General features: G+C 37.8%; 7 protein-coding genes and 2 long non-coding RNA genes across 33 annotated transcripts in view; 5 read left to right on the top strand and 4 right to left on the bottom strand.

Moving 5' to 3' along the window:
- The window catches only part of LOC112194647 (cytochrome P450 714A1), a 3,413-nt gene extending 3,296 nt beyond the window's left edge, over positions 1-117 (top strand). For both annotated transcript variants that reach the window (XM_024334869.2, XM_024334864.2), the window contains exon 5: positions 1-117. This exon is cut by the window's left edge and continues 495 nt beyond it. The gene's annotated coding sequence lies outside the window, so the exon portion shown is untranslated.
- Positions 118-10,770: 10,653 nt separating this feature from the next.
- Positions 10,771-15,502, bottom strand: LOC112188671. Of its 16 annotated transcripts, none has more exons than XR_002931511.2 (8): positions 14,963-15,502; positions 13,405-14,739; positions 12,313-12,353; positions 12,156-12,210; positions 11,829-11,927; positions 11,609-11,644; positions 11,157-11,499; positions 10,771-11,064 (listed from the first exon to the last, which is right to left on the bottom strand). It is a non-coding gene; the product is annotated as an uncharacterized LOC112188671 (long non-coding RNA). The 16 variants fall into 16 exon arrangements; XR_002931513.2 differs by having other exon boundaries at positions 11,829-11,919; XR_005805148.1 differs by lacking the exon at positions 12,313-12,353 and having other exon boundaries at positions 12,141-12,210.
- A 21,094-nt stretch (positions 15,503-36,596) lies between these two features.
- Positions 36,597-42,369, top strand: LOC112175522 (cytochrome P450 714A1). 2 transcript variants are annotated; one of them, XM_024313198.2, is made up of 7 exons: positions 36,597-36,794; positions 36,880-36,987; positions 38,946-39,211; positions 40,381-40,607; positions 40,680-40,933; positions 41,030-41,402; positions 41,781-42,369. In XM_024313198.2, exons 2-7 carry the CDS (start codon positions 36,938-36,940, stop codon positions 42,210-42,212), a joined length of 1,602 nt encoding a protein of 533 aa, XP_024168966.2. In that variant the 5' UTR covers positions 36,597-36,794; positions 36,880-36,937; the 3' UTR covers positions 42,213-42,369. The 2 variants fall into 2 exon arrangements, with proteins under 2 accessions (XP_024168966.2, XP_040370044.1); XM_040514110.1 differs by lacking the exon at positions 38,946-39,211.
- Positions 42,370-42,784: 415 nt separating this feature from the next.
- Positions 42,785-50,136, top strand: LOC112190551. 7 transcript variants are annotated; one of them, XM_040511318.1, is made up of 15 exons: positions 42,785-43,078; positions 43,162-43,265; positions 43,885-44,162; positions 45,377-45,552; positions 45,752-45,791; positions 45,879-45,948; positions 46,121-46,159; positions 46,292-46,335; positions 46,899-46,967; positions 47,071-47,155; positions 47,235-47,368; positions 47,689-49,343; positions 49,525-49,583; positions 49,752-49,808; positions 49,903-50,136. In XM_040511318.1, the coding sequence occupies exons 12-15, from the start codon at positions 48,735-48,737 to the stop codon at positions 50,099-50,101; spliced, it is 924 nt and encodes a 307-aa protein (XP_040367252.1). In that variant the 5' UTR covers positions 42,785-43,078; positions 43,162-43,265; positions 43,885-44,162; positions 45,377-45,552; positions 45,752-45,791; positions 45,879-45,948; positions 46,121-46,159; positions 46,292-46,335; positions 46,899-46,967; positions 47,071-47,155; positions 47,235-47,368; positions 47,689-48,734; the 3' UTR covers positions 50,102-50,136. The 7 variants fall into 7 exon arrangements, with proteins under 7 accessions (XP_040367252.1, XP_040367251.1, XP_040367236.1 ...); XM_040511317.1 differs by having other exon boundaries at positions 47,681-49,343; XM_040511302.1 differs by having other exon boundaries at positions 47,590-49,343.
- A 174-nt stretch (positions 50,137-50,310) lies between these two features.
- On the top strand, positions 50,311-51,944 carry LOC112190191 (probable inactive serine/threonine-protein kinase slob2). Its single transcript, XM_024329643.2, has 3 exons — positions 50,311-50,450; positions 50,568-51,036; positions 51,183-51,944. The coding sequence occupies exons 1-3, from the start codon at positions 50,415-50,417 to the stop codon at positions 51,788-51,790; spliced, it is 1,113 nt and encodes a 370-aa protein (XP_024185411.1). The 5' UTR covers positions 50,311-50,414; the 3' UTR covers positions 51,791-51,944.
- LOC112189940 (bifunctional epoxide hydrolase 2) lies at positions 51,933-54,952 on the bottom strand. The gene is made up of 6 exons (XM_024329378.2): positions 54,636-54,952; positions 54,005-54,485; positions 53,461-53,800; positions 53,096-53,194; positions 52,890-53,010; positions 51,933-52,395 (listed from the first exon to the last, which is right to left on the bottom strand). Exons 1-6 carry the CDS (start codon positions 54,826-54,828, stop codon positions 52,181-52,183), a joined length of 1,449 nt encoding a protein of 482 aa, XP_024185146.1. The 5' UTR covers positions 54,829-54,952; the 3' UTR covers positions 51,933-52,180.
- Positions 54,949-57,519, top strand: LOC112190278 (quinone oxidoreductase-like protein 2 homolog). The gene is made up of 6 exons (XM_024329738.2): positions 54,949-55,347; positions 55,429-55,537; positions 55,631-55,722; positions 55,844-56,102; positions 56,779-56,922; positions 57,094-57,519. Exons 1-6 carry the CDS (start codon positions 55,007-55,009, stop codon positions 57,187-57,189), a joined length of 1,041 nt encoding a protein of 346 aa, XP_024185506.1. The 5' UTR covers positions 54,949-55,006; the 3' UTR covers positions 57,190-57,519.
- A 136-nt stretch (positions 57,520-57,655) lies between these two features.
- On the bottom strand, positions 57,656-60,531 carry LOC112190099 (autophagy-related protein 18c). Its single transcript, XM_024329554.2, has 5 exons — positions 60,389-60,531; positions 59,064-59,883; positions 58,565-58,823; positions 58,062-58,185; positions 57,656-57,878 (listed from the first exon to the last, which is right to left on the bottom strand). Exons 2-5 carry the CDS (start codon positions 59,820-59,822, stop codon positions 57,785-57,787), a joined length of 1,236 nt encoding a protein of 411 aa, XP_024185322.1. The 5' UTR covers positions 59,823-59,883; positions 60,389-60,531; the 3' UTR covers positions 57,656-57,784.
- Positions 60,532-62,201: 1,670 nt separating this feature from the next.
- On the bottom strand, positions 62,202-65,468 carry LOC112190460. 2 transcript variants are annotated; one of them, XR_002932438.2, is made up of 4 exons: positions 64,948-65,468; positions 64,335-64,417; positions 64,040-64,227; positions 62,202-63,187 (listed from the first exon to the last, which is right to left on the bottom strand). It is a non-coding gene; the product is annotated as an uncharacterized LOC112190460 (long non-coding RNA). The 2 variants fall into 2 exon arrangements; XR_002932429.2 differs by lacking the exon at positions 64,335-64,417.
- Positions 65,469-69,217: the final 3,749 nt, after the last annotated feature.

Below are 69,217 nucleotides of genomic sequence, written 5' to 3'. Positions count from 1 at the left end.
TACGTGGGCCATTATTCAAGTTATAAATTGTTATATTTGCCAAATTTAAAAATGTAAATTTGGAATAGTGGAATAATGTAAGCATTTTTCTTTTATTAATATAGTTGTTTGTTGTCATTTCATCCATATATAGTGATTTGGGTTATATGGACAGATAAATTTTCAAACATCTTGATTAACGACCCCGACCTCATACGATGGAGGTCGATTATCGAATGACAATCGGTTCTGAAGCACATCCCTTGCATTTTAAAAAGAAAAGAGTGAAGCCTAATCAATGGAGAGAAGAAAAAAAAACAAAAAAACAAAATACCAAAGTAAAGGAAGAAAAAGGCAAAGTTACATTGAGATACAGTTGGTTTTCAAAAAAAATATAAAAATATAAAAATAAACTCATAAAGTATATAAAAGTACAGTTACTTCGAATTATAAACATGGTTAGGGGAGGAGTTGCAATGTCATGTTGGCTGTTTAGGCCCCTAGCGAATTAATCTCGGAGTCTCGGAAATTTTTAGAATACCGTTAACAATCCAAAAGGACGGTGTAAAAAAAACAAAAAAATTCATAAACGATCATGACAGAAATCACAGAATCCTAATTCACCAAATGCAATTTAGCTCAAGAAGAACTATCACTTTAGAGCTTCACTTCCAATCAAAGTCAATCAATAGAATCAACAACTAGACATTTTTTCTTGAAATCACTAAGGATGCGGCTATTGCCTCCCTGTCAACTGCTTTTTCACCCTACAAGTTACTAATTTATAGAAAGACTAAATAGACTAATATAAAATTAAAATAAAGGGCAATATATTTATTAAAAATTACTTTTTTTTTAGGGGCTGTGACCACTTACCCAAATATGACCCAACATTTCCCCAAACGCTCCACCTACTTTTGTTTGTGTCCACTTACCCAAACCACCAGTGACACGATACTTTTAGACTGCAAAAACAAATAAATTACAAATCATGCCACCAGCCCCTATCAACAACACGTCTTCATTGACTTTACTTTTTCAGATCTCTCTCTCTCTCTCTCTCTCACACTCTCTCACACATGCACCTCACTCTTAATCTCTGATCAGTGTGCTGGTTCAGTGGCCGTCGTGTCGACCTCAAGGATCCTTCGGTCGAGAAGCTGCACGCGCCGTCGAAATAAGCAGTGAAGCTCCGGTCGAGTTCTTAGGCGGTAAGGCTCTTGGACGACTTCGCAGGCCGACCGGGAATCATCATCGCCGGTGGCTTTGCGCTAGTGACTTGGTACACATTTACGCAAGCGTACGTATCGTTGTCAAGATAGGGAAGTATGATGCCCAAAGTTTATCGTACCACGGGGATTAGTGGCTAACCCACAATCCTTGGGTAATCGGAAATAAAGACACTTAGCAAACAAAGAAAAGAAAAAGAAAAGAAATAAAAATAAAATAAAGTAAAATAAAATATTTACAAGGCACCAAGCCTCGGCAATGCTCGGCTTAGCTCACACTAAGCCTAATCAAAGCCACTAACTTGTAGCCCTAATGAGTTATGCACAATGGAAGGTAGAATTTTGTTTGGGAGTTTTGAATTGGGAATTAACGAAATTAAATGCAAACTAAAATAAAAGCAAACAACTAATTATCAAGCAAGAAATTAAATTTTGATTTTCAAATTAATGGGAACATGGGAGTGTCGGGTGATTCACACTAACTATCTTGCAAATATTGGTGCCAATTTCATAAATGCATGCATTTCCTATATGTGTCAAGTCCCGTATCTAGTACCGGTTAAGGCTACTAAACCAATTATCCTTTCGGTGTATCGATTATGCCGGTTAGGGCCACAATCGATCAACTCTCTAATTTGGGCATTACGCCGGTTAATTAAGGCCGCAATATCCAAAATTAGAGGCCTAGAGAGCAAGATAATAGAGACCCAAGCAAGCTTAGCTACAATTAAGCTAGCTAATGGTTACCACACTTAAATCCTAGATGCAACAAGACCAATAAGTTGTCAATTTATCAATCTATCCATCACAATTGCCCACAACATAATTTCAAAGGGTGACAAAGCCTAGAAACATGCTTCTAAGGACCAATAAATTCGGATTTAAAGCATACACAATGAAAATTGCATTTATTAAAATTAAAGCATCAATATTTATACAAGATGAGTTAGGGCTTCACAACCCTAACTCCCAAAATTAAACTACTCACAACCCATTATCAAATACATCATCAAATACATAAGAAATTAAGAGAAATGATAGAGGAGAGAAGGAACACAAGCTAAGCTCACAAATTGCTAGAGGCAAATATGAACCCAACTTGAAATTAAGTCCCCACTCTTTACCAAAGTCAAAATCCCTTGTGGTGATGAAGCCTTGATGAAGTAAAGTGAAAACCTTTAATTCCTCCTTCCAATCTTGAGAGAAAATGGTAAGAGATTTAAAAATGGAGGAGAAGGAGGAGAGGAGAGGAGAGAGAGCAGCCCAAAGGGGCTGCCTCTATTTTTTGGTGCGGCTACTGTTCTGTCTTCGTGTGTGATAGAGAGAATTAGGGTGTGAATATATATATATATGGAGAGAGAAGAGAGAATCGGTGGCTATTGTCTAGCACAAGAGGAAAAGAGATGGAAATGGACATGTGGCAGCACGGGATAGGAGAAGGGAAAAAAAAAGTAATAAAAATAGAAAGAAGAAGCAGCACGTGGGAAGGAAAGAAAAATGTGCTGATTATGTTATTGCTGACGTCATCATGACGTCAGCACAGTTCAGATTTTTTTTTTTTTTTTTCTTTTCTTTTTCTTTTTCTTTTTCTTTCTCCTTTCTTCTTTTCTTCATCTTTCTTCTTTTCTTCATCTTTCTTCGTTCTTCTCTTCTTCCTCAATGCACTTCCACACATTATCAGAGATGGTTTGATTCCGCTCCCTTGATGGTGTTGACTACGGTTGACCCGCGTTGACTTTTTCGTCCTTTTGTCGGAAACTCCAATTTGCTCCAAATTAGCACCATTTTCTCTCGTTTCCGCAATTCCGCTTATTTTCTACAAAGTAAAATAAAATGGATTAATTACATATTAATTAACATGAGGATTAGCTTAATTCTAGTGTTTTAGATATAATTACACGCATATAAATGAGTATAATCACACCCCCACACTTGAACTTTGCTTGTCCTCAAGCAAACTAAATGAAATTTAATCCGAAAATCTAATAACTCACAAACATAAAGATAGTGTAGTATTAGCCTTTCCAACCATAACCCTCAGAGAACTAATTATGTAGATGACCATGAGTTCGACAAAGCATGACATAGAAATTATAAATTTGTAAGGCAATTAAGATGCACATGTAAGAAATGCTCAAGTATATGCATGTGTTGACTCATGTGTCAAATCAATCCACCGCAATCAAATAGGCATATAGAAGACCCGACATAACCCACTAAACTCACAAAGGTTCACTAAATATTACCGCTCAAGTGTTTAGGGGCTATATGTGTTTCACTCAAAAGCAATTTCACAACATGCGTCGCCATATGCTTGCTCTTCGATCTCATCTCCGCTAGGTAGCTCACAACATTCAAGATTAAGAGGTCTTTTATTTGGTTGTAATGGGGCTAAGGACAAGTGGCTAATAGAAATGAAGGATAAGGAAATACAAAGTCCATAGAAATCGGTGAATCAACTCTCTCTTGTAGAGATATATGACTTTTGCTTTCAAATGCTAACTCACTTACTCTAAACCCAATGTACAACCCACACTACACTACTATACTATGTAATACTTTTTTTTTTTTTTTTTTCACACAACCCTTTTTTTTTTTTTTCTACTTTTCTTTTCCTTGAACTTTATTTCTATTTGCACAAACCTCTTTTTTTTTTTTTTTAGAACTTTCCTTTCTATACATATCATTCACCCCCACACTTATTCTTTTATAACCTCACACTTTTGACTTTTCTTTTCTTTGGAAGCACTCAAACATAAAGTCATTCTCTCGAATCGCTTCACCAACTACCATGGAATGGTAGGATAAAAGTGTATAGGCTAGGTAGGAATTTGTGGTGCAAATGAACAAAAAGGCTAAATATATTAATAGGCTCAAAGTGGCAATCTAGTGGTAAATATCGTTGGGCACATGCTTCTTTGGCCATGGTGGTATATAGTCCTAATGCCTCCATCCTTTCTATCATGTTGCAAGCTACAAGTAGCCTCGAGAGGTCTCAAGCAAGTTCTAGATACACAATGTCATGAAATTGTACACACATGAAAGAATAAGTGAATGAACGATGCATACACTATAGATATAGGCACAAAAGCTCACAAATAAGGGCATGCAAGTTAATCGAATAATCTATATGCTTCTCTAATTATGATGAACGAACCTAACATAGGCTATGTGCACACATATAGTCAAGCATAGATCACATATACACTTAATCACAAAACAAATTCAAAGTCCTAGATCATGCTTAGTCTATTCACAATCACAACAAGTTAAGTCCATGGCTCGTCATTGGGGTTGGAAAAGGCATTAACCACTAAAATATAATTACAAAAAGCTAATCTATTTTTTTTTTTTTTTGATAGGGCGCCCGAGCCCTCACCCCCATACTTAAAACCAACATTTTCCTCAATGTTGTAAAATGAGCTCAAAAGCTAAATCCATGTTAGGTTTAGGCATGAGAGTGAATTCCGGGCGAAGGCACAAAATTTAACTACGAAAATGGAAATCTAAATGCGGAGAAGAGATGCGAAAACCCCCTTTGTTGACCCTTCATTGCTCATGACCTTCGGAGAAGAAGAATATAAGACACCAACCTCAAGGCATAAGGCCTTGACTTCCTTAACGTATGCTCCAAGCTAGCTCTAGGGGCTCATGAAAGATCAACTCCATTGAGAAATGTATAGTGTCCAAAGAGCAATGCGTCACACAACAACCACTTCAAAGAATAAGGAACAAGGTCCTCCATTAAGATCATGGCCTTGAACACATCCAACACACTCCACAACTGCCCATAGATTATCCTTCAAAGATGAAATGAAGTGCAAAGAAGTCCAACCAACCCGAGTGAACAAAACTAGTGAGTGCAGAAAACTTCCAGCAATGACCTTTCTGTCTTCAAATGCCCATAGCTCATACTCAGAAAGTGATAATCAGGTAAGGCCACTTGAAATGGAAAGTAGACTCATAGAGCTTTCTATCCATATAAAGTTAGCCACCTATCTCCAATTAAAATGAAAATTAAAGCTGGTCAAACTTGCCAATCTGTCATGAAGTTTTCTGCTGACCCTCAGTCACCAAAACTGTAATATCTGAAGCTCCAGAGGTGAAAAGAGGGTGAGACCAACTGGATATAAAACTAGACTCATGAAGCTACCTTTGGTTAAAATTTCACTTGAAAATTAATTATGAGTCAAAAATCGTTGGCCTCCAAACTCACTGATCTGTTCTGCAGTTTCTGCTATGCCCTGTTTCTGACCTCTGTCACTTGGAACACAATATCTGTAGCTAGGAAGGTTAAAATCAAAAACTGTTTCTTCTGTGTATAGAGGACATGTGAATATACATCTCTGAAAAATTTTAGCTCCAAATAGCTTGATATGTAGAGGGTATAGCTTCTCAAAGTCACTCTACATTAGCTATCTCTGTTCTGACCCTCATGCATTGACCATCAAATAACAGGATCTCCAGTGAATGAAAGTGGCTCAAATTTTGGCACAGAATAGTAGACATATAGTAGAATAGCTTCAAAAAATTTCAGCTCAAAATAACATGTAGAATAGAAGCTATAGTCACCCAAATTCAACTGAATTTTCAAGACAGAAACTGCTCACTACCAAATTAATTCTCCTTCACATTTCCAACTCCGGACACCTCCCATCCTCCAAAAAGATGGCCAAATAGCCTTATTCACCGCAAAAGTAAACTACTAAAGGAAGAAATATTACCAATGATGTGCTAGGGTTGCCTCCCTAGCGAGCGCTTTGTTTAAGGACTTCATTGCCGGTCCATGTAGAACATGATCTTGTCAAGGTGGATATTTCTCAAGTGCGACCACCCTATTGTTTGGGGCTAAGGGACTCCTTGATATATCATAGAGGCAAGACCAAGAGCTAACTATGAATATTCCAATTGGTGGCCAAAAGTGTAGCTTCTTAATCTTCCCCTTCTTCTCAATTATTCTTGTAGGAGCCAACCTTGCCTTCTCCTTCAAAAGTGGTGTAGAAATGATGCTCATAGGAAAAATAGGTGGTAGAAGCTCTTGAGAGTGATGGGAAAAGTTGAGTGCAAGTGCTCCATTTCCTTTCCAATCCATCACCTCATTGTAGAAACATTGGCCACTTAATGGTGGATTTGGAGGTAAAAGTACCTTGATCCCAATCCTCTCATTAAGAATGTAAGTGCTCAATGTCCTACTCTCCACCTTCGGAAGCTCATGATGGATCTCCATGGATGTGGGAGGAGAGAAAGTCCTTGGCTCTTCAATTTCTTCATCATCACAAGGTATTGAATGACTCTCTTTCTCTTTGGGAATATCGACCTCAACGATTAAGGGATCATGGTGTAAGTCTTCAAGCTCCACATCTTCCTCACTAGTCAATCTATCCTCTTCGGAATCAACTTCATATACCTCCTCTTCATTGTGAAGATTAGATTCCCAATATTGCACCAATTCCTCCGAAGTGTAGTCACTCACCCCACTTGCATCGGAACTTTCATAACCAAGCTCACTTTCTTGTTCATGAACATCACCATCTCGATCTTGAATAGGCAACTCTTGCTCATGATGCTCATAATATACTTCTTCTCTTGAATTAGGCTCCATTTGGTCAAAGAAAGATTCATGCTCATAAATGGTGAAGGGTGGCTCTTGTGCAAGACTAGCCTTAAGTTGCTCATTGGAATGTATAAGCATCTCTTGAGAAGCTTGCAATCGAGCTTGGGAGGCTTGCAATAGAGTTTGAGAGGCTTGCAATTGAGCTAGTAGTCCTTCAACGAATTCCTTCCTAGGCTCATAAGCTTGATAATCTCCACCATATAAACTTTCTTGCTCATATCTCCACGGGTCTTCCCATCCATAGTTCCACCGATCCATAGCTCAATATGAGAAAAATATATGCCTATGAGTTTCCACAAGTGAGATTAGTAACCAAAAAAAATTAGAAAATATAAAATTAGAAAGTAAGTAAACAAAATAAACAACCAACTTTTTTTTTTTTTTAATAACAAAGAAATAAAAATATGCTAAAGTGACCTAAAGAACCGATTCACCAAGGGATTAAGGCTATTAAACCCTAATCCCCGGCAACGGCGCCATTGACTTGGTACACATTTACGCAAGCGTACGTATCGTTGTCAAGATAGGGAAGTATGATGCCCAAAGTTTATCGTACCACGGGGATTAGTGGCTAACCCACAATCCTTGGGTAATCGGAAATAAAGACACTTAGCAAACAAAGAAAAGAAAAAGAAAAGAAATAAAAATAAAATAAAGTAAAATAAAATATTTACAAGGCACCAAGCCTCGGCAATGCTCGGCTTAGCTCACACTAAGCCTAATCAAAGCCACTAACTTGTAGCCCTAATGAGTTATGCACAATGGAAGGTAGAATTTTGTTTGGGAGTTTTGAATTGGGAATTAACGAAATTAAATGCAAACTAAAATAAAAGCAAACAACTAATTATCAAGCAAGAAATTAAATTTTGATTTTCAAATTAATGGGAACATGGGAGTGTCGGGTGATTCACACTAACTATCTTGCAAATATTGGTGCCAATTTCATAAATGCATGCATTTCCTATATGTGTCAAGTCCCGTATCTAGTACCGGTTAAGGCTACTAAACCAATTATCCTTTCGGTGTATCGATTATGCCGGTTAGGGCCACAATCAACTCTCTAATTTGGGCATTACGCCGGTTAATTAAGGCCGCAATATCCAAAATTAGAGGCCTAGAGAGCAAGATAATAGAGACCCAAGCAAGCTTAGCTACAATTAAGCTAGCTAATGGTTACCACACTTAAATCCTAGATGCAACAAGACCAATAAGTTGTCAATTTATCAATCTATCCATCACAATTGCCCACAACATAATTTCAAAGGGTGACAAAGCCTAGAAACATGCTTCTAAGGACCAATAAATTCGGATTTAAAGCATACACAATGAAAATTGCATTTATTAAAATTAAAGCATCAATATTTATACAAGATGAGTTAGGGCTTCACAACCCTAACTCCCAAAATTAAACTACTCACAACCCATTATCAAATACATCATCAAATACATAAGAAATTAAGAGAAATGATAGAGGAGAGAAGGAACACAAGCTAAGCTCACAAATTGCTAGAGGCAAATATGAACCCAACTTGAAATTAAGTCCCCACTCTTTACCAAAGTCAAAATCCCTTGTGGTGATGAAGCCTTGATGAAGTAAAGTGAAAACCTTTAATTCATCCTTCCAATCTTGAGAGAAAATGGTAAGAGATTTAAAAATGGAGGAGAAGGAGGAGAGGAGAGGAGAGAGAGCAGCCCAAAGGGGCTGCCTCTATTTTTTGGTGCGGCTACTGTTCTGTCTTCGTGTGTGATAGAGAGAATTAGGGTGTGAATATATATATATATGGAGAGAGAAGAGAGAATCGGTGGCTGTTGTCTAGCACAAGAGGAAAAGAGATGGAAATGGACATGTGGCAGCACGGGATAGGAGAAGGGAAAAAAAAAGTAATAAAAATAGAAAGAAGAAGCAGCACGTGGGAAGGAAAGAAAAATGTGCTGATTATGTTATTGCTGACGTCATCATGACGTCAGCACAGTTCAGATTTTTTTTTTTTTTTTCCTTTTCTTTTTCTTTTTCTTTTTCTTTCTCCTTTCTTCTTTTCTTCATCTTTCTTCTTTTCTTCATCTTTCTTCGTTCTTCTCTTCTTCCTCAATGCACTTCCACACATTATCAGAGATGGTTTGATTCCGCTCCCTTGATGGTGTTGACTACGGTTGACCCGCGTTGACTTTTTCGTCCTTTTGTCGGAAACTCCAATTTGCTCCAAATTAGCACCATTTTCTCTCGTTTCCGCAATTCCGCTTATTTTCTACAAAGTAAATAAAAATGGATTAATTACATATTAATTAACATGAGGATTAGCTTAATTCTAGTGTTTTAGATATAATTACACGCATATAAATGAGTATAATCAGCTAGATTCTCCAGCTCAGGCGCCAACATCCTCGAGTTTCGTATTCAAATTCTCCTAGCCCTCCACCACCTCAACCAGGTTTGAAGTCGGATCCTCGCCTTTGGAGTTAGCTTGCGCCTTTAAGACCACCCGTTTGCTTTATATACTGGTGGTCTGAAAACAAATTCATGCCCTTGTCGTCAAGGTCGAGCATATATGTGATGTCTTTGTTGGGTGCAGTGTCTTTGACATGTACTGAAAAACTGGTCTCGGAGATGATGCCCAGAAACTGTTTGATAAAATTCCTGAGAGAAAACTTGCCACTTGGAATGCCTTCATGTTGAATGCACTGTGGGAGGGGAAGCCGAATTTGATTACCTTCTGTGCATTTCTCAATGCTTGTTCGGATACGTCGGCTTTGGAACTTGGGAGACAGTTGCATGGGTTTGTAATGCAATGTGGGTGTGGGAAAGATGTGTGATGTGTCAATGCTCAATGGGCTACTGGGGGCAGTAGACACATTATTGGCCCCCAGTAGACTTTGATATGAGGGACAAAGATCATTATAGTGTGGTGTTTTGATAAGTTACCTGTTGTTTTCTATGTATTAAAGTCAAATTATCTGTGAATCCTACAAAATGGTGCATTTTTTGTGGTCTATTGGGGGGCAGTAGAGACATTGGACTTTGTATTGGGGGGCAATAATATGATTACTGGGGGGCAATAATATGATCAATTGTGACCTATAGTGTATTCATTTTGGTTTTGGGAGTTTATACAATTCACTGGACGGAAAATAATATGAATTTGGGAGGCAATAATATGGTTACTGGAGGGTAATAATATGGTTACTGGGTATTATTATGAGGCAATAAATTCAGAATCCGGTTAATCGCCGGATTCCGGTTATAGGTCGCAGGAGCCCGGGGCCGGCAGCTGGTCACTGGATCACAACAAGGAGGAGGATGACTTCTCTCTCTAAGTGAGAAAGAAGGAGAGGGCAAAAAAGTCCCAAAAATAAATAAAAAAGAATTAATTTGGTAAAGAGGAAATAATCCCTTAGAGTGTTTTGGGTAAACGGGGTTAAAAAACAGTTGGTGGAGCAAGTGGGCAATTTTTAGTCTAAAATCGGGTAAATGATCATTTTCTTTTTTTTTATTACACCTTATGGACACGTATTGAACTTCACTATTAATCATTTTATTTGTCATTAAACCCTAAAGCTTTCTTTCTTAGCATTCATCATCTTCATTCATTCTCATGTTATGCTAACAACTTTTGTCACTACAAGAAAAATGGCCTTTTGCAAGGAATTGTTTCCTTGTAAAAGGCTGGAAATTCCTTGCATTAACTCAAATGCAAGGAATATTCCTTGCATTTGGGTCCTTGCAAAGAGGCCCTTGCAAAAGAGCAAATACAACGACTTGAAAATTCCTTGCATTTGAGTTCACAAATGCAAGGAATTGTTCATCTCAAATGCAAGGAATTGAACACCTGAGGTTAACTATGGTTAACTAATATACAAGGAGAATTCCTTGCATATCATTCCTTGCATTTAGTTTAAAAAAAAATAAAAAAAAAATTAAAAATTAAAACTGAATAAAAGAAAAAACACCAATTTTCATTCCATACTTTTCTTTCATTCCTTGAATTAAAAACAATTAGTTCGTTTGTACATCAAAAATTGCGATTTAGCAATATTTCACTTAACCACAGAACACTTGGTGATCCAAAAGCTTTGCCAAATCAAAATCTCCAACCACGGCTTCACAATAGTCATCAAGAAGTACATTTGCTACCTTCACATCCTTGTGGATAATTTTCGGGTCACACTGCTTATGAAGGTATAACGATCCTCTTGCAGCTCCCAAGGAAATTAGTTTCCTAGTTCCCCAATCCAACACTGGTTTCCCTGTTAAAGGCATTCATAAGATTTAAATTTAGCCAAACATAACAAACATTCTAAATGATTAATTGAGTTGGTTCTCTCCTTTGATTTAATACCTTTGACACGAGAAGCCACACTGCCATTAGACATGTATGGGTAAACTAGAAGTCTTTCTATGTTGGAGTGATGCAAAACCCATAAAGCCGGAGAAGGTTGCGATGAACTGCTAGGCTGATCATTTCAACTTCAGTCTGGAATTGAATCTCTCCACCAAGAGCACTGCCACCTTTAAGTCTCTTGACTGCTATGACAGTGCCATCGCAGATAGTTCCTTTGTAAACATGTCCAAGGCCTCCCTTTTTAGTAGGTAATTGCTGCTGAAGTTATTTGTTGCAATCTGAAGTTCTATGAAATGAAATCTCTTCAAGTTCCCGAGCTAAATTTCTTCATGATGCTTCTCTGAAATATCACCACAATAAGCAGAGGAATCGTTACTCCAATTAGTTTCCCAGTTAATAGCAGATTACTCATAGAAGCAACTCTTAAGCAAAAGAAGAGACAAATATACCTCTTTGTCCCAACACAAAATGAAAGCACGGGCAACCTGCAAAAAAGTAGAGAAGAGAAAGCATCTTCAAATTAGAAGCCTCATTGAGAATTACAAATTTCACATTCGAAGTTTAATAATTAGACTCCAGAATAGAAGTCGATCAACTAAGTTGCCATGAATAATATTAATGTATTGTCAATAAATTTAGTTACCAAATGAACTCCAAACCAAAACCAACCTCTGCAACCTGAAAATTTTCTCTGTTGATGATCTTTGAGTCACGTATTCAAGCTTTTGTACCTCATATGAACATAAGGTTCAGAGAGTTCCTGAAATGCTATAATTGAAATACATAAGATACTTAACTTGCGAGAAGAAAACAAAAAGAAAAACAAGAAGCAAAGAGAAAGCTTTACGTGATGTGCCAGGAACTATATGAAGTGAATGACACTCATGATGGTGCTAACTATGAAGCTTAAAGGAAATAGATAATGAGCATAACAGAAGCAAAAGTTGCCACATTAATTTAAGAACAATGCTCAAAAGTTACCACATCATTCTCAACCTTTTATTTACTATAGGTCCCCAGTATGTCTTAGGACATTCTCCAAGGATGGGAACTGCATAAGAAACATAAACAGAGCAGGTTCTTCCTTCCACTCAAATATGTATGCAACTACCATATATGGACAACTATCCTTATAGGAAATGAAAGGAATTACCAGTAGTGAGTATAGGGAATAGAACAGTTTCCTTTTCACACCTGAATATCAATAGTGAGGGAGGGAGGGAGGGACAGAGAGAGGGGTATCATTTTATCAATCTATTATGTCCAATTGAAAGATTCTCTCAAACTTATGCACAGACAAGACCATGTTGCATGCAACTAATGACTAAATAAAAACTTGGAGCAGATTGATAAAGGATAAGGAACTGGTTGCAAATCTTTATGTAGTAGTTTCCACAGGTTGTGCCGTAATATGAATCAAAATAATACAAAAAAAAGGTACTCTTTACTTTCAAAGAAACCGAAAATTGAGCTATGCTTATTGGATCTAAGTTTGAGAACATGCTTTTCCTTTTTCCTATTACCTTCTTAATGGTGTGTCTAGACACTATCAATCCCATGAAAACAAAAAAGGCAGACCCTATTTTAACCAAATATGCAGCCCGCCAATATGGGGATTTCCTCACTTCCATATGATCAAACATAAAATAGTAAAAACTTCTAAATGCATGGCTCTGAAACAAATTTGGGACAAAATCCAAGAGTCATGGCCTAGATATAAGGGAAACAATTAATCTGAAATCAAACAATAGAGCAGTTTAAGCTAACAGATTTCCAATGACGACCTAATATGATATGAGAGATAGAGATGAAGAAAACGAGTAACAACTATATCACTTAACAGGAAAATTGCTCATTGACATCCAAAGCTTTACTATTGTAATAATAATAAGACTAGTGACTGGACCATTAAAGTTAAAAGAAGTATCCTTCTACTGTTTTATCCCTACTCCAATTGCATAGCCTCCAATTGCATAGATTTACATAATAATATACGTATAGCATCACTTGACAATTAGCTGTGATCAGATATATTTACATGCCATTAAATTTAGCCTATATGATCTCAAACCCCCCATATGCCATAAAGTAAAAGATAGGAACAAAACTCCCAGTTCACTTGCAAAAGAAATTGCACATAGTGGACAGTAAATAAGCATTACTCAATGTATATGTAAATAAGACTAGGACATCACTGAAATTTTATCCAATATCCAATTATAATTAAACCAATTACATAACTAACCATATTTGTGTTGGAGAGTCACTCTTTTATTCTTTAATCCTCAAACAGAACAGGTGCATAAAATGCTTTATTGTACTACTTTTGGATTCAGCACGATCTTCTAAGATGGCAGAACAGTTGAGTCAGCTATGTACCTTTGCAGATGATGCGTTGCTATCAACCATTTTGAACTAGTTTCAAGAAGTTAGCTTGAACTATCCTACACTAGAAGTGACTTGATTTCAGAGTATGGATACAAAGGCACACTCCAAAAAAGTCAAAAATCCAATATAACGTATACTCCACATAACAATTGCAGATTGAGGTTAATTAATATAATTGCATACTAGAATATATAGCAAGCTCAAACTTGAGAGGATTGATTTTACAACTGGAAAAATAATGATCCAACTGCAAAGAATGCACTAGTAGAGTAATAGGCATGATTATCAAGTGATCTCTCAGAACATTTCTATAGCAAAGAGACAACAATCAAGTGAAAGCTGAGTAAATTTCTTCAAAGAAGTTGAAGGAATCTATCTATAACATTACTTAGGTAGCTAGAGCGTTTGCTGCAGAGATAGTGAATACAGTAGACAACATTTTCATTCTAAAAATGCATTAGTACTATTAGTAAAATATCTGTTAACATGCTACACCATATATTGAGTGCAAGACGAGTTTATGGTATTAGGATATGAATGAAAAAGATAATGGGCCTGGAAGTATCAAGTTTCAGTAACAATGGAGCTTCAACTCACTAAATACTTGATACTTTTCGAGAATGTTATTAGTTTATTCTTTTAAGGTACTTTCTCATGCACTAAAGTGACTGGCTTTCACTTTGAAGGTCCGCTAGAACTATAGAGGTGATCAATTTTGTTTCTGTTTCTGTGTTCTTTCTTCTATTTTTTGTTCTTATTACTACTATTTGGCTATCTGCACAATAAATTTAAGCTAGCAACTCAAATCACCTATAACTTTCATATCTGAAATAATCACACAAATGCTCACACACCAGCATCAACAATCAGAGTCCCACTTTTCAAATAAGTTAATCTTCGAACTTAGTGTAATAAAGTTCCGAGAGTAAATCCAAAATTCGGGAGATAATGAAGTGTGATAGGAATGCAGTCATCAAAATAGCTAATATAACATTATGAGGGAAAAAATATAGTGAAAATTGTTTCAAACTGTACCAAGACTCCAAGAGCGATGTGAAAGTATTCATCCAAAGAAATCCAACCATCGATATCCACATTCTGAACATCTTAAATGGGGAGATCTAGAAATATTACAATACCTCAAACACACATTCACGAGTAATTTCAATCGGCATCACCAGAGCAATTCAACCTACAACCAAGCAAAAAGGCAAGAAAGGAAAAATTCAAAACAAACAATAGAGCAGTTAAACATACAACCCAAAAAAATTGAAGCTTTAACAAACTTAAGAGGTCGAGAGAGAGGGCAATGGCTAAACAAAAAGCCCAGTCTTGAAACCCAAATGCAATCATATAAACCCTAGGCAAACTGAATTGAAAATAAACCAAATTATATCCAGAGATCAAGGGAGAACCTTGCGAGTGAGTGCGAGCGATAAAGAAGACCCAAACTAATTGAGTCAGTGCGAGGAAGAAAGCAGAGATAGGTGGCGATGACGCATAAGAGATGGAGAACCTTGTGTTGTTGACTTTTGGGGTTGAGTTTGAGTGCGAGTCTTCATGAGTTCCAGATTCGTCATTCACAGTTGGATTTGGGGTTTTGGTATTTTGGGTGTGTTCTTCATCGATCTGGAAGGACCAAAGAGAAGTCTGAGAACTTTTGTTTCTTCTTTTTCTAACTAGAGTCAGTCTAGTGATAAAGGCTTCGAGAGGAGTCCACAAATAAAAACAAGGAATCGTCAGATCGTTGCAATTGTGATTTTGGAGAGCGCTAAAAAATCCCGCCCAGCAGTAATTGCAAGGATTCCAAATCTATATACAAGGAATTTACCATTTTTTAGATTTCAGAAAACCAAGTACAAGGAATCATTGCATTCCTTGCAAACTAAAAGAGCCAGATGCAAGGATTCACAAAATTCTTTGTATAAGTCAACCAATTGCAAGGAATTTTGACTCCTTGCATATAAACCCGTTGCATATACCCAAATTTCTTGTAGTGTGTGCCTCAAAATATATCATATTAATGGACTTTGAAATTCAAACACCTATTTGGACCCCGAGATAATCGAGTTTTTGTTTTCATGTTTCTTCGTTTATGATTTAGGGTTTAGAACTGAAAATCACACATGGGCGTTTATGTTTCATTTTTTAAAGGTGCGTTCTTGATTTTACTGATCCTTAATTTTTATTTGTTTGATAAATGTGACAGCTGCTTTGAGTTTTGTTTCGTTTCCAATACCCATACTTTCAAGATTGGAAACCATAGAAAGGTGAGCATAGTTATCTAAAGGATAAATCCTTGGAAGTTCAAAAGAGTTGAATAGTAAACTAGTTGAGTCTTGAATGTAAACCATGACTGTCATTGCAATCAAGATTGAGACTCCAACGGATGCATACCACCAAATTACCAATTGAAGAAGCTCTGCATGATGATTGCATTATTCCGGTTTTCTGGATTTTCCAATTGTTATACACCAAAAGCTATCGAACAAGGTTTGATACCACCGGATCCTATGGACATGAGAGAAAATGAGGAGAACATCACAAAGAGTTGTGTTAGCTTTGGTGAAACACATTTTTCTCTGAATACCAAATCACAATGGACTGGCCTTTCTTTTGGGAATATTGTTGTAAACCATTAAACAACCATTACATATAGGAGAAACGTTGTAAGGCTAACCGGTTAGCTTAGTATTTGTTAACAGGTGAACGTCAACATGAAGGTCATGCTTCCGTCAGTAATCAACGAATAAGGTGGTGTCCAGCTGTAATGCATGTAGTGGTAGCTCGGTGATGTGTTGCTCACGTATATTTTTACAAGCTGTAATTCGCTGCAATAACTAAGGGTTTCTTCCTTCTAGATCCCAGCTGCTATAAATACTAGTGTTTTGTAATAAGTTTAACTTGTGACTTCATTAATTGAAAATACTCTCAGATATTTTGTCTTAGGGGGGTGTATTGTATTTAGATTTCTAAGGTGTTTTAAAGACTTTTTTGGATTTGAAAAATCTGTGGGTATTCAATTATGATTTAATAAGACTTTTAAAGAGTTTCTATAAGTATTAGGGTATTCGATTTGGATTTGTAAAGGGAGATTTTAATTCCATAAAAATTTGAAGGTATTCAAAAAACCTACGAATTCTATAGAATTTATAAAATAGTGGACTCTTGTGGATTGTAGAGCCCCAAGTATAAATACCAAAGCTCCAAGAAAATCCAACGTCTCCACCAAAGATTTCTGCAATATTCTTTTTTCAAAGAAGCTCGACGTCTAGGTACATGAAACCTCTTTCCTAGGGTTTCTCTTCTCTCTCGTTTTTTCTTGAAATTTGGATCTCCTCTCTCTCATTTCAATCCTTTTCTTTGCTCTTGAACGTACAAATTGCTATTGTATGTATCCATATTTTGATCATCTATGAATTCTACCATAAGCCCTAGTTTGACTTGAGTAGCATTCTTGTTGGTGTGAAAATAACTAGTTCTTGTTGCTGTGAAAGGATCAACTCTTACTACTGTGAAATTATCTATCAATGGTTTGAAATTTTGTTGTGATAATAATCAATTTTTGTTGCTATGAAAACATGTTTTACGTTCTTGTTGGCTGTTGCTGTGAAACTTCTCCTAACAACGACAATATATATATTGAGCATATATAACACCCAAAATGTACCTTGGGTACTCAGCATCTATTTTTGATACCATGTCGAAACATAAGTGTTGATATTTCCTTTTGGAATTTCTTTGAATCAGTGTAATGGTATTTCGTCTTTGTTCATTGAGCATTAGTAGTTCAAATTATTTTCTCAAAAAGTAACAAAAATATCACCCAGATTTTCCATGTAATGGAAAGAAAAGAAACCTTTGTCTGCAATCTTTGGGGACCGATAGGAAAGATCCATCAATGCCGCAGGCCCCCATTATAGCACCACCCTTAATTTTGCAAGGTAGAGATGAAATCTTGAACAATATTCTTTCCAAGAATAAAAAATAGCACACAAAATCTTAGCAACCACTAGGCCATTGCACATGGTAAACCAGAAGGGCATTCACCATGACATCATAATGCGGCTGATGAAACAAATATATCACATTTGAGTTCATATAAATGGGAGTGAGAGATGGTTATGTCAATTAAAAACTCTGTACTTGGTAGTCCCTAGTCATGATAAATACTAATCACATGTATGGACTTACCAAACCAGGGAAAGGATCCATACATATTCCCACCTATTCCCAAGTTTGTGGATCACTCTGTACTTGTATTTGTTTGCTAATTTTCTTTCCTCTAAATAATAAAGCCATGAAAAGGACTTCTAAGTAAATAATCAATGAATCTGTAATCTTTATTATGTTTATTATGTATGTATTTGGTGTGAAAAACTGGTAACATGTGTCTCGTATGAGAAACTTTCAAATCTTAACATTTTTGGCCTTCATAAATTGTTCGATGATTTTCTTATGCAATATTCAAAGATGCAGCAGTCTTTTTTTATTTGAACACATCACATTTTTACTTGATAATTGCTGCATTGCTTCTTGATAGTTGCTGCTTTGGTTTTCTGAGTTGCTCAATACTAAAGCATTAAAAGATGTTTTTCTGAAAATAACCCGGGAGGAGCGATTTAAGTGGATTGGATTCAAGACAATGCAATAAGTCTTGTTACTTGGATCATATTGTTGCGTTTGTTTTATTTTTGGTCTCTAGAATTATGGACGACCTGAATGTGGTCTAATGGAAAACTAATTGCATGTTTGAATTATTTTCCAGAATTGATATTTATTTTGTTATCTTTCTTATGAAATGAAAATAGATTTGCTCTATTCCTTCAATCCTTTATAGGCTTCTCATTTGTTTGAATACTTTGCTTCATCCTACAGTGATGATCAAAACAAAACCAAACCAAGCAATAAAATAAGAGAAAGCATCAATGAAGACACATAGAGGCGAAGGGACACTTGTGAAGACACATAGCCATGAAGTTAAATCACATAGCAACATACATATATCTAACTTCAAGAACCAGAACACGGAGAAGCGTAACTGACCATTAAATGAGAGGCAATAGGAATCCAAGTAATCATATTCAAGCAGTATATACTGGTAGGTACATGAATTACATCATACAACAAAAAAGCAAAAGGAGTAAACAAACTGTCAATCCCCTTGAAAGCAGGAGAAGTAAAGGAACAAACAGATAAGGCACCTTTTGCAAGGAAGCAGAATTAAGAGGAGTAATTCCAACCTCGACATATTTAGCAAAATACACAGATTTACCTATCAATATCACTGAACGTGAAAATAGGCATAAATCAACAGCATAGTGAAAATACCTGAACTTTGAGATGGGACAACTACAAGCAGTGTAATGCAATCTCCATGTTGAACGACATGAGTCAATGCCCACACCAGAGCAGCCTTGGGAATTTCCTTGGACGCCTTAACCGCAACCACCACCTTCTCGGCATCATTCGATCCTTTCTCCTGCTTCACCCTCTTCTGTTCTCGACTCATTGCAAAATTATCACCAAATTTTTTCGGCCACCTTACTCAAAACCCTCAACTATCAAATGCTGCCCTCAATCATTCCCATTGCACAAAAACAACAAAAGCAAATTTCCAAGAATAGTTTGCCTCCACAGTGCTAGATTTGCAGGCATGTACTAGAAGACATGCTAACTCTACCCTCTAACCGCCTAGCAGTAGCCACAGCGCCACTGGAAAAGACCCTTGTTACCAATTCACCTATACTCCTCAAGACTCAAAACCCAGTTGATAAGGACCGAGCTTGGTGCCAGCTTTACTGGGTACACTCTCTGCTCTCACTTTCCACCTCTGGTCTCGTTTCCTTTTCTGTTTCTTTCTTCTTCTTTTTTTTTTTTTTCCCAACACTCTTTTGGTCTTGGCTGAACAAAAACACTCCATCAAAATCCATAAATTCTAGCAAAAAGTTTATACAAATCAGAAAAAGTCTATATGAATCTATTTATATAAAGTCCTAACAAATTTTAAAAAATTTACAATCTATCAAAAAGTCTTTACAAATCAATAAAACTCATAAAATCTATTAAAATCTATCACTTAAAAAAAATCCACTAAAATCCAACTACAATACACCCCCCTTAAGCTCTCTCTCTCTGTAAGTATATCTGCTCCTTCAAGCTTTACATTCATGGCGGTCATGTTATCATGGTATTAGAGCTTCGGCTTTTGATCTTGTATGCCTTTTCATGCTAGTAGATGTACTCGATCCTCTTCTCGCTTCTGCATTTAAGCTCGTGTATGCTTCATCAGGTGGAACCCTAGATCTGTTACTTCAGCTTCGTTTCTGCAATTCAAGATTTCATACTTCATCGAGTGCTTGTTCTAAGTGATGGCACCTACTGGTGAGTTCAATGTTCTCCTTGGATCTGTGATTCTCAACGTGTTCATACTAGGCTGAGATCTACAGTTGATTTTATTGTTTTAACACACTCTATACCTTGATTTGTGGAAGCTGTTGTGTGCATAATTTGTTGCGAAGTTTGATAATCATGATCTGTGAAAATTGATGATGAAGTACTTCATAATTTGTTGAAGTTTCGTCATAACATAATAGATCTATAACATAAATGTGTTTGTTGTGAGCATAGTCTTTGATAAAAGTTGTATATAACTGGTTGATTTGTGATAATCACTGAAGCTATGGCAATGTCACAATCTGAGATCAACTCTTTGCTAAGCACGATAACTGTGCGGTTGAGTGAAAACAATTTTGTGAAGTGGAGCTTTCAGTATCAAGCTGTTCTTGAAGGCAATGATCTCTTTGGATATTTTGATGGCTCATATCCCTGTCCTCCTCGATTTGTTCTCACTAAGGAAGGTCAAGTCACTAGTGAGATTACTATGGCCTATAAACTGTGGAAGAAAACAGATAAAGCCCTGCTTGGTCTTCTAATGGCCACTCTTGATGATGACATTATGGAGATTATAGTAGGAAGTAAATCTTCGCATGAGGCCTGGCTTGCGTTACTTCAAAGGTTCTCAACAGTCTCTCGAGCTAATATCATTAAGCTTAAAACTGATTTACAAACTATCAAGAAGGGAGCAGATACCATTGACAATTCAGTATCTTCAACATATCAAGCATGCTTGAGATCAATTAAGCTCTACAGGAGTAACTTTTGTTGATGAGGATATTGTGGTGGTTACATTGAATGACTTACCAGATGAATATGCAATGATAAAAATTGTTATCAGGGCAAGAAATACTCCTATCTCACTGAAAGACTTTAGAGCTCAACTATTAGCTGCTGAGAAAGATATTGAGTCACAGCTTGTGCCTCATGCATCAATGTCTGCTATGGTTGCCAAAGGCTCATCCTACAGAGGTAATAACAACTGACAAATCTCTGGATCATCAAGTACCTATGGTATGGGCAAGGGAAAAGCAATGTGGAATGATAATTCTAAACCTCAAACCTGGAATAGCACTGGAAAGTTCTCTCAAAGTGATAACTCTAGTGGTGGAGGATTCAGGAACTACAATGGAATAGAGTGTCAAGTTTGTGGTAAGAAAGGACATACGGCAAGCAATTTCTATAAGAACATGGAGTGTCACATATGTCACAAGAAAGGTCACATTGCTAGCAAGTGCTTTCAGAATCCTGCTAATAATCAAGGGGCTGAATATAGAAACAATGTTGGTGCTTCTCCTGAGTGCCAAATCTCTAGCAAGAAGGGTCACACATCTATTAATTGTTTCTATAGAGGTGACATACGCCCTGATCATCCTTCTAGATCCGTGGTGGTCTGTCAAATTTATGGATTGAAAGGCCATGTTGCACTCAACTGCCATCATAGAAGCAACTATGTCTATCAGGGTTCTGATCCTCCAAACTCTCTTACTGCTATGACAGCTCACACTAATTGTTCTGGTGCAAGTTCTTCAAGTTCTTCTAATAACAACACTGAAGTGTGGATTGGTGATATTAGAGCCACTCACCATATGACATCCGATCTAAGAAATCTTTCCATTGCTCATCCTTTTGACTCCAACAACACTATTACAATTGGTAATGGAGAAGGTTTACGTGTTAAACATATTGGTGTTGGACAAATTACTCCTGCAAAGCATACTTTTAAACTGAATATTGTTCTTCATGTCCCTAGCTTAGCAGTTAATCTGATTTCCTTCAATAAACTTTGCAAAGATAATCACTGCTTCATCACTATGGATGATATTGATATCTGTGTACAGGACAAGGCATCAAAAGCTCTTCTTTACAGAGGAAAGAGTAATGGAGAAGGGCGCTTCCTCTTCAAAACATCAAAATTCATTCATCCCACTCATACTACTTTTGTTGGAGCTGCTATCAAATGCTCTCTCTGGCACCAAAGGCTTGGTCATCCTTCCTCAGATATAGTGTCTAGAATGTGTCTTTGTCCCAGGTCAAGTTTAATAATGATCAAACATCTCATACTTGTTCTCACTGGCTTAGTGGAAAGATGTATAGATTGCCATTTTATGAGTCTATCTCAAAATCTGTACTTCCATTTTTGAAGGTACATTCTGACCTCTGGGGACCTACTCCTTGTTTGTCTATTGAGGGTTTCAAATACTATGTAACCTTCATAGATGATTGTACCAAATTTGTGTGGGTTTATCCACTTATCAATAAATCTAATACTTTTTCCACATTTGTCAAATTTCACAACTTTGTTTCTACTCAGTTCAAGCATAATATTATTTCTCTTCAAACTGATGGTGGTGGTGAATATAATATCAAAGCTTTTAGAGATTATCTTGAACACAAAGGCATTGTGCATTTTATAACTTGTCCTCATACTCCCCAACAAAATGGAGTAGCAGAAAGAAAGAATCGACATATTGTTGAAACCTGCATCACTATCATGTCTACTACTAAGATGCCTAAACCTTTCTGGTTTCATGTTGTTGCTCATTCTGCATATCTCATAAATAGAATGCCTTGCAAGTCATTGAATATGTCATCTCCTTATATCCAGCTCTTTGGTTCTGCACCTACTCTTAGTCATCTTAAAATCTTTGGTTTAGCATGCTATCCCTTTTTTCGACCTTACTGTCATGATAAACTTGATCCAAGAACTACTAAGTGTGTCTTTCTGGGATATGCTTTAGGGTACAAGGGTGTGTTTTGCTATAGCATTAAGAAAAACAAGCTTTGGATGTGCAGACATGTGATTCATGATGAGCCAGTTTTTCCTTTTCATTCTTCTGGCAGTGACAACTCTCCTTAGCCTACACATGTGCCTTCTTCTACTCGTGCATCTTCTCCCCATTCCTTTCCACATATGATGCCTGTTCTCTCGTCTGATCAGTTGCAAGTGGTGAATCCTTTTGTTCATAATCCTCCGCCTGCTGCTAGTCTCCCTGCATTGGCTAATTTGGGGGGGGGGGGCTAATGGTTCTGTGAATGATGATGCAAATGCAAATGTGAATAATGCAAATGATGATGCATTTGCAAATAATAATGAGTCTGCAAATAATATTGATATTGCCACTTCAGAAAATTTTGCAGATTCTGAAAATACTGTTGGTGATGCAAGTGGGAATGATAGTGATACCAGTTTTGGTGATGTTAGTCTTGAAGGTCAAGTCTTGTCACAGGAGCTACAATTTCTTAATGATCATGCCCTTGCCTATAATAATTACTCCATGTTAACTAGAGCTAAGAATGGAATAATCAAGAAGAAGTCATTTGATGAGTTTTGTGCTTATTCTTGTGTTGTTCAGAACAATCTACTTGATGAACTCTCTTGTTTTAGTGGTCTTACGGCTGTTATTGATATTCATGATCCTGTTGAGCCAAAGAGTTTCAAAGCTGCAGTTGGTATACCAGAGTGGGATATTGCTATGAATGAAGAAATTGATGCATTAAAGAAGAAAGGTACATGGGAATTAGTTCCTTTTCCGGAAGGTAAGAATATTGTTGGAAGCAAATGGGTGTATAAAATTAAGAAAAATCCTTATGGAAGTGTTTCAAGATTTAAAGCAAGGTTAGTTGCTCAAGGATATAGTCAAGAGAAAGGCTTGGACTATGATGAAACTTTCAGTCCTGTGGTGAGACATAGCACAGTGAGAATTATTCTTTCGTGGCTGCTATGAACAATTGGGAATTAAGCTAGGCAACTTGATGTTAAGAATGCTTTTCTACATGGTGAACTTAAAGAAGAAGTATATATGCATCAGCCTTGTGGATTTGTTGATTTTGTGCATCCCAATTATGTCTGTTTACTCAGGAAATTTCTTTATGGCTTAAAGCAAGCACCTAGAGCATGGAATGAAAAGTTCACTAATTTTCTTCCTGCCTTGGGATTTAAATTCTCACATTCTGACCCGAGTTTGTTTGTTAAGGCTATGAGTGATGGGATAATTGCATTGTTACTTTATGTTGATGACATAGTGATTACTGGATCAAATAAAAATGGTGTGTCATCTGTAATATCTGAACTCAGTGATGTTTTTGATATGAAAGACCTTGGGCCTCTATCTTATTTTCTGGGAATAAATGTTCAATACAAAGACACATGCCTCTTCTTGTCACAGGAGACATATGCCAAGGACTTGATTGCCAAGGCTGGGTTAGATACTTGCAGAGAGTGTAATACTCCATGTTTGCCTCATACTCAACTGCTCAAAAATGAAGGTACACCTTTGACAAATCCCTCTCTTTACAGAAGCATTGTTGGTGCTTTACAGTACTTGACATTTACTAGGCCAGACATTGCCTATGCTGTAAACACAGTGTGTCAATTTATGTCTCTACCAACTGATGTGCATTATGCTTATGTTAAGAGAATTCTAAGATATCTGCAAGGTACCATATCAAAAGGACTGTTTTATAAATATGGTAGTAGTGTTGCATACATTAATGCCTTTTGTGATGCAGATTAGGATGGTGAAATCAATCAAAGAAAATCAACTACAGGTTTTATTGTATATCTGAGACATTGTCCTGTGTCATGGCAGTCTAAGAAACAAGTTTCAGTGTCTAGGAGCTCAACTGAAGCTGAATATAGAGCACTTGCAAATACTGCTGCATAAATTTCATGGATGAGGCATATTCTCTGTGACTTGCATATCAAGATTCCAGCTCCACCCTTGTTAAAATGTGTTAATCTTTCTACTCTTGCATTGTGTTCAAATCCAGTCTTTCACTCAAGGATTAAACACCTTGATAATGACTTTCATTTTGTGCGCGAAAGAGTCTAAAGATGTGATCTTCTCTTGCAGTATGTGCCTACAGAGAATCAGACTGCTGATGTCTTCACTAAGGGTTTACACAGTCCTTTGTTTAAGCAGCATTGTATCAATCTCAGTGTGTTAACCCCCACTGAGATTGAGGGGAGGTGTTAACAAGTAAACGTCAACATGAAGGTCATGCTTCTATCAGTAATCAACGAATAAGGTGGTGTCCAGCTGTAATGCATATAGTGGTAGCTAGGTGATGTGTTGCTTACGCATATTGGTGATGTGTTGATTACGTATATTTTTACAAGCTGTAATTCGCTGTAATAACTAATTAAGGGTTTCTTCCTTCTAGTTTCCAGCCGCTATAAATACTAGTGTGTTGTAATAAGTTTAACTTGTGACTTCATTAATTGAAAATACTCTCATATATTTTGTCTTAAGATCTCTCTCTCTGTAAGTATATCTGCTCCTTCAAGCTTTACATTCATGGCGGGGTCATGTCATCAGTATTAAGAAGCTAACAATTTTTTATACCAACTTTTAGGTCACATATCAGCATCTCCCCCATTCAATTTTTAGTTCCCTATGAGTGGATCATTTATGCATATTTTCAGCCAAATTGATTATTGTTTGTGTACCGAACTAGATCAAATCAATGGAAATACCAAATCTGTCAAACCTGAAACCTTTGTGTTCATAATTAGTAAATCATGATTATGAATACACAAACGATTATCAATTTGGCGGAAAATTTGCAAAAGTGATATACTCATAGGGACTTAAAAAGTGAATGGTAGAGATGTCGATATGTGATCTAAAAGTTGGTCTAAAAAGAAGCTAACTGGTTAGCTCTAGAGCGCTCCTCCATATAATTTTATATAAATTCATTGGGAATCGTTGATGATTGATAAGCAATATATTGAAAAACTTTCAGAATAAATGAACTAAGAGTTTCATGTCAGAATAAAAAGTATTCATAATAAGTTCGATATCTATTGGGAATTTTGGGTACTGCTAATGGATGAACAAAACAAACTTGAAATTAAAAACGTATATGTAAGTAAGAAGAGAATGCAAGATGAACAAAGTAGTTAGTAGGGTGACAATGGCCGCAAGGGTACTTTGGGTGAACAAAGTAAACTTGAAATTAAAAAAAAATATATACACACACACACACACACACACACACACACAGGCGGGTTTTGGAGCAGACGCCTGCACAGTCGCTAAAGTGCTTGACGTCGACGCTGGAGCAGCTTTCAGGAGGGGACGGCGGCGTCAATCTTGTAGGAAGGAGGCCGGAGGCACCCTAGACCGCTTCTAGTCACCGATCGAGGTCGAAGGTTCTGGGCAGCAACCTCACCTGCAACTTCAAGGTTCTGGGCAGTGCTACAAAGTGCAAACTGGTCGCCGGTGACTTCACCCGACTGCAGACTGATCCGGGATGCCCTTGGCCTCCGTCCGACAAGAGGCGTTGTGCCGTCGATGCTTGATCGAGCAGAAATCCTGGACGTCTGCACTTTAGCGATAGTGCAGACGTCCTCTTCAGAACGCCTCCATGTGTGTGTGTGTGTGTGTGTGTATATATATATATAGATATATATATATAATAGGTGAGAATAGAACGTAGGGTGAATAAAGCAATTAGTAGGTGACAATAGCGACGGCACTATTTTGTTAATTAGTATGAGGCTGTGACCACTTACCCAATTTTTGACTAAAAATTGTCCACTTACTCCACCAAGAGTTTTTTAACCCCATTTACCCAATCTAACAGTGTTTGACAGTATTGCCCTCATTTTAATTAACAAATTAAACTCATATCTTTCTCTCCTCCCCCTCATCGATTTCTCTCTCTCTCTTTCTCTCTCTTTCTCTAACCTCGTCTCAGGCTCTCTTTCTCTCTCTCTCTCTCTCTCTGAGCCACCACGCCCACCACTCCACCGTCGATGTCGGCCTCCACCGTCGCCGCTCCGTCCCACCGTCGGACCACCAGAGGATGACGCCATCTAACTCCACGATCCCAACCCCTCTGGGCTTCGCCGGTTTTGTTCGTCAGATGTCCGGGAAGCTCTCCACGCCGGAATCGAGTCTGGGCTTCCCTTGCAGGTCTCGGACGACGTCAAAACTGTGGTCTATTGAGGGGTAATAGACAGATTATTGCCCCCCACTAATTTCTTAACTGTGGTTAATTAATCACTGAAATTAGAGTTTTGATAAGTCTTATGTTGTTTTGAGTTTATTAAAGTACAATAATCCGTCAATGATAATTAAGTGAAGGGTTCTGACTTAAAACGAAGACATTATTTGGGGCAGTAATGTGTCTACTGCCCCCCACTAAACCATTAAAACTTGCACCAGTTAAGTGAAGGGTTCTGACTTCGTATGAAAACATTATTTGGGGGCAGGAATGTGTCTACTGCCCCCCACTAAACCATTAAAACTTGCCCCAGTTTCAAGGATTCACAGTGTATTACACTTTATCACAAACAAATCAACAAGAGATGATTACTGTCTCCTAAGAAAGACATTATTGGGTGGCACTAATGTGTCTACTGCCCCCCAATAGACCATCAAACATTACACCGCTTCCTATGTTTCACAGATTATAGAAGTTTTTCACACTCAAAACAACAGATAATGTCTAAAAACCCACATTTTGAGGGACAATATTCTGTCTACTGCCCCCCACTAGACTGACACAAACCACACAATTTTTTTCATTTATCTACTACTGCAATTTAACACTACATTTACTTTGGAATAGCAATTTTCAGTCCGTCAATAAATAAAGCAGTCATCATTGGCCCCGAATACAAAGTCTACTGGGGGGCACTAATGTAACAACTTTTATGGTTATGACTGCACAATAGCAGATAGCAGTTTTCAGTCCCAGATAGCAGTTTTCAGTCCGTCGTCGATTCCTTCAGAAAGTCAACCCCGGCCTCGCCGAGCTTCTAAGCGACGAGGACCGTTGGCTTGGCGTCGAGCCTGGCCGCGGAGAGCATGACGACGAGTTTCTGCGCCGCGATGGCCAGAGCAGGCGTCGTGGGTGACCTGCTGGGGGGATAGAGGGAGGGATAGAGAAATCCGACGTCGTCTGGATGGAGAGAGAGAGAGAGAGAGAGAGAGAGAGAGAGAGAGAGAGAGAGAGAGATGACAATCCCTTATTCTTAAATAATAATAATAATAATAATAATAATAAAAGTTACTTCATGTATGTTAATTACCGATAGAGTTTCATTGGTATGAATTTTAGTTTGAGGTAATTCCCGCATACCCAAAAATCCTTGGTATTTTTCCCAACTGCCCAACACTTTGGTATTTCACTATTGATGGAAGATAAAGACTAACATGGATAGTTTTAACAAACAAATGCCCTTTGTATCCTATGTTGACCTTAGATTCCTCTACCGTTCTATTCAACAAAAAGGAGCAGTAAAAAACTTCAAAACAAAAACAAGACTAGCCTTCAACATGCCACATTTCGCCTAACGACTTCCTGTCTAAACGGCTACTCACAGGGCGGAATCACTGCTGTTTGTCCTAATTTTTCTGTTTTAAAACTGATTCTTTTGGCTGAACAGTAAAGCTTTAGAACTTTAGCTTTCCATGGGATGCATGCATTCGAATGTTCAAACTTTGACATAGTAAACCATGCATGATAAAGATGATTACGAAATGTAAAGATAATGACATAAACATTTTATAAATTAAAGAAGTGGGTGAACATCCATCTGAATTTATTCATTCAAATATACATATAAAACTTTAAACAATCAGAGCCTCATTCTCAGGTAAACAGCAAAAGCTGTTTAGCTATTCATAAGAATGAGAACAGTTACTTACTTGTACTGAAAGCACACTACTTCACACCTAAACAGGAAAGGAAGCACACTGCTATTCTATTTTTATTTTCAGAGGAGTTTTTCTGATCTAAACTTCGAATGCCTTTCGAATGTCTCTGAATGCTCTCTATATAGGGAGCGGAACTCAAACTAGAATTCAAAATACAAAAATGTACAGGACAACTCCGTGACTCTTGCTTTTCGTAGTGCTCCTGCTAGTGGAGGTCGGTCAGGGAAAAGCAAAAGGAAAAAGTGAAATGTTTTTCACTTAACCTTTTCTTTTTGAAAAGGAAAAGGCAAAAGTAGCTTTAGAAAAGTCTAAAGTTCTACAGTTGCTATTTTGGTGCTGATTCTTCACCTGTAGCTTCACATGTTCTCGTCCGTTTCAGAATGGTGGCCAAAGACAAAGGAGTTGTTGTCTGTCTGGGCCATGCGAGTTGTTGTTGCATTATCCTCGACGTCTGTATCAACATACATCTTGTAGTGGTTGTCATTTTCAAGCTTTTCCACCCAACGCATGCATGCTATTGTCGAGTCTATCTCTTTTCTGGTTAGAGATAGGAATATATCGCTGCTGACTACGTCAGGATGATCGTAAGCAGTGATAATTGTCTTTTCTCCTGCTGCCAGGAATGTGTTGTTGCTGTCTTCAGAGATGATCTTTTTGATGTAGTCAAGAGCCATGTCCTTCATCCAGGGGATGCTAGAGTTTGGTTGGCCGTTGTATGCTACACAGGCTGGTTGAAGATATCTTCTTTGAATAATTCTCACATAATGATATGGAGGAATATATTCAACTTCACCATCTGTCTTCTGGATCCATTCTGGAGGAGTAGATCTGAACTTTAGACGAAGCATACAATTGTCTGTTCTGATGTTCTTGACTGTATTGACAATAATAGGCGGCAAGCCTCTTAGATCATCATTAGTTTTGGTCCACAGATTATGGACAAAACCATTTTCAACAAGCCAAAGCTTGTGTTCTTGAGGATGTTCACTCTGAACATTTACCAGGTATCTTCCAACATATGGTCCTGAGACAATAAAGAGGGTTGAAGGAACTAGGTTTTCAGGATTGTGCCTTCCGATCAGATTATGGAATTCATACCAGTCTGATTCATTGAGTGCCATGATAGGGACCCTAGCACTTTCTGGACTTTCAAGGAAGGATAGCTTTTCTTTCCTTACAGCACTCTGCTGTGTATGAAGCTCTTCACCTTGTGGTCTACCATTCTCGTAGAGTTCTTCAGCTAATGCAAACAGAGCTGGGAACATTAATCCACTGCTTCTTTCTTGAAAGGCAAATAAGAGATTATCCAGGATTGCCTTCTGGTGATAAGCTAGTCTCCTGCCAGTTCTGAACACAGGAGTATCAAAAGTTCTTAATTCGTAATTAAAAACATTTATAACTCCACTCGGAGTTGGTCTGCTTTTTGGCAAAGCAGCAGCCATCAACGGTCTTGATGTGCCTTTACCGTCTGCCGTTTGAGACGGGCTAGCCAATCCTTTACCCTGGGATTGATCAGTTGAAGCCAAGCCTTTTGGGCTTAGCAGAAACCTTTTAAGGATTTTCTCCTTGGTTTCTTTTGGATCCTCTTCAGGTTCCTGTTCTTTCCCAGTCCTTCTGCTTCTGGGATTACGACCTTCGTCGTCTTCTCTTTGGCTGAACATTGCCAGTTCTCTGGTCAATGCGTTTGGAAGATAGTTCTTGTTTCCTGCAATTAATTCAACAGTATAATCATATTGGTTAAGAAACAATTGCCAGTTGGCTAATCTTCCTCAATCAGCAGCTTTGTCAAGTTTAAAATTTTTAAAATTCTTTACTCTAGCACAATCGGTGCGGACAGTAAAGGTTTTTCCAAGATAAGCTGGAGAATTTAAAATCGTTTTCTTGACAGCTAAAATTTCTTTTTCCCCTGTGGGATAATTCAGTTCTGCAGGGCTGAACTTGCCGCTACAAAATTTGCAGATCTTTTCAATGTTGGTTCCAGGCGCTCTCGCCAGAACAACACCGGACAAGTAATTATCACTCGCATCTATCTGGAGGATAATTTCATCATTCTCTTCTGGTTGTTGAAGAGGAGGGAGGTTCTTGCAGAGGTTTTTTATCTGCTTCACGATCTTCTCATCATCTTCTGTGAAGTTCCATTTTCTTTTGGAACTTGTCTTGGGAGATAACATTGATGTTAACCCTGAGATTCTAGGGATGAAATCTCTCCCATAATTTATGACACCAAGGAATCTCTCTAGACTCTTAGCATCAGGGATTTTGTCTGGGAATTTCCAGATCTTTTCAAGGATGTGAGGTTGGAGCTTTATGACTCCATTCTTGATGTTTATTCCTAGGAAATCAACTTCATCAAGGATAAAGAAGATTTTCTTCTCACCTAGGATAATTCCATGCTGAACTATCAGCTTGGTTACCTCATGGAGGTGCTTCATGTGTTCTTCTCTGTTTTTGGAGAAGACCAGGATGTCATCTATGTAGACGACGCAGAACTCCGCTACATGCTTGAAGATGTTGTCCATCTTTCTTTGAAAGATTGAGGGAGCTTGCTTGAGACCAAAAGGCATTACCAGCCACTTGTAATGACCTTGTGGTGTTCCGAATGCAGTGAGAGGTACACTCTCAGGATGCATCTTAACCTGCCAGAAACCCGACTTTGCATCGAATTTCGAAAAGACTTTAGCTCCTCTGAGCTGGTTGATCAGGACTCTGACTTGAGCAATCTGATATCCGTCTTTGACAGTCTTCTTATTGACATCTCTGTAGTCAATAATCATTCTAGCTTTGCCTCGTAGATTCTCTGCATGATTTCTCACGTAGAATGCTGGAGCATGATGAGGGCTAGTGGAAGGTTGAATTAATCTCTTCTTCAGGAGATCTTCGATATCACTTCTGAATTCTTTTTGATCTTCCTCTTTGTACTGAGGAATGGCTTTGACATGGCAGATAACGTTCATGTCATGCAATCTTAATTCACAGACCACTGGGTCTTTTTCCCAAAACTTCTGAGGATTTGTATCCACATTCTGCTCGAGTAGTTTCTTGATTTTGTCAAGAGTGGGAGTTTGTTGAGACTCAAGCTTGTTCTGAAAGTGCTTGAGGTTGTGCTCATGGATGAAACTAGCTTCTTCATCTTTACTAGCTTCTTCTTCTTCTTCTTCTGAAGATTCTTCAACAAGCAGTTCTTCTTGTTGTTTGATTTGGAGTATGGGCTGAAATTTGGGTTTGTAGGGAGTAAGATCACCACTATTCTGTTGCGATCTCTGATAGTGAGTAGTAAAACCGGGACCTACCACACTGAATGCACGTGTGAGTCGGTCGGTCTGCCCAGAACACCCGTTCTCCTTTTCTGAAGCCGATTGCTTCTTCATCCTGAATGAATCGTTGTTGGAGAATAAAATCATTTCCCAACAAGAAATCAGATCCTTGGCCTTCAGATTGCCAAACATTCTGGATGATAAATGTTCCTCCACCAATGGTGATATGAACATTTTTTGCTACTTTCTTCATGGTGAGATGGCTTCCATCAAATGTAACACCAGTAGCTGACTTTTTCTTGTCTTCGTTCCAGAGTTCATCTGGAATTGCAAATCTCTTTGCAACAGTAAAACCTGATCCATTATCTACAAAAGCATGTAGATGATATTTCCTGTGATCAGGGAAATTGAGTCCAATCTCTATGTAGTTGCTGTATCTACTTGTAGAGACGACTTTCGATTGGTGAAGCTCATTTTCTTGAGCTTGTTCCTTTGGAATGAATGGTTTGCATTCTTCTGGAACATCTTCCTGAGTGGGTGATTTAGCAAAACTAGCCGATGTTGTATCATCCCAATCTGTAGGAATTATCTCCTTGCTGTCTGGATTACTGAACCAGGGGGGAGGATCATATCTGACTTTGTAATCAAACTTGCCGGAAGGTTGGCCAAGTAGATCCCATGTGTCAGTATCTGCAGCTATCTCTTGTCTTTCTAAGAGATGAACAGTTTCTGGTGGTTTCACCAGTTCTTCTTTTTCTGGTATTTCAACCAGTTCAATATCTTCATCGATTGTTTCTTCACCGATGATTTCTTCCTTTATTTCTGAGGAAGATGGTTCCTTGGTTGTTTCTTGGAACACTGTTGTTTCAACTCTTTTTGTTTGTTCCATGGTTTCCTGGAACAGAGTTTCAACTTCTTTCGCCTTTTTCTCAGCGAAATACTCTTCATATTCTTGCTCAACCCATTGGCTGACAAGACCATTCTTGGTTTTTCTTCTTGCTTCTGCTATGAAGCATTCTTTGTGATAAGTCTTCTTAGACTCTTCGCAGAACATAGGGAGACCATTCTTCTCCTGACATAAGCAGTAGTCACAGACGAATGAACCAGGGTTGACCTGATAAGAAGACATGAAGGATTCTGTCTTGCTTTCTTCCCAATTTTTGACTTTCAAAACATTCATTTGTCTGGATTCGAAGCACTCTACTTCAGAATCAATCTCAGACGCTTCTGATGAACTTTCTTCTTCTTCAGACCAGGCAGAGTAGACTGACCTGTCGTCATTTTCATCATCAGAATAGACTATTTCGTAGCCTTTCATGTTTGCTACCTCTACTATTTGCTCATATTCTTCAAAGAGAGCTTTAGTAGATCTGTTACCCTTTTCCGGGCATTCATTGGCATAGTGCCCTTCAGCTTTACATAACCAACATATGCAAGCTTTCTTGCTAGGTTGTTTATGCTGATGTGTATTCTTCTTTTTCTTGAAGAACTTCTTCTTTGGATCTTCATCCTGCTGCTTCTTGTAATTGGAGCTTTTCTTGAATCTCCAATTCTTCTTCTGATTACTCTTTTTGAATTTTTTAGAGTAATATTTTTCTTTTTTCTTCTTTCTGTGGAATTTGGTGTCATGACATCCCCAGTTTGTGGGCATATCCAGTATTCCATAACAGAAATTTTCAACTCCTTTGAGTTGCTTCTTGGCCATCTTAGCTCTAAGATTGGCTTTGCATTGCTCCTTCAGTAATTGCCGGATTCTGTCGGCAATTCCTCCAACTGAAAATCTTTCAATTGGTTTCTCAGCTATGCTTTCTCTCACAGCTGTTCTCCATGGTTCAGGGAGCTTTCTGTGCAACAGATTAACTAGACCAGTATTCTCTAGTTCACCAATTGTACAGTAATATTCCTGAAATTCATTCAGGTATTCTTCGAAATATCTCATGTCACAGATCTTGAGAGCATAGATATTCGACTTTGCCGTTTCTTTGGCTTTCTCACTCAGATTTGAGAGATCTCCACAGAACTGATCGTACAGGGGTACTGCAAAATCATACGGAGACTTTGAATTTTTTTATCTCTTCAAGCCAGTCTCTTCCTCTGGCAGTTTCTTTGAAAGATAGGTAGTACTTTTTTGCCACTCCGGTGAGAGTAGTTTCATAGTACACCTGCAAATCTGGTGCTTCAAATTTACCAAGGGTGAGTGCAGACGCCATCATCAGGCTATCTACCCATTGGTCAATGGTTTTTCTTTTGTCTAGACTCTTGTCTAGATCCAACCAGATGCCATAGTTCGTGATCGGAACTCTTGGCAGATTGTCCTCGGGGACGAATCTTTGAGAATTTCTTTCTCCTTTTCTTCCCGTGGGGGCTTTCTGAACTGGGAGTTTCATTTCCCTTGTTTCTTTTTTTATGAAAGTTCTGGAGCTTCCTCCTTCTTCCATTTCAACATCTTGGTAAGGAAAGACTTTTCTTGTCTTTCTGCATTTGAATTCTTTCATTTCCTCGATTAGTTTTTCTAATCGTTCAGGACTTTCACAATTCTCAGCTTCTTTGTAAAGAGCATAGAGCCTCTCAGCTCTGAGCATATGGACTGGTCTGCATAGATCAGCTTCTAGATCTTCTTCTGATATTGGCTCTTCAATAGCGGGTTGTTTTGTTCCACTGACACCGGCTTCTCTGGTGCTGTAGCTTCTTCTTAGAAGACTGCTGTTTATCCTGATATTTTCAGGACAGACATCACTTTTCCTGTGATTTTCAAAGTTGAGGCTGATTTCTCCAGTGCGTCTACTCTCGTAGATCTTTGCTTTTGCTCTTTCCGGCAGCTTTTTTGGACCGGATAATTTCCATTCAAGAGGAAAAGTCACTTCATTCCAAGCAACCTTGTGAATCTGCTGTGAATGGTTCTTCTGGCTGGTGAGGAATCCAGTAGTGAGACCAGGGATGTTAGAGATCCTTGTCTTTGGTTCCACTGTGGTGCTCATCAGTTTATAGTACACTCTGTATACTATTGCCAATTCTTGCATTTCTTCTTTCATTGAGATCCCGTCTGTCTTGACTCTCAGTCTGAGGCAGTGGGCTGCATCTTTCAAGCTGGTTGAAAAGTTGGGGAAGCAGTTAAAATATGCTACCTGGTTGCATAGTGATGCTTCTAGAGTTCCCAACAGACTAGCTTGGAAGTCTGTCAATCTGTTGTCTTGTAGGACACATAGGACTGAACAGTTGATGCCTTCTCTTGCCAATAGTTTTATGCCGACTTGGACTGCTCCAATGTGCATAAATTGGTACTGCTTTGCTTGTGCTCTGGCCACTTCAGCAGGGGTGATCATCAAGAGATCTGTTTCTCCTGTTGTTGAGGGGGTTGTGAATTCAAGTACTTTGAAGTGATGGCTATCCATCAGGTCAAATGTTCCCCGTCTGTAGATCTGTTTGAAATCTAGCTTTGGAATTGAGGAGTTTTTTACCTCATGCTCGATTTCATTGTATTCAAATTCTTCAGAATTTAGGAGTTGAACTCCTTTCTTTTTTCCAAAGATGCTTAACATCTTCATTTCTCTTTTTTCTGTATTCTCCGGGTTTTCATACCGGATACTAGACTGACTAGTAGATGGTTCCAGAAAAATCATGTTAGGAACACGATTTGAGTCTGGTTTCTCTAATGGTTTAAATCCATTAGTCTTCTTTTTTACTGTGGGCAATTTCTTGTCCTTCAGTATAGATTCCAGCGTTTTTTGCTGTTCTTTGATTTTTCTACTGACACTTGTCAGTCTTTCTTCTTCCGTTTTTGGAAGTTCTTTGATATAATCCAGTTTGTTTTCCAATCTTTCCAATTGGTGGATTATAGTAGGTACTTTTTCTAGTGTCGACTGACATCTAGATATTTCTAGTAACATCTTCTGATATTTCTCATCAGAAGCTTTTAGTAGAGAATTTATTTTCTCTAATAATAATTCTGACATTGTCCCCATTAAGGAGGGGTTCTCCTTTGAGCCTTTTACAAGCTCTGATACCAGTGATGTGCGGATCTAACCAATGCTCAAATAATTTAGAGGTTTTTGTTCCTCTTCCAGAACATATAGGAGATTTTCTATCTCTTCTTCTATTTTATAGATTCTAGTCTGAAGTCTATAAATAATATCCCAGTAATTGGGAGATTCTCTATCAAGGCTGTCCCGATAGGTTTTTAATTTTCTCAGTTTTTCTCTCTCTTTCTGCAGTTCTTTCGTAGTCTGTTTGCATATAGCTACTAACTCAAGTCTGTCTACGATTGAAATTATGAATAGTAAATTGTACTGTTTACCTTTCGAATTAGAGGATGACTGTCAGCTTCATATATATATTCAAATGAAACAAACTCTGATGGGCCCACCACGTTTCTAAAATAACATATATAAATTTATGAAAGAGACATATGCAGATGCAGACTCTAACAGACCAAAACAACAAAGGGGTACTAATGGTAGGGATTTTGAAAAGATGTGTAGATAAGAAAGAAAACGAGAAAAAGTTGTGTGAGAGGGAACAAAAATAATACACTGAGGTGTATGAGAAGTATTTTCCCAGATTTGGGGTGTATGAGCATTAACCCTTTTAGTTTCCTCCGTATAAATATTTTCCTATATATACTTTTCATGGGTTTACATATTTTAATATTTTATATTTACGTTGATAAACTATAGTGATAATATCTCAAAAAAAAAAAAAAAAAAAGATAATATCTCACTGGTTTCAAATCGGGACCGGTTTATGGGCTTTAGCCATTAGGGGTCTCAACTCTCAAGCCGACGCCGAAACAAAGATACAGAGGAAAAAGCACAACTTGGAGACTGCAGAGCTCTCAAAGTAATGAAGTATGCAGCAACTCATCCGTCATATTGGTCCAAGAATTCTGGGCTGCTCAGCATTGCTGCTGGATTTGAGAGTGTACTCTTGTAAGACAACCCTTTAATTTTGTTTCTCTGTTGCTGTTGTGTAGCATAAACAAACTTATGTAAATGTTCAATTTAATTATTGCAGGGAGAGTTTATAACGCCAGAAACCTTGAACTCATGGGTTTTCACTAATCCCTGGTTTGATGCTATTGGCATTGCTTCAAAACTATCATATATGGATTCTCGAAATGCGGTAAGCCTGCTTCTGCATTTTGTTAGATGGATTATTGATAAAGTTGTATTCTTTAAAGAGTTCACATTATCAAGACTGAAGACTTGATCTTGAGCTTTATGAATTGCTTCTCATTGTTCCATTATAGCATGCACCACTTTGACTAGCCTTGTTTGACTCTGATTTGCCGGTTGAAAGCATCGAGTGTTGTATATGATCACAAAACAAGAAAATGATATGAGTTATTGTGGGTGCATTGACTTACACTGTGAAATTGTTCTGTGTTTATTTGAGACAATTCGTTGAATATCTTATATTTATTGTTACTAAATGTCAATATATCTTTAAGTGTCTACCGCACCATATTAACCCTTCCAGGCCTCTTAAGCCTCGTGCATTTTATGTTTGCTTAACATAATTCGTCGAACAACTTATCTTCATCGTCACTTATGCATTGATCAGCCTGGCACATAGTGCCTACTAACCCTATCTCGGCCTCTCATGTCCCAAATCCAATGTGCTTAATTAGTTTAGCTTTTCCAAATTAGTCAGAGATTTGGCTCCTATAGTAGACGAAAGTCGATTAGTCATCCATACTCAACCGAACTTGATCCAAACATGGTTGGTAGATAATTAGTGAATGTACTTTTATCCTACTGAGGACCTCAGAATTGATGTATTATATGCTTTTAGATGCATAAAAGATGAGAGTTACAGCTTCTTATTCCTCGCTTAGTACTTCTTCTTTTTGTACAACATTTTGTGTGTATTAAAAGTTTAAAACTGCCTTATGCAAACAAAATACGACATGTTGTGTGTACTTCTTTTTAATTAAATGTGGCTTGATGCTGGTAATAAGTCCCTATTAAATAGTGATAGGGCGACGTGGGCTTGGTCCTAGAATGCACTCTCAGTGTGCCTTGTCTGGCCTAATGAGGCGACGAGCTATTTGCTTGATCAAATGGACGCGACTCCTAGTCACATGATGAAATTAAGTGTCGCTAGATTTATTTCCGTGTGGCAACATAGAGAAAAAGTTGTGCTATTTATAATAATGCTTCTTCGTGATAGAGTTATCTTTCTGGTATGTCACCGCTATGTCAAAGCAAATGGAGTAGCCATTCGTGCACGTACTCTTTCCTAATTGGTACTTGCTAGAATACATAGATTTTGTGGAGAGTCTTAGTATTATTTCAGAATGTTTTCTTTATGTTTATTGTAATCTAGGGTTCAAGCTCTACATCACCCCCTTGTATTATGCAATTTCACTAATCAAGACTTGAGGCAGCTGCACCAGCCTCTTAAAAAAATAAAAAATAAAACACAAAATACGAAAGATGCTCGTAGGCGTTAACAGTCCCCGATTTAAATGCACACATTCCTTTCTGGATCCTTAGTTTTAGCAATAATTTTATCTTCTATTGATGACGATGTCTTTAGATAGATCCATTTCATGTCCAATCATCTCGATCAGCAAGGGCTTTGCATACGTGGGTGGCTTGATGTTAGATATATATATATCAATGATATACATGATTAACTTGATGAATTAAATATGTTTATTTTTTAAATAAAATTTTAAATTATAGAACTCGACCCTCGAGTCTCTCTCGTCATTTGTTTCATTTAATACCAAACAAATATGGAATTGAAAATGACTAATACACAACTCGATCAGTGAACTCACTAACATAATATATCAGATATATAAAATAATCTGTTGAGACTTGTTCATTTGAACTAATAATGATATATGAATTACCGATTTATAGTCCGAAAACACAACATTTTTAAAGTCGCGGGAAGTCTTATATAAATAACATTATAAGTTTATAACCCAGAGTAACTTTTACACTACAGTATTATATATGAATATAAAGCCACTCTTGTTCAGTTGCTAAAATATCACTACTCTAGCTGGCTAGCTAGAAACCCAAAGCTCAGAGAGAGAAAATAATGGAGCTCTCTCTTCATTTCAGAGTCGTTTCTTCCCTAGTTCTTTTGGGACTGGTTGGCTTCTTTCTTCATCTCTACAACACAGTCTGGTTGAAGTCCGTGAGGCTCCGAAGGAAGCTCCAAATGCAAGGCCTCAAAGGCCCTACACCTTCTTTGCTATATGGGAATCTCGCTGAGATGCAGAAAATCCAACTCCAAGCTCAGAAGTCTCCAAATCACTCTGAATTTGTAGCCCACGACTACACTTCCAGCCTCTTCCCGTATTTCGAACACTGGCGAAAAGAATACGGTAATTCATCTACTTTGATCTCGTTCTTCTTCTTCTTGCTTGTATATTATAGAACATAGATATAGCTAGATATAAAACGTTGGTTTTCACCTTTCTGAAACTAAGCACTGTTTGGAAAAGATGACAGAAGAGTTCTTACGAACTTTGGCCAGGAAAACAAAGGATTTCATATGAAAGTAAGGATTTCTAGCTGTGATTTGTGGAGACATGAATGTAATAAGCTTAGCTAGGGTAAGCCAGCTAGATCTTGATTACGTTAGACTGACCGACTGAGTCAATGAGATTTGGCCAATGCAAATGACTCAAGATGCTTAGTTTGACTAGTGAAGTTAACAGTACCCCGATGGCCAATGCATATGTCAATGTCGAGCATTTGCAAATAGATTCCCAATCCTGGAATTAAATTAGTTTACTGTCTAATCATGTTACTTATGCCATAATTACAATAAAATATGACAGTAACAAGATAATGACCTACTTTAAATAATGTTTTGGACTAAATTACAACAACCATGAAATGAAACTATTATATGATGTCGTGTTTTATAAAGTAACCATGATATAATGGAACAGAGACAGGACCACATCTAATAAAAAATGGAGTATTATCACTCATCTAAAACATCTAATTAGGTTAGTGTTCCAACAAAATACTATTAGATGCCAAATGGGGTTCCTATATACATCTCATGAGAGTCAAAAGTGACCTTGTGTCTGTGGTCTACCGCACCCGCCAATCTGCTGTGCTGCATGTATTTCTTATATTGAAAAGTTGGGTTTCCTGTCCAAACTTTCATTGCTCAAACAAAAAAAAAAAAACAAAATACTACATTAATAGAATACTTTTAATAACTAGGATGAAGTTTCTGTTTATTTATATTTATTACACACGAAGATTTCTTATTTGAACTTGAGATGATATCCTAACATTATGACATATTATATGACTATACTAACAATTAGTAGTATGTTTTTAGAGACTCGAGAAGTACTTTATGTAATTTATAGTAATTGAGATTGGGCAGGTTTATAGTCCAAAACTAGTTGATTCAGCTTGGCCCATCATAGTTTCTAAATGTTCTAGCTATCTTTGGTTATTTTTTCAAATGCACTAGTGTCGCTCAAATCTTAAGAACTGACCTGAGAAATAAATGAAACGAACTTTGCAGGTTTAATTTACACGTATTCAACAGGATTGCGGCAGCATTTATATGTGAACCAACCAGAGCTAGTGAAGGAAATGAACCAGTGTAATAGTTTGGATTTGGGTAAGCCTTCCTATGTAAGCAAGAGACTTGCTCCCATGCTTGGAAATGGAATTCTCAGATCCAATGGCATATTTTGGTTACAACAAAGAAAAATTGTTGCACCTGAGTTTTTCACAGACAAAGTCAAGGTAAAAGAATAAAGTTAAAAAACTTTGAACAACGTTTTGGACTCTCTGCTGATCGATTTCTTAACATGACAGGCGATGGTAGGGTTGATGTTGGAGTCGGCGCAACCATTGCTTAGAAAATGGGAGGAGTGTATTGAAGTACAAGGAGGTATGAGAGCAGAGATTCAAGTAGATGAGCATTTAAGGGGTTTCTCAGCTGATGTTATCGCAAGGGCTTGTTTTGGGAGTTCTTATTCTAAGGGCAAAGAGATTTTCTCAAAGCTTAGAAGTCTTCAGGAAATAATGTCTCATCAACCATTCCTCTTTGGATCATTTTCTAATTTAGGGTATGTAAATAGTTACTATGACACTAGTATAAACTTTGTAATATTTTTGTGTGTGATACGTACAAGTTCCTAATGTACTTTAACAATGCAATGCAGAGGGTTGAAAAGGCAAAAGGAGATAAGTTGTTTAGAGAGAGAGATAGAGTCATTGATATGGGAAACTGTGAAAGAACGCGAACGAGAAGGGTTAGAGACTTCTTCGTCAGAAAAGGATCTATTGCAGTTAATATTAGTGGGAGCCATGAGTGACCAAAGCCTAGGCAAAGGCAAGGATTCATCCAAGCGATTCATTGTTGACAACTGCAAGAACATTTACTTTGCAGGGCATGAATCCACTGGTGTTGCTGCCTCTTGGTGTTTGATGCTACTCGCTTTACATCCCGAGTGGCAATCTCGAATCAGGACCGAGTTGGCAGAAGTTTGCCCCGATGGTCAGCTAGATGCTAATTCACTCGCTCAATTGAAAACGGTACAAGTCTCTTTGCATTTAGTCGATCGTTTATCTTCACTTATCTTGGCGGACATGAAGTTTCTTATCCCCAAGAATTACATAACCGAAAAATTTAAGCTATTAGTTAATAATGCATGTCAAGCTAATTGGCACTCTCCTTCTCGTGCAACAAGATGAATCCTGCACTTGGCCTATTGTTTTTGGAGCAATATACTTGCTCCCGTCGAGTATATTTCTCTTGTTGATTTAGCGTTAAGATGTAGCCTTGCCTCCGTATTTCTTAAATGGGAGCGGCCCAAAATGTTGACAAAATGCTTCAAAGAGGCAACCACAGAAAGAAATTCAAGAATGGTACAGTAATGTATAAGCTAACACAGGCATTGGTACACCTTGCAGATAAATATGGTGATTCAAGAAGTCATGCGTCTATACCCACCAGCTGCTTTTGTGTCAAGAGAAGCACTTGAAGACACCCAGGTGGGAAACATAAGCATTCCGAAAGGGGTATACTTGTGGACTTTGATCCCAACATTGCACAGAGACACAGACATTTGGGGACAAGATGCAAATGAATTCAAACCTGAGAGGTTCATTGATGGTGTCTCAAAGGCTTGCAAGTTTCCTCAAGCCTATATCCCCTTTGGTTTGGGTCCTCGAACCTGTTTAGGCAAAAACTTTGCTATGGTACAATTGAAGGTTGTCCTCTCCCTCATTATCTCCAAGTTCACTTTCTCTCTATCACCCAAATACAGACACTCCCCTGCTTTCAAAATGATTGTAGAGCCTGGAAACGGTGTACATATTCTCATTCAAAAATCTCATCTGTAGGGTTGACGTGCAAAGTTTAAATTGGCCTAATTTATTCATGTAGCTAATTAATCTCTACACGGGCCACTAGTCAAGCTGTCACGTTATAAAAGGTTATACTTGCTAAATTTGAAATGTAAAATTGGAGTAGTGGAATATTGTATGCATTGTTCTTTTATTAATGGAGTTGTTTGTTATCTTTTCGTTCATATATAGTGATGAGTTACTATATGGACAGATAAATTTTCAAACATTTTGATTATCGACCCAACCTCATAGGGGTCGATAATTGAATGAAAATCAGTTCTGAAGCACATCAGTTTGTATTCAAGAAAGAAAGAAGTGAAGCGTAATCACCTTTGTAGGGATTCTTCTCTCAAGAGCTTTGAGATTTATTACTTGCCCAAAAAACTATACATTATACACACACACACTTTCATTTATGAACTTCGTTAGCATAAGTATTTTACCAATGAAATTTTGTGAGTATAGAGCAAATATTTAATGACATCGATACATTTACACTAGCAAAATTAGATTACATTAAGTGCACTTTTTATTATTAAAAAAAAACCGATACAGATATTATCAACGGAATTCTGTTGGTAAAGATATTTGGGCAACAAAATTTCCTCTCTATACATTTTTGTGAAGGAAATTCCATGGATTTACATATTTGCGTTGATAAACTATAGTTATTTTCGCACTAGTTTCAGATGGAGACGGGTTTATGGGGTTTAGGGGGTCTCAAGCCGACGCCAAAACAAAGATACAGAACAAAAATCACAACTTGGAGATTGCAGAGATCTCAAAGTATGCAACAACAACTCATCTGTTATCTTGGTCCAAGAATTCTGGGCTGCTCAGCATTCTGAGAGTGAACTCTTGTAAGACAACCCTTCATTTTTGTTTCCCTGTCTCCGTTGTGTAACATAAACAAACTCATGTTAATGTTCAATTTGATTATCAGAGTTTATAATGCCAGAAACCTTGAGCTCATGGGTTTCACTGATTCCCGGTTTGATGCTATTGGCATTGCTTCAAAACTATCATATATGGATTTTGGAGATACGGGTAAGCCTGCTTCTGCATTTTATTAGATGTGTTACTGATAAAGTTGTGTTCTTTAAAGAGTTTACATTGTCAAGACTTGATCTTGAGCTTTATGAATTGTTTCTCATTGTTCCATTATAGCATGCACCATATGGACTGGCCTTATTTGACAATGGTTTGCCAGTTGAAAGCATTGAGTGTTGTGTTGTTTATGATCACAAAACAAGAAATGATATGAGTTATTGTGGGGTGGAGAAGGTTCGATTTGTGTGTTAGTTCTAGACACCAAAGACTGAAATGTTTTGGAAAATATATAGAGGTTGCCAATCATCTAGTGTTCCATTTACTACTTAGTCCAATAATCTTACAGGATTGATCATACATTATTTCTGATGTAGAAATCCCTTTTTTGTATTCTTTGTTCATCAAGAGACTTACTAATTGCCATACAATGAAATTTAGTTTATGAAGCTTAACATGAATTCAACAACGGATATGGAAGTGAAACAAGTTATAAGTTGTGCTCCTTGAGTGTAGAAAAATAAATCTCTTATTTATTTCTCTCACTTTGGTTACCACAGTACACGGATGTGAATGTGAGTTTACTACTAAATATTTGTTTTAACCCTTGATTGTATAGTTAACTATCAGGGCTTTGCCAGACTTGGCAAACACCGCGGCATTTGCTCACCACAGTTCACAATAGTGAGGTCACATTCAGAGGCCCAAGCTAGTTATTACACGTTCATATCCTGAGCCAATCCACCAAGATTACCATAAATGGATGGATTCAAAAAATAAATAGATTGCCTTCTTAGGCTTAATGTTGTGCAGTGGGGATCATATAAATGGCCGGTCATTATCAAAGCGGAGGTCCTATATGTGTTCACTGCTCGCTGCTTGAAGGAAACGTATTAGGTAATTTCCTATCCATCTTTTTCTTTTGGTGGTCGTAATTTGCAATCTCTCTGTGAGTACTAGCTAGGAAATATACTGAACTCTACAAGGCACAGATTGTTAATAGGCATGGTGTATTGTGATTGACCCGTTGGCCATAGGAGGAATCCAAGAAAGAGAGTGGAAATCTTGATTACTCTTAGATAGGCTTCTATGTTACTGTATTTTCTCCAATCATTTCTTGCTACCAACATAAAGAGAGTTCAATTTACTATTGATGAAGTCTTGTGTGTTAATCAGTTGCTTGGGTATCAGATTTATGATGATGCAAGTTATGCTGTATAGAAAAAGTATTTTTATAACCATAACTATATACAAGGAAGAAAAATTCTACCTTTCAAAATGGCATAGGCTATCTATCTGCTTGATTTAACTATCAGATTGTTTTTATACGCAAAGGTGCTTTTCTCACAATTGATTTTTTTGTTGTGTCATTAAATTGTGGCTTTCATCCATTTACGATAATGATATCTGAAGATTTGGAACTAGTTGTCTTGGTGTGATCTTCGAGCCACACTGGCTTGATATCCTAGCTAAACCCCAGTCACACTAATTTCGGCATCTGAGCTAATTCCCAACACCTGATTGCTTGCTAGATTGTAAAACAGTTGATGCACAAAGGGAGAAGTCAAGTGTAACGGAAGAAGGGAAAAATTGATTAATTTGAGAAGTTTTCTTATGGAAATACATAGTTTCATTGGAATATAAATTTTATGAGAACTAGAACAAACTAGACAAAGGACATTTTCTTTACAAATAACTGTAGCTTATATATCTTAATGTGCAATAATTAATGTCTAAGGTGGTTAACTATTGTTTTCTTTGGAATTTGTATTTCTGCTCTGATTGGTAAAGAAAATCTGTGGTAGGGGTCGTAGGACCTTAATAATTTGGCTGAATTAAAGTGTTTCCTGAAAATTTGATAGTGAAATCCAAACAGTTTTTCATGGAATTTCCTCTTAAGATATGGCTTCTATTCCATTTTTAAACTAAATACCACAAAAGCTTTTTCATGTTGTTGTCATGTCATTTTTTTAGTATGAAGAGTGCCCATAAACTTATGTTTGTGAAGTGTGTGTATCTCCCCACATGTTAAGTTTCGGAACACTCATTTCATATGTAATGCCTGTATTAGCCCATGCTAGCAATGTATCCCTGTATAACTTGTGGAACAGGTGGAGACATTCAACTGAATTTGGCTTAAGTTGCACTCAGAACATTGTATGTCATAGAGGTCATTCCATAAAAAATGATGTGGAATGGGGACCGTAGACAGAGTTTACGTATATTTGCACTTGAAACACAGAAGAAGCAGCAAAAAGAGAACCAGAATCTGAATCAGGGAAAAAAGGTTGTCATTAGACCTGTCCAAGATCTGTTTGCTTATACATGAGTCTCAAGTTCCAAAAATGGTGTGTACTTTAATGATGTTTACATATTCATGAGTGTCTTAGGCAGGAAGTTGGCATAGGGATCGTAGGTTTAAGTCTTTATCTGCAGGTGTTTTGAATTTTGCATTTATAATCAAGGTTTGTTTACATTAATTGCAGGCTGGTAGTACTAGTACCAAAGATCATCAGACAAATGCTGGTGAGGTTCTTTTTTTTTGGATTGCAATTAATCATACGATGTTTCAGATGATCAGTAATTGAGTGTCTCTTGTATTCAATGAAACAGCTGTTATGTCATCTGGAAATCCTTCACCAGAAAGAAGCAAGCTTCAACTGTTGCTTGGTAAACTGAAAAGGTGAAGGCTTTGTTATGACACCTTCCGTTAATATGCAATTTGGGTAGCCATACTACAACACTTCAACAAAGTGAAACTTTTTTTATTTTTCTTTGAAGTGACCGGCCTCTTTTAAAGTTAATTGCTAATCATCAAACTTAGTTGCTTAATTTTCTTTTTCACTTTTATATAGGAGAGATAACATACCTCGGAGCCAGTAAATGCAGAAGAGGTTTGTCTACTTTATTTAGGGTCTTTCCAAATGCGTATACCTTTACAGTTACTTATTTCTGATTCTTAATATGAAAGTTGGAATATTATTATGATGTCATTAAAGAACCAATGGATTTTGGCACGATTACAGCAAAACTCAATGGAGGAAGCTACAAAGCACCGCAAGAATTTGAGGTTTGCTCCTGGAGTCCTTACTTCCCAACTTGCTTTTCATTCAATGAGGCTAGGAAAGGAAAACTTTTTTTTTTTTAAGACTTCATTTAATACTCCACTTTCTTTTATGTTTGTTGCAAAATGAAATTTGAGGGCAGATATGTAGCACAGTTGTTTTGAATAGGCAGGTGATATGGAATCATCATAGCATTTATATTTCGTATGCTGTCTTTTTGGTGAAGGGAAAACACTACTTGCAGATGTTATTGATTTTCACAGCCACATGACAGGCCTTTCTATGTCCTTGCCTTTTATATGGTGGACACTGTAATATTAAACACAGAATGAAACATTAATGCGATTTTGCAGAAGGCATGCTTTCATTGACTTCTATTGATTCTTTTTTTCTAGATTTTGTAGATAATGAAGCTTGATAAATCTGTATATGAAATTTAACTTTTTGGGCAGGCTACTTTTACAATGATAGGTGTATAAAGATTTCATTTATTAGTGGTAACCTCAATTGTACAGTGATGTGCAAAACCCTTTTTCATTTATTTCGATGTTCCTTGTTTAATGTACAGCATGATGCAACACTGGTATGGAGCAATGCTATGCTTTTCAACGATTCAAGTACCCTTTATTATAAAGAGGTTAGTCCACAAAGCACTGTTCTTATCACAAAGGTTGACCATAAGTTTATACTCTTGAAGTCTATGTTTTCTCCTTAACGTTCAGAATATTATGGTTTTCCAGGCTCGTTTGATAAGAAATCTAGCGACGAAGTTGTTTAATTCTTTGAAAACAGACCCTGAGAGCTTTGTGGAAATATCAAAATCTGGTAGGGGACTATACCGGCAGTGAACTTTCCAAATCATTGAATTAGGCTAATTCTCTTTTTGCATTTCTTTCATAAACAGGATGCAGAGGTGGAAGAAGATCCAAATATTCTGAAGTAGATCAACGCTATACCTACCGGCCTCTGAATAAATTGCTCAATTAAAATGAGTCAATAACATCTACAGTCTATCTCAGCCCACAAGAACTAGTGCAGGTGAGTAATGTCTGTGCAGCCGTGCATGTACTCATGGGTGTCTTTAGAAAACTTCCCCAAACATTAACAATACAAGTATACAGTTTACATTAGTAAAATTTTGCGCCCACACCAACCAATCCAAAGCCTGTAACTGAAGTGGGATGAGCTTCTAAGTCCTCCTATATTCGTTAATTCCAGGTGTATGCAGTTGCATATTGATTACTTTCTTGGTTTTGTAGAATAAGCAGAATAGTACTGGATACACAGAAAAACCTGCTGCAGTTTGTTAAAGATCTAGGGCCTACTGCTAATACATTTGCATGTTGGAAGTTACAAAGGTATGCAGAAGAAGCGGCTAACGTGGAAAGGATATTGACAGCAGATCAAGACACTTGGGGTTTCCACTTTATGAATGCCTTACTTGGATATGGGAGTTCTGAATGGGACACATACAGTAACCTCAGGGGAAAACCAGTTCGAACTATGCTTGATCAGGACAATGGGAATTCTGACTCTACCAGATCCTTATTTGGAAGTTCCAACTTATCTGCTCAGGGTACAAGCATCCACTTCAGTGGAAAATCTGTCTGGGGCATGCCTGATCAAAACTCCTGTTGTTCCTTCATCGACAATCCCTCATTTGGAAATGGATATTCTTTTCCTTCTACATGGAAAAGACAAGTTGAAGCCGACAACTTATATTCAAGTGCTTTTGACTAGGGTAAGAATGTCCAAGTAGCTAACATATCTTCTTTAGAGCAGAAGATACCGGCTGCAAAAGGTTATGGTTCTTCATCTTCTTCGTCAGCAGCATGGCTTTTCCAATTTATGTCTGGAGCAACTCAGAGCCCAGCCACTCACACAAGTTAATCTAGCAATGTGGAGGAGGCAGGCCAAGACTGGAAACGGTTCAGGCCAACAGAGGCACCACCACAGCCTGTTTCTAGCCGGCTGTTCCAGCCGCAATCAACATCGGCTGGGCCCTCACAGTGGGGAGACATTGGTGCATCAACCTCTAACGCAAAGCCTATAAGGTTATGAGACATAGATGAATGGCTCCGAAACCATTAAGAATCACAACTCCTATTGCTAGCTATCACCTGAAATCTCCACAGGGTACCAACATGGTGCCATCTGATATTACTTTCTAGACTGAGGATTTCATGATCTGTTTTCATTGATGGTTCCTTCTTTAGCATCTCTTCCTTTCTTTAGACCATTGTGAGGGCTTTGATTGATAATCATTGACATTGGTGGAACCTCAGTATGTCGTCCTTTCTTCAGAAGTCAGAACATAACAAACATGGCCTTGACTGATAAAACAGTATTGGTCATATAACATATGTATGAGACCAAACTACCCCTTATCGTTTAAAAGGGTAATATGGTGATTATTCCCCCACACATTATCATCCCCACCTCATTGGAGAAACAGCCTTCAGAGGAAGAAATGGAGGCTGCGACGCCCATGAACATAGTAGAGGGTCAGTCATGCAAGGCTATGGAGTTAAAATGGGTAAGTTCCCGAGGCAAAACCCAACTGCAAAACATGAAAACACCTTCAAAATCAAAAGCACCAGCTACACTTCAAGCGTCAGTCCCTGTGTTCATATCCACAAACCCATCTCACGTAAAACCAGATGATCTCGTTGAGCTATACAGCGCCTGCAATCTCAACGGCCACCGATTCCCGGAGTACGTGGACGGCGGAGATGGCTTCCGTGTAGTTGAAGGTATTGATGTGAACAAGCTACGTGTGGCTCTCTCACACAGTCAAGTCGTGGTCTCCGTCTTCTGCAAAGCAAATGATGTAGTTAGCAAAACTTCATCATCATTTTCGCAAAAAAATCGACAGCAGCAGAAGATTACGGAGGGTTTAGGAGAATTGTTTGAGAGGGTGGTGATGCCGGTGACACCATTTAACAGTCAATTGGTGGGTTTTGGCCGAGCTGTTTCTGATCAAGGATTGACAGCCTCCATCTACGATGTTATGGTATTCACGAAAACTTGATTTTTCACTTATAAATAGGTCTTTCATTTACACCCTACTTTCTAAAAAATATGAAATGTACAGTGTGGTAAATTTTACATTGGCAGTAACTGTTCTAGCTTATATTCAAGATATGGTCATTTGGGAAAGTCTTCATATATGAATATGGTTCAGTGTTTCCCAGGTTATTCCTTCATTGCAGGGTATGGGAATTGGCAAGATGATAGTTAAAAGAATCACAAGGTTCAGTATTCTTTCTTAAAACTGGTCCTTTTAGAACTATATATGGTCTCATTTTCCTTTAGGGTATAGATTGACCATATCTCATACTAAAATCAAAGCGCTCTGAAATATATTAAGTCCCCTCTTGTGGTGTGTGAAAACTGAAAACTTTGTGATTGCTTCTTGCAGAATACTCACAAGTAGAGACATTTATGACATAGCAGCCCTTTGCTCAGAGAGTGAGAGGTGATTTTACCAATCTCTCTTCAATATCAAAGCCTTAATGACTTTGCTGAACAAACTTTGATCTCATAATTTTGGAACGTACGTACTGTATCAGCTCATTCTTCGAAGCATGTGGTTTTGGAGATGACATTCTGTGCTCCACAGCAATGATGTATACAAGGACTGCTGGTGGTTCAACTAATAATCTCGAAGAACAACGGATGGTAACACGCGCAGGTCGAAAGCTATTGTTAGTCCCACCATTTTTGAAGACCTTACCGTACTCCAAGTCCAAGACCACACAATCATCTTAAGCATCAAGATAAGAAGTGTTGTGTTTCTGTCAATAGAAGAGTTTGAAATTGGTGTTTCACTGTCTCCATTTTGGCTTGAAGAGGTCGCATTTTCACATTCAAACCAGAACAGTCAATGTGGACTGTGGACCCTTTCTTTGATTGTTAGATCCATATGTTCATTCAAGAATATGTAAATATTTGAAAAATAGTTACTGTGCTCATATTCCCCAACAGTATTAAGCTTTACATTTTCTATTTACAGCATATTCCTATCCATCTGTAATGCACTTTACTAAGGAAAAGCAAGTTTGAAAAGAGAGGTTACCCCATAATGGTTCTCAGGCATAAGAATTATCTCACCAGCAAAGTAAAGTAGCCATTTAAATATATATTGCAAAACAGCTTCCCTTTCTTTCTTTCTTTCTCCATAACAACTTTCCCAACACAGAAGAAAGTTATCTCTCAACTTCTCTCTTTTCTGCAGTTATATCCTGGTATGGGGAAACTCTGGGTTGAAGTTTGCTTGATATCTGCTCGAGGGCTCCGGCGTTCGTCGTCCCTATGGAAGCTTCAATGGTATGCTGTTGGGTGGACCAATCCCAATAACAAGTACTGCACCAAGATTGATGCATCTGGAAATGCAAATCCAGTATGGAAAACCAAGTTTGCTACCTTGGTTGAGGACGCGGAATCTAAACTGAATGATTTGGCTCTGCACATTGAAGTCTATAGTAGAGAGCCTATATTCCTCAGAGAAAGGCTACAGGGGACAGCTACTATTCTCTTGAAAGAGTTTCTGGCTAAGCATAACAAGAATTCTGAGCATTCAAGGCATGGAGTTGAAGAAGTTGGGAGCTACCAATTGCGAAAAAAGAATTCCAACAAACCTCAAGGTTTTGTTGATGTTTCAATCCACATTTCTGAGGATATGGAAGGGAGAAGCTCATACACAGGTATTCCTAGAACCCTTTGGAGAGTTGTTCCTATTCAGTTTGTTTCGTATGTAATTTGAATTCTCCAGTTGAAATTTCGTGTTTAATGGAAATATGATCCTTGAGAATGACCATAAATGTAAATGAAATCGAGTTCTGCTTTGTAGGAAATGAGGGAGGACCTGGGGGTCACAGCAATACTATCACCTTGGCTACTGGAGATGGATCTGCACCAGCATTACTACCATTTACTCCACAAAAGAGACCAGAACATCAATTCCAAATGAATTCCCCCTATGCAAATCCAATGCCTTCGACTACATACTATTCGAAACCATCTGCTGTTAGACCAAGTTACACACCAGCAAGCGGACCAAGCTACACGCCAGCAAGCGGACCAGGCAACCTGCCAGCAAGCGGACCAGGCTACCTGCCAGCAAGTGGACCAAGCTACCTGCCAGCAAGTGGACCAAGCTATCAGCCTTCTAGAACTCCTCCACCGCCTCCACCACCTTCCAATGTTGGATATGTACCTACTTTTCTCCCCAGGACAGATCAAATGACTGACACCTATATCAATATGCCCTCATCATCTGGAGCACCACCTCCTGGTCGTGGAACTCGGGCCGGAGGACCTGCTTTTGCAATGGGAATGGGTGCTGGAGCGCTGGCAGCCGGTGCGGTGATCTTCGGTGATGACTTTATGTCAGGATTTGATGTTCCTTCAGGCTTACAAGATGCTAGTGTTACCATATCAGCTGATCCTCCTTTCTAACCAAGTTTGTAACTATCATCAACTGTTATGTTGTAAAAGTTACTTGAACTTTGTAATGCCATGTTGTTCAGTCCCTTTCTAAGAATGTAATTTCAGTAAAGAACAAGAATGCTCACAGGGTTTGCTCCATTCACAAATCATAGATTGTCAAAATCACTATAAATTGCTCATTAAGTAAACAGTAAAAGAAGATCGCAGTTTCTAATCTTGTTGTTTAATACAGCTATTGGGCATCTGAATGACTGAAGCACCAGAAGTTTCATCTCTGATAGTATTACAGTGATATACAACAGAAGTAATAAATTCTATACTGATATTTTGATGCTTGGTCAAACCCACATGTTGTTCATGACATGGTAACATGGTGTATAGCCATATAGGAGAAAAACTTCAAACTATAACTCCTAATTGCTCCTGCGGAGAATCATCATAAGCGGTTTGTAGAAATTTCTTAACTATTGAAACAAACTCGTCAACTTTCTCTTCATGTGGCAAGTGCCCACAACGCTTTATTACTTCAAAGCAAGACCCTGGTATGGCTTTTGAAAGTCTCTTCGCATTCCATGATGGGACAATTCGGTCAGTATCACCCGTAACAATCAGAACTGATTCAGAGATAAGAGTGAACAAAAAGTATCAAAAATACATGTTACCTCTTCAACTTAATAACAATCCATAATAAGATGTAATGCTGGAGTAGCAGTAAGCAATAAGAGGACCAACAAAGATGCATTTTGGACCAACAAACAAGCAAAAACAGTATCCGGTCAGCTGATGCCTTTTAACTCCATAGACACTCTACTGGGCATTATGCTTTTATACTTTTTTTTTCACCAATTCTGTTGGTCGAGATTCAGCCTTACTAGTGCCTAAGGATTATTTTGGTTTTATGGACTTTCTTATGACTGTCTTTACGTAATTCCAGCTTGACTATTAGCAGTCTGCACCATTAAAAAAGAAAACCAACAGTCTGGTTTAACTGTTCGAGGGATGTAGGGGACTTTCTTCTTACTGTCTTAATTTATTGATTCTTGCTTTAAACTGCCCCATCATCAGATTTCAACACTTAATAGGAAAACTATAGGTTCATAATTGTTACCGGGACATTTGATATCACAGAGTCTCTTTGCCAATGGTGGCTTTGATTCAGATGAAGTGTCTGTGAGCATTGCTGCCGTGTACTCCACAAGTGCCTTATCCCAACCCTTCGTCCTCAATGGCTGCATGTGGAACTACATCCAGGTGAGCACTATGCTCCCCAAAGCCAAAAACAAAAAGGAAGACAGAACTTTTAAAGAAAATAACCTTTGTATAACCACTGATGTCTTCATCAGTGACTTTCTTCGAGTCATACCATGCATTCCTAACAGCAGCGATACCGAATTTATTGATTGCCATTCTTACCTGGGAATAATGCAGTTAGTCACTGTCAGATGTAGCATATGTATCTAACATAGAAAAATGATGTACAAGATTATAATAAGTTCTTCAAGAGTATTATTACTCATTTTCTGTTGTTATAATCTTGCAATATTTTGACAAAATGTTTTCAAGATAGTGTTGGCCAATTGATGTTTTGCTTTGGTTGTTTGATACATTCAATTACTTAGACCGTATCTGGATAACACAAACCAAGTGTAATGTAAAACCTCCAGATAAAAATTCCTTACCAGCATTATCGCAAAAGCAGAGCGCAGAAGAACCGACAAGAATTTCTTATACAAAGAGTTGAGCATAACTGCCATCCCTTTCACCAATCCCATAATTGCCTGTGAAATAAATCTGGCAAATTTGGACAGAACCTTAGAGAACTGGACAAATGGATTCCCATTATCAACTGAATTTGAGCCTTCTTCTTCTGTCTGGTTATTTGTTCCAGGTTGAGATCCCTTGTCAACCTTCTGGGTTGTAATTGGGGCAAAAATGGCTGGGGCAACAAGGATTAGAGCAGCCACACGTTCCGGTGCTTCAAAATATGACTCAACTGCTACAAGAGAACCAGCTGAATGCCTGAGATATTAGAGAGATATTGACTTTCAGAATAAGAATAATACTCACAGAAAGTCTCCTAAAAGAGTTCACAGAATGAAACAACAAAGAACGAAAAATCACTATGTAAACTACCCATCTGCCAGAGAAAATGAATCACCACAAGAACAATACATGAAAGAAAACTCAAACAGAACAATAATACAAGACAGGAGAAGTACATACCCCACTATAATGGCCTTCTCAGCTGCCAGAAAATCAACGAAATACAAGGTTGCAAGCACTGAAAATGCCAAGGAATACGGATTCACAGGTTTGGATTCCCCATTTCCAGAAGATAAATGCCTGACAGAGTTTCCCCTAGATGTCAACCCAAACGCCGGCCTATCAAACGCCAGAACTTTGGAACCAATGGCCTCGGCCAACGGCTTCATAACCCGTTTCCAAGAGAAAACCGAGGCTCCAAACCCATGCAACAAGATCATAGCAAGACCAACAGTCTTAGTCTCACTTGAGACACTCTCAGTCTCATGCACCTTCAATTGTGCTTCATATACCTTATGATGTATCTCCACTCCACTAAACTCACAGAAACAACTATCTGGGTCAGCTAAAAGCTTTGGATCCTCCACCAGTTCATCTTGATCAATCCCAGCTATTCCCTCCTTCTTCTTCTCCTCCTTAGTTTGCACACCAAGCAATCCCCCTGGTGCAGAATCAACCCCAATCCCAATCATCAAAACTCACACAATATATCCAAACAAGTAACAACAAGAACAAAAACCAGAACCAATCAATTCTATAACTGTGCACAAAGAACAACAGAAATGCATAAAGATAAGAAATTTGGGTTTACCAGAACCGGAGTACTGGGCACCGGAGCCGCTGACTGAAGCAGCAGCAGCCACCGGAGAAGACTTCAAAACGACGTAGTTTGGAGTATCTGGGCCACCAAATCTCGAAGCAAAGCTGGAGCTAATGAGTCTGCCATTAAAGCTCGAAACTTTACTGCAACTCGGCAACACCCATATACCCGCCAAGCTCCTCATATGGATTTTCGCGCCCTTCAAGCCTCAAAACCCCCCAAACCCAAAATTTGAAGCACATGGATAATACCAATGCCACCATATTTAAAGAAACCAAACTTCGCCAAAACGACGCCGTTGAGGTCAAAGTTCTGATATTTAAGTGTGTGAAAATTGAAGCAGGGCTCATAGAAGAAGAAATATGGAGGCTTTGGTGTGCAAGAAATTGGGGGATCCAACGGCGCCGATTTCAGAAGAGAAAGCAATAGTGATCGAGAAGAGTTATCCGATTCCTGAACTGGAGACTCCCACATCGGTGAGAGTGAGAGTGAAAGCCACGAGCTTGAACTACGCCAATTACCTTCAGATACTTGGCAAGTACCAAGAGAAGCCGCCTCTGCCTTTCATCCCCGGCTCCGATTACTCCGGCGTAGTCGACGCCGTCGGCCCCGCCGTCTCCAAGTTCAGAGTCGGCGACTCTGTTTGCTCCTTCGCCGCACTTGGGTCCTTTGCCCAGTTCATCGTCGCCGATCAGTCACTTCTGTCAGTTCTCTGTTATATACCCAACATTGATAATTACAATTGAGTTGAATTTGATTGCGGTAAATTTTTGGTGTTTGTAAGGTTTGGAGTGCCGGCGGGGTGTGATCTGGTGGCTGCTGGTGCACTGCCGGTTGCATTTGGGACCTCTCATGTGGCTCTTCGTCACCGGGCCAATTTGAGCTCCGGTCAAGTAAGTACATTTGTTGATCAGGTTAATGTAAATTCATATGTAAATGCGTTGGTGTTTTGTATGTGAAGTTTTTGTTTTCGTGTTTATCGGTAGGTATTGCTGGTGCTTGGTGCGGCTGGAGGTGTTGGACTTGCGGCGGTACAGATTGGGAAGGTTGTTGGAGCCGTTGTTATTGCGGTAGCTAGGTGTGTACATATTTCATTGCCTCATTGCTTATGTTGTTTGTGGGGAAATTGGGATTGTGTCGAGTTTGAATTGGAGTTATTTAGAGATGTGTTTGTTGTGTTTTGGGTGATGAATTTGCAGGGGAGCTGAGAAGGTGCAGTATTTGAAGTCGTTGGGGGTTGATCATGTGGTGGACTCCAGCGGTCAAAGTATTATCCAGAGTGTGAAGGACTTCTTGAAAACCAGAAAGCTTAAAGGGGTTGATGTTTTGTATGATCCGGTTGGAGGGAAACTTACTAAAGAAGCCATGAAGGTATTGAATTGGGGAGCACAGATTTTGGTTATAGGCTTTGCGAGTGGAGAGGTCCCTGTCATTCCCGCCAATATTGCTCTTGTTAAGGTATGACTAGTTATTGTTTCGAGTCCAAATTTATTGCCTTCATTTGTTCAAAATCATTGTTCCTACTTAAGATTCAAATGCTTAATGGAAACGAGAGTGTTAAGATTGATTAGCAGGTAGGCTGTTGAAGGCTTATAAGATGACCAAGTACATACCCATTAGACTGTGATAGCTGTAATTATCAATTATCATTTGCAAGTACTCGTTTAAAATTTGCCAGTTTCTAGTATATGATGAAGACAAGACAAGAAAAAAAAAATCCTTGTAGGGATTTGCAACTCCATTGAAGGTTGAACAGTAACCAGCACGGCTCTCCAGTTGAACGAAGTTTAAACTTTAAACATGTGAGAGAGATACTGAAAAGGGAATAAGGGAACCAGGTATAAGACTGATATTGGGGAGGCTTTAATGAAAAGTGTGTGCAAAACAGTGTATCTGAAGTTCTGAACTGAACTTATCTTGTGAATATTCCCCGTACTTCTGTCCTTTAAAACTAGGCCTCCACTTTCACCATGGAACAAGCTAGTCTTGTCTTCTTTTATTCCGTTGATATCTTTTTTTTTTTCTTTTTCTTTTTTTGAGAATTTATTCCATTGATATCTGAACTATAAATTGTTCCTGACTTTTCGGTCCCGGATTACAATGCCCTTTTTACTTATGTATCACTTTGTACCAGAACTGGACAGTGCATGGACTGTACTGGGGTAGCTACAGAATACATCGACCGGCTGTTCTTGAAGATTCAGTTAATGAACTACTATCATGGGTGGCGCGAGGCCTGATCACCATCCGCATTTCTCATACTTACCGCCTGCCAGAGGTCAGGACTTTTTTCACTCTTATTTAACCCCTCAGCCCCTTCTGCCAGAAGATGTCCTGATAATCATTGGTTGTGGTGTTTTGAGTATATGTTTCTATTCTGATGGCCACACAACTTTATGCAATGGATTATTGATCATCTGAGCTGCTCTGAATTGTTTGTAAATGACAGGCCAATCTTGCCTTTTCTGCCATCAAAGATAGGAAAGCCATTGGGAAAGTGATGATTGTTCTTGACGAGCCAAGCAGTGTAAGGTCAAAGCTTTAATCAGAATTCAGCTGAGATGGTTGGATATTGTACTCCACAGCATTTCCATTCCTGAGTCTGCCCCTTTCCATAGCTTGTGATGAACGTATCATCTATCTATAGACGGTAGACGGTTTGTTCCATCTATCTATAGACGGTAGACGGTTTGTTCGATAACAAGATGGTAGATGGTTGGTTTAGGTCCATTGTACAAGTTATGACCCTGTGTATATGGTTGTAGGCTTGTAGCTTATAATAAATTGTGCCATGTATAATCAAATATCAGCTGCAAAACAGAGGGCATAGAGCTCCTGTCAATAAATTAAGTGGTTCTATCGTATTAATTATCAACCTCTGATTTGGCTTTCTTCCACCAGAGCTAAGAAGCTTCTATTTTTCATTTCTAACAATGCAACAGCAATATATATAGACTGATTTGGATTTGGAACGATATTTGCCATTATGACAGCAACAATCATCGGCATTATTTTGCAAGATATACAGTCAAATGGAACAAAGTAATACTTCCCAAATATTTACTATTTACACTCAACTGATAAATCAATATGTACACAGGGTCAAAAGAACGTATGGCTACATGAGTAATAAAACAACCCTATCTTGGTCTACTGTCTGTTTTCAGAAACCGTACATATTCCTGCTGCAACATCTCACCTCCATTCACTGGATCAAAACTGCACCTGTAGAAGCTGATGCAGATAAAAGAATTAGTGAATCAGAGGGTAGGAAAGTAGGGAAAATATGCACAAAGAAAAGGTGGAAGTTTCTGGTTCATAACAGTGTGTTTTCAAAACTTTAAGCTGTACAGAAGTGCAAGTGTACGTAGTTTCGTAACAAGGATAACATTAACAATACAGAAACAGAGACATTACCTCCCATCCAGGCCAACAATGATGACAGTGTTTTGAGAACCAAATGCAGTAATGAATTGTGTATCTTCCGGCAAGTGGAACTGAGCAAAAGACCACTCTGAGCTAAAATATTTAGGTAAAACCCCTGCAAAATTTTTAGAAATATTAGATGCTTGAAGAAGACAGCACCAAACACCAAGTGAATGCAAAAAGTACTGCAAATTCAGAAGCATGAGTTGACTGTATGCCCTCAATGACCAATTTCTGTGCTCTTATTGAGAAGCAATAGTTGGCAAAGACCCCACTTGCCCATATGGAAATTGAGAACTTGCATCAAGTTTCCATATTCAGGTTTCTATATTGATATATTGATAAATAAATCATGAAGTTTTGTTAGCATTGTCAAATTAAAGGATAGCAATTCTTGCTCGTGTTGAACATTAGTACAAGGACGCATAAGAGCAGAGCACTTGCAGAAGACTCAGTAACTCTAGACGTCAAAGTTATATTTGGCATATTCTTACCTTTCATGAAAGACAACGATGAACTCGAATTGGCTCCAGTGTTTGGAGAAATAAGAGGCTCTAGGGAATTTGAAGAATTCTGTTGAAAAAGTGATGGCCCTTGAGCAGCATTCGAATGAGTAGATAAATCCATTCCAACCCCTCTAACTCTGAGGCTGAATATATGCACAGTACCTTTGTCACTTGATGCTGCCAACCACTGAACATTCGGAGAGAGGGCAATACTATAGATGTCTGCTCTGTCCACACCTCTGCGTACCTACAAGAGGGGCCATAGATGAAATAAGAAGTGTTTCCTTTAGAAAGACAATTAATTATGGATGTCATTCTCCCATGCATAAAAGAATAACTTTACAGGAGAATGGGCCAGAAAAGACACAATTACTATTTAGTAACTCACATCATGTTAGTAGTTAGTACAGACTCCCAAAGCCATTGATAATAAATTTGAAGAGCAATCCTATCTTATTTATAGAAAGATTGCAGCACAATATACTACCTCTTGTAAGCGAGTCCCATCCATCGTGTTGAAGATTCTTATTAAAGTACCCTTGGTACTAGCAGTTGCAAGAAGCAGCCCATCCATTGTTAACGTGAAGCATGCAATATGAGAATCATGAGCATTGATTAACTTTGTCATAATCAGCCCAAAATGTTCAATTCGAACTTGCCCCCGCTGAAGGCCTGGGCAAGCCAGCACAGATGTATTTTGATGGTGTGAAAGGCAACACAATCCCCTGGGATTTGATAAAGTTTCTATCTGATGCAGTAGCTTAAGATCCATGAAGCTGTAAACATATATCTTGTGCTCAAGAACCACAACTATGCGATCACGTCTCAACTTTACTGCACGAATCTCAGACCTGAATGAAAATTCACCAATACATCGGCTCTGATGATCATCCCAAATCATAACTTTGTTGGGTGGATATTGGGAATTGTCTCCACCACCAACAAGTACGAGAATGTTGCATCTGAACAACATCTCAACAATTCTAAACCCACCACTTTTCAAATCACGTCTAAAAGTCTCCTTGAAAGGCTCACAGTTATAGATACGAAAACCATTACTTGTGCCTGCCGCAAAGCAACCATAGTCCTGATTCCAGGACACAGAGTGCAACTCAGTCTCGTCACCATCACTGAAGTCCGATTCAAGCGGGGTAAAAGAACCAGACGACCCAGCATCAGGCGACCCGTACGAGCCAAGCCTTGTGGGTGACAGTATCCCTCTAGGTGTCGAAACTGTTGAACTCATGAGGGAGGCAAGCACAGTTGTCAGCAACTCCCTCAATCAATAATCATGAATGATCGATAACCTGAACATCCAAACAGAAGAAACCACAAAGTTCACTTCCGTTTTCCAACAGAAAATTCTACATAGGATGCTTCATGCTTCAATTTTTAAAACCCACAACTTCTCTAATCAATACCGTGATCCTCAACTAAGTGATATATCATCTTGATACAGAAACACCAAATATGAAGCATCATCCACAAAGACTCAAAATTTACAAAATTACTACATCAAGCTTCTACCTTTTGAAGAAACCCACAATGCCAATTACCAAAATCATCAAACTTGGTTCATAAGTTGGGAAGGACCCAAATACAAGCATACATAAACAAATCAAAGTCAACTACTTTAATCCAATTTACAAGCTAAAAGCAGCATTAGATGATGAAGAGCCAAAATCTTAAATCCTTATTAGCACAGGTAATCAAGTATTAAAGGACTTATATTACATTTAAGGAATCGAATTGAAAAGAAGAGAAGTCAGGATTCAAAGGAAGAGAGTCAACCGCTAAATTTGAAGGACTGACCTTTTTTCTGGTGTTGTGATCTGAGACGTGTTCTGTAGACGACGGCAGCCAACCTCCGGTGTTTTGTTTTAGTTTCTTCTGCTTTTCTAGTTTCTTTTGTTTGGTTGTAAAGAGGGCCGGAGGCCCAAAATCATGAAACAAACCTTTTCTATCGGAACAACCGATCCAACTCATGACTCAGCATTTTTGTTTTTTGTTTCTTTTTTTTTTTTTAGTTTATATAATCGGTTTCTTAAACCGTAAAAATATTAGTTCTGCGCCTAGTACTATTTGGTTTGGAGGCATGAATGTCTCATTCGTAAGTGAGAGGTTGTGAATTCAACTTCGAAATAGATGTTGTATAATTACATTGTTGATGTGATCAAAAATATTGGTTTTAATCGGATTTATAAACAAAAATCAATACCAGAGTGCTAGGTAGTCGGAAAGGATTGAATACTGCTGAAAAAATTGAAATATGTAGAGATGTATATGAATATTTAGTGACTTATTAGGTCCTAAGTATGCTCGCATGAAGACAGAGTACATATTTAATCGGGAGAATATCACAAATTGTCACTCAATTATGACTCATTCCATACTTTAGTCACTCAATTTTCAAATATATCACTTTGGTTACTCAACTATTACTCTGTCAATTACTTTAGTCACTTTGCTAAATCATTCGTCAAAATGTCAATTAAATAGACAATATTTTTATAAATATGCATTTTTAGAGTGTAATTTCGTCAAAATTTTGCTTTAGTCACTTCTCCCAATCATTCCAATTCAGACTTCTCAGATTTTCAAGGCTAGTTAAAAGAAAATATTCTTGATATTGTGACAAAAAATCTTGAATAACAGAGTTAAAGTTGAGTGACCGAAATGATATATTTAAAATATGAGTGACCAAAGTATCGAACATGTAAAAATTAAGTGATCATTTGTGATATTCTCCTTATTTAATCACATGTTAACATGCATGTGTGAATTGAGTTTAACACTAAAGCTGAAACATGTGGAAAAGTAATTCAAAATTTTATTGCCAAAATGTTTTGTCTATATGAGAGACAAAAGATTTAGGTTGTGATTATGCATGTAACTAAAATGTACTCAATTTGATAGTTGATGTCTAAGTGAAACCCTCAAGAAAGCATATCAAATTATTTGAGCACGTACTTTGCAAAATGAACAATGCCTATTGAACGACCACATTTTTATAAGAAAATTAAATATAAACACAAAATTTAAAATTTGTATTAGGAGAAACCAACATATATTGTTCTTTCAATAATTCAATTTATATTCAATCATACAGATGTGTACATATAGAGTTTGATTTTCTTTACAGATCTGGATGAATAAATCTAAAGATTTGAAAGGTCTAGCTGGTAGACTTATCTAAAACTTTTGGGACTATGAGGTCAGCCATCTGGCTCATAAACTTTCATTTTGAAGATAATGTAATCATGTTGGAATATGCTTAAGCAAACGTTAACCTCCATATAATATGCAATAGACACCTTTTGAGTTGTGAATCTGTGATTCCTCATTAAACAAAAATAATTTGCCTTCATTTATATTCCTTGATGTTATTTCAAGCCACTATACTGACTACAGTGAAAAACATGTTCAATAGCCGAAGAAAACCAAAACAATTAAGTCATAATTCATCTTTCTCCTCTCTCAACAGAAAAGGGCAATTGCATAGGCACAAAACAAAATTTTCTTTCATCATATACGTATCAAGTGCCCTAAATTATTCCTCTTTTCTTCTCTCTCGACAGAAGCCCTAAATTAACAAAGACTTCAGCTACAAAATGTACTTATAAAGAGAGACAATGTAGAATTGTAGATTAAGAAGTGTGTACTTGTGTTTCTTTTAATAAGTAATACCCCATGTCTACACAGATTTTCTCTAACAAGATGGAAAGCAAATACATCTCCGTAGTCGATACATAATGCCCTTATTAAACAAAGAAGTTTATCAAATTCCACCAGCATTAGGGTTTCAAACTCCTGAGAAGAAGAAGAATATGGGGACCACATGGGATGCCTACCAGACCTACTACCAGGTCAATTAATCTGACAGGAAGTTTATAAACACACTGTTCCAAGTTAAACAAGTGCTGATTACCAAAAGGGGAAGTTTCGCCCACGAGTTCCAATCTTACCATATCTGGAATACATTATCATTGTTCATACTTCATACTACTGGATCAGCCACCGCCCAAAGCCACAAACACTTAAAAAAACAGGGGTTATAAATGAAAAAGTAAGCTTTGCTCGTGTATTAACTGCTGGCATTTCCATAGTTGTACCACAGAAGAGTGGGTGACACAGCTCCAAAGGAAAAATGCGTATAATACGACTCTAATAGAAAGTACTGTGCATATTTCAATGAACACATGGAGTGAAACAATGACCAGTTCCAACTTCCAAGGCCTTAAAAGGATTAAAGCGTATACTTTTTTACCATTAAAAGCAACATATATAAAGACAATTTGGTTTCTTCAAGCTTTTTCAGAGATGAAGTACTTCAATATATAATGTTATATGCATGATCTGTACCATACTTCTCTAAATGGTATAATTAAAAAAGACTGCACTATTTAATTTACATGCAGATAATGGAGTTACATAGCTGCAGGATAACATGGTCAGAATGACAAGCGAAAAACGAAGTGGAGCTTCAGATGCATGCCATTGATTTTCTTAAACAAGATAAATAGTGGAAACAAAATGGGGGAGAACCCAGAAAAGTTGCTGAGTTGTGGCTTGTGATGAAGATTGGGTGCAGGGGAATCCGAAAAGCAGTACCTGAAAGGAGTGTTTACTTGTCGGGTGAAAAAAGTAGAAGATGTGAAGGAGTCAGGATGAGAAGCAATAATATAGAGAGATCTACGAAGTAATAACTTCATGGGCCCTCCTCTTTACTCATCAGTAACCATGGCATAATAGGAAACTGAACTGTTTTTGATGAGAATGCATGTTATGTTATAGATCGTAAAAAGTTATATGCATGATTATACATTCTCAAATTTGAGATACTACTCTCTTAACCATTTTGTTATGCCCTCGAAGAAGTAGACATCCGCTAACATGATTTCAACGCTGAAGAAGATGATGATTAGCTAGCTAACCCTTCAACTGATAATTTCAACCTAAAATATTTGCATACCTAGTTATTGAGTTTCTGCTAGCTTAGCTGCATGCGCATGTAACTATATATGTGTGCCTAATGCCTATACTAGCCTGGAAATTAAGTAAGGAAGAGTGGAGGAGCTCCCTTCAGTCCAAGCAAAGAGAAAGAGGGATGTAAATTAACTCCCGCTTCATTCACACAATCAATCACAGTAGCAAACATACATTGTAAGTTTATCAAGATACTGAGGAGTGCTTGAATGAATGAGTCGGCAGTTACTTCAACAAACCCCATCCTATCCTATCCATGAGTGGACTGAAGAAAGCTCCCCCTCCCTTCTCTCTCTCTCTCTCTCTCTCTCTCTCTCTCTCTCTCTCTCTCTCATCATTCATCTTCAATCTGATCAATACTAGTCATCATTACAGTATTAGACTACTAGTACTTCCTCTCTGACAATTCACATGCACTAATACTGTAGCAGCAATAATTAAACCTCGAAATAAAGCCAGTAATCAATTAAAACCCACCATGCAACTGCACCACTTGAGTTCCTTCCCTGACATTGATTCATAAAACCAATGCAACAATGAATGAGCCAATAGTTTAAGCTCAATAGGATAGGAATTCCCACCATGCAACTGTAGTAACACTCACTACTGCAGTGCACCACTGGCATAGCACTCTCCAAGAGCTCAGATTCAGATTCGTACTACTTCTGCAGATCACAGACGCAATTTAATTCATTCAGTTTTCGTATTTACCAGAAGCTAGTGCAACAATGCAATCCAACTTAGCTTATGTTGATTCAATGAAAGCTTTTACCTTCTAAAAATGCCAAAAATGAGCTTAAGATCTATAATTACAATTCTCCCAAATCAATGGCCTTATCACCCCAGAAACAGAATCTACATATACATAATAAGACACTAATGAGTAAACCCTAATTGATACACAGAAATTCATTTTGTAGTCGGTCTCATGATCAATCTCATAATAAGCAAAGGAGAAAATAAATGTTTCCTTATTTCAGAAATCTAGCCTAAAGACTATAAATCAATTTCCATCATAAATATGTTCATCAACAATTAGTCAAGTTACATAGAAGAGAACATTTATACAGTTGCAATAGGAAAAAGAACAAGTTCCACCGCTTACGAATCTTTAGCAAACTCAGCAAAACAGATACTCTAAAAATCATACCAAAAAACAAAGCTTGAAGTGCTTATAGAGTATAGACCATAGAGAAAACCCATTTGCCGGTTCAGACTAAACGATCGATTAAACTTTAAAACTTCTAAGAGGACCAAATACCAATTAATCAGTCCCAGCTACAGCTATCAGTGCTTAAAGTAAAAGCCCCAAGCCATAACATGGCAAGGAAATACCAATTAACCTCAGAAATATAATATGTAGAGAAATGAAAACATTGACTTACTTCTTTGATCGATCATCACGGCAGAACACAGAAGAAAATATATAAAAACGATCCAAAGCATAGGTACTGTGTCGAATCAAAATGATCTAATATTTGAAAGAGACCATCGAGTACTCAACTGTGAGTGTTCATACCCTATAAGACATGGGTTTCCTGCATATATATAACCCTAAACTCAAAGTAATTAGAGCCCCTCGTTGGAAACCCTAATCCACATAATTAAAGAGATCGGTGGGAGATGAGTAAAGAAGAAAAAGGTAGCAAAAAATTGGAAAGGGGAGAAAGAGAGTAGATGATGACGCGTCATTAACTGTCCCCATGGGAGTCGGACAAGAAAGCGACTCAGGATCTCAGCAAATCTTAAAGCAGGAGGGATCACGCTTATGGTTCCAGGAGATTTTCTATAAGAATATAATTACCATCTTGGTGGATAAACACGAAATATGAGGGACTAATAATTAACCACTCTCACTCTCTCCCACTCTTTCACAAGCAGAACAGTACCTAATGTAAACGAAAGACCCCAGAGGCTCAGTTTAATTTGCACTGGCTCACCACAAGAGTAGATGCAAATATAAATACACATGTCAAGACAACCGGACAAGTCCTAGTGTTGTGTTTTGTCTGTTTGATGTATCCCAGAAGAGAGACTGAAGGACAGTTGTCCCGATGTGTATAAACCTATAAAAAAAAAAAGTTGCAACACAGTTAGGGTCTAACTTTACTAATCAAGGAATGTAATTTGAGACAGTTTAGTTCTTATTTTTTTATCGTAAAATCAGAGAAATAGCTAGTAAAAATCGTTGAAAAACATAAACTATAATACGATCATGTCTTAAGAATATTTAAATTAAAGATATCAAATTAACAATACAACCGGCTTATAAACAATCAACGAAAAAATATGAGAAATTATTACAAAATGATCTCTGAGCAATGGTAAAAATAAATTGAAAAAAAATACTTGATTGTAGAATTTATCATAACCTAAAATTAGAGTACCAACAACCGTAAAAATAAGATGAAAAAAATTACTTGATTGCAGAATTTATCATATTATCATAACCTAAAATTAGAGGAGCACTCTAGAGCGAGCTAACCGGAAGAAGCTAACCATATTTTAGACCAACTTTTCGGTTATATATTGGCATCTCCACCATTCAGTTTTTAGATCGCTATTAGTATATCATTTATGTAAATTTTTAACTAAATTGATGATAATTTAAGTATTCATAATTGTGATTTACTAATTATAAACACAAAATGTTCAGGTTGGACTGATTTAGTTTGTCTATTAATTTGATCTAGTTCGGTATCCGAACGATCATTATCTTGACTGAAAATTCATAGGGGCTCAAAAACTAAACGGTGGAGATGTTAATATGTGAGTGAAAGTTGGTCTAAAATATGATTAACTTCTTAATACGAAGCTAATCGATTAGCTCTTGAGCGCTCCTCGCAAAAATCAATCATTTGTCCATCAGGGGCGGAACTAAAGTAAGGTCAAGAGACCCCCCCCCCCCCCCCACCCAAAACCAATGGCAGCAACACGTATAACACTTGACTAGTTCAACTATTTCTCATAGAACTGTATAACATTTTACCTTAATTCAATCACTTGAACCACCCCCCCCCCCCCAACCAATGGCAGCAACACGTATAACATTTGACTAGTTCAACTATTTCTCATAGAACTGTATAACATTTGACCTTAATTCAATCACTTGACCCCCCCCCCCCCCCCCCCAACCAATGGCAACAACACGGACAACTAATGAAAAAATGAACAAAATAATTTAGAATTAATAGTACTTAACGTCTTAATGTATATTAATTACTCAATTTATATTAAGTAATATTAAAATGTTGCTTAAATTTAAAATATTATCATTGATGTATAGCTTGTTCAATTGTTTTATTATTAGCAAACTTAATAACGTGCGTCCGAGTTGTTATATTTAACATTATTATTCTCTGTATTCATGTTTTATACCTCGACCCCCCCCCCCCCCCCAAAATTTCAAATCCTGGTTCCGCCCCTATTGTCCATAAAAAATAAAACACTCATTGGGAACACGACGTCCCAATACAAAGAACTAGATCCACTACGTATGCAACTGAAATAAAGAGGTATGCATACCTCCCTGGATATTTATTTTCACAGAGGGATACAAACCTCAAACAAAATTCTCTATTCTAGAAGATGTTTCAAGATCTTATCCATATATTTCTAAGATCGGGATTGGTGGTGGGCAGTTATTACTAGTTTTTAGGGTTTGGTTTATTTTCTTTTGTTTTTCAGCAATAAGTCACTATCAAGGTTTTGTTTTAAGTATTAGTTGTCGGGTCGGGTGCACTGTAATTTTTGGCATAGACAATCTTCTATTCGGTGGTCTAGAGGTCGTTCCTATTCTGGAGTTAGGTCAGCAGCGATGACAAAAATGTCTGGTGGTGGCATACTAGCATAAACTATCATCCTTGGCCTTCTAGTGGGATTGTTCCTATCTGATCTCGGGTCAGAGGTGATTGTGATTTGGAGTATTTGTGAATTGACGATGTTGACATTCAGGTGGCAATGGTCTTTGGTTTAATTTAGTCTCAGGTCTGACGGTCCAATATTTCATTTTGGTCGGGTTCGAAGTCACAACAAGTGTAGACTTGGTTGATCAAAGGCAGGTCAGGAGGACTCAGAGTGGTGAGTTAGTGTTGACAAAGTTGTGTGTCAAGGATTCACTGGTCCTGCGCATATTGTCTTTGCTTTTTAATTGTAGTGCAAATTAAGTCTGTAGTTGAATCGGGGTTTTTTTGGCTCCGTCAATCAGTCATTTTGGAGTTCCAGTGTAAAGTCCACTGGCCATTTCTGTGTATAAGATGATGCCAAAACTCATTGTATCCAGTTCATTATTAATGAAGTTTCTTCTTGATAAAATAAAATAAAATAAAAAACTCTAAACCACCAAATCTGATATAACAAGCAGTTGCGTCACTTGCGTGGGACTTTGAGGGCACTCCTGTGTTGATGTACATTAACAAGATTGCAATAATTTAGGATTATAATTAATATATTGATTTTTACTGTTTATTGTAGAATATATTAAATAAGGGTATGTTAGAAATGGAAAATTTAGGTGTTAAATCAGCAATATAGAAAATGAAACAAATCTAATGCAGCAGGTGAGTCATAGGACCGCGATTAATAAAAAAATTCATCCGGACTACATCCAATATGGAGTGTGAGTTTTAGACTTAAATCAAATTAATTCAAAAAAAATTCTCTACTAATGTGAAGAAAAAAAACCCTCGTCACCCTCGTCAATAAATGAAAATACCTAGTGCTTTGCTAGGGCTGGGAGAGTGCCGCCTCCGGCCTCTCTGTACCTCTCTCCATCATCGATGGAGTACTGTTCCGATGTCGTCCTCTGATAGGAGCATTTTAATATGATATTTTAATAGTTAATTCCTCACATTTTGCTTAGTTAATTCCTTAACTGAATCGATTTTAATTCAATTTCTATTTTTAGGTACATTGGAGTAAATGAAGGTGAAATGAGCGTTAGGTCCATAATTACCTAGAAATGATGGAGAAGTATGAAAATGCACTAAAAAGTCAACCTTGAATATTTTCTTACTCCGGCTAGGAGAATCAGAGCCAAGCAAGGAAGAAGTAGCGGCCGCCTGACCAAATGAACTTCAAATGAGCTGAAACCTTCCAGATCCATTCTAGACACCCAAAGGATCATTTCTTATGAAGAGTGCCAGAGAAAAATATGAGTGGAAGGCCTTCAAACAATCAGCCCAATTTTCTACAGAATCAAAACCGGAAAACTGGACCTGTAAGAGGTCCAGCAGCATTTCCGGCCCAACCACATGGATTGAAGCTCTGAAAATTTGTCAGGATGATCTACACTCATAGTGGAACATTTCATATGAAGAAGTCAAAGGCATATAATGAAGTCTTGTTGGAGAAATAATTGAAGGAATAAAGGGGAAGAAACTGACCTGAAAACAGCTCAACACCACATATTCATGTTTCCCACCCACATGAAGAAAGCTACATGCTTTTCTCTTTTTCCTTGGATATATTTTTTCTACAATCTCTTTAATAGATCATCATCACTTCCATGTTGCTGCACCTTCATGCTTTGCTTTCATTTCATCATTTCTCTTTCTTTTCCATTTTTTACAAATCACTTTCATACTCCACTTTCATTATTTTTCTTCCACTCATCATTTCACTCTTCTTTTTCTTCCCTATATAAACACCTTCTCC

Source organism: Rosa chinensis, chromosome 1 (assembly GCF_002994745.2).
Source record: "Rosa chinensis cultivar Old Blush chromosome 1, RchiOBHm-V2, whole genome shotgun sequence".
Classification (NCBI taxonomy): domain Eukaryota; kingdom Viridiplantae; phylum Streptophyta; class Magnoliopsida; order Rosales; family Rosaceae; genus Rosa; species Rosa chinensis.
This window is presented reverse-complemented; position numbering and strand designations above follow the sequence as displayed.

What these genes read in the sequence shown, in the direction of transcription:
- LOC112175522 (XM_024313198.2), top strand. Translation starts at nt 36,938, where the DNA reads ATGCTATTGGCATTGCTTCAAAACTATCATATATGGATTCTCGAAATG. An exon ending in TTTTCACAGACAAAGTCAAG is followed by an intron (nt 40,608 to 40,679) that starts GTAAAAGAATAA and finishes TTAACATGACAG; the next exon opens with GCGATGGTAGGGTTGATGTT. An exon ending in CACTCGCTCAATTGAAAACG is followed by an intron (nt 41,403 to 41,780) that starts GTACAAGTCTCT and finishes TACACCTTGCAG; the next exon opens with ATAAATATGGTGATTCAAGA.
- LOC112190551 (XM_040511312.1), top strand. Translation starts at nt 48,735, where the DNA reads ATGGTGATTATTCCCCCACACATTATCATCCCCACCTCATTGGAGAAA. An exon ending in ATAGTTAAAAGAATCACAAG is followed by an intron (nt 49,584 to 49,751) that starts GTTCAGTATTCT and finishes TGCTTCTTGCAG; the next exon opens with AATACTCACAAGTAGAGACA. An exon ending in CTTTGCTCAGAGAGTGAGAG is followed by an intron (nt 49,809 to 49,902) that starts GTGATTTTACCA and finishes GTACTGTATCAG; the next exon opens with CTCATTCTTCGAAGCATGTG.
- LOC112190191 (XM_024329643.2), top strand. Translation starts at nt 50,415, where the DNA reads ATGGTTCTCAGGCATAAGAATTATCTCACCAGCAAA. An exon ending in AGAATTATCTCACCAGCAAA is followed by an intron (nt 50,451 to 50,567) that starts GTAAAGTAGCCA and finishes TCTTTTCTGCAG; the next exon opens with TTATATCCTGGTATGGGGAA. An exon ending in AGGGAGAAGCTCATACACAG is followed by an intron (nt 51,037 to 51,182) that starts GTATTCCTAGAA and finishes TCTGCTTTGTAG; the next exon opens with GAAATGAGGGAGGACCTGGG.
- LOC112189940 (XM_024329378.2), bottom strand. Translation starts at nt 54,828, where the DNA reads ATGAGGAGCTTGGCGGGTATATGGGTGTTGCCGAGTTGCAGTAAAGTT. An exon ending in TGCCCAGTACTCCGGTTCTG is followed by an intron (nt 54,486 to 54,635) that starts GTAAACCCAAAT and finishes ATTCTGCACCAG; the next exon opens with GGGGATTGCTTGGTGTGCAA. An exon ending in CTGTGATATCAAATGTCCCG is followed by an intron (nt 52,396 to 52,889) that starts GTAACAATTATG and finishes TCTCTGAATCAG; the next exon opens with TTCTGATTGTTACGGGTGAT.
- LOC112190278 (XM_024329738.2), top strand. Translation starts at nt 55,007, where the DNA reads ATGGAGGCTTTGGTGTGCAAGAAATTGGGGGATCCAACGGCGCCGATT. An exon ending in GTCGCCGATCAGTCACTTCT is followed by an intron (nt 55,348 to 55,428) that starts GTCAGTTCTCTG and finishes GGTGTTTGTAAG; the next exon opens with GTTTGGAGTGCCGGCGGGGT. An exon ending in GTTGTTATTGCGGTAGCTAG is followed by an intron (nt 55,723 to 55,843) that starts GTGTGTACATAT and finishes ATGAATTTGCAG; the next exon opens with GGGAGCTGAGAAGGTGCAGT.
- LOC112190099 (XM_024329554.2), bottom strand. Translation starts at nt 59,822, where the DNA reads ATGAGTTCAACAGTTTCGACACCTAGAGGGATACTGTCACCCACAAGG. An exon ending in ATGGGACTCGCTTACAAGAG is followed by an intron (nt 58,824 to 59,063) that starts GTAGTATATTGT and finishes CCCCTCTTGTAG; the next exon opens with GTACGCAGAGGTGTGGACAG. An exon ending in ATCGTTGTCTTTCATGAAAG is followed by an intron (nt 58,186 to 58,564) that starts GTAAGAATATGC and finishes AAAATTTTGCAG; the next exon opens with GGGTTTTACCTAAATATTTT.